This window comes from Dermacentor silvarum, chromosome 2 (genome assembly GCF_013339745.2).
Source record: "Dermacentor silvarum isolate Dsil-2018 chromosome 2, BIME_Dsil_1.4, whole genome shotgun sequence".
In the NCBI taxonomy this organism is placed as follows: Eukaryota; Metazoa; Arthropoda; class Arachnida; order Ixodida; family Ixodidae; genus Dermacentor; species Dermacentor silvarum.
The window spans coordinates 234,802,639-234,874,410 of record NC_051155.1 but is presented as its reverse complement, the minus strand read 5'-3'; the positions used below and the strand labels follow the sequence as shown (position 1 = coordinate 234,874,410).

General features: G+C 43.8%; 3 protein-coding genes across 4 annotated transcripts; 1 reads left to right on the top strand and 2 right to left on the bottom strand.

Annotated features, from left to right (window-relative positions):
* Positions 1–12,958: 12,958 nt before the first annotated feature.
* Positions 12,959–33,378, bottom strand: LOC119442872 (programmed cell death protein 7-like). 2 transcript variants are annotated; one of them, XM_049662431.1, is made up of 9 exons: positions 33,297–33,378; positions 31,743–32,229; positions 30,484–30,618; positions 26,820–26,909; positions 24,522–24,653; positions 18,830–18,968; positions 17,776–17,982; positions 16,439–16,517; positions 12,959–13,142 (listed from the first exon to the last, which is right to left on the bottom strand). In XM_049662431.1, the coding sequence occupies exons 2-9, from the start codon at positions 32,223–32,225 to the stop codon at positions 13,022–13,024; spliced, it is 1,386 nt and encodes a 461-aa protein (XP_049518388.1). In that variant the 5' UTR covers positions 32,226–32,229; positions 33,297–33,378; the 3' UTR covers positions 12,959–13,021. The 2 variants fall into 2 exon arrangements, with proteins under 2 accessions (XP_049518388.1, XP_037563846.1); XM_037707918.2 differs by lacking the exon at positions 33,297–33,378 and adding an exon at positions 32,944–33,232.
* A 76-nt stretch (positions 33,379–33,454) lies between these two features.
* Positions 33,455–57,965, top strand: LOC119442874 (protein prenyltransferase alpha subunit repeat-containing protein 1). The gene is made up of 7 exons (XM_037707919.2): positions 33,455–33,768; positions 34,100–34,183; positions 34,348–34,508; positions 35,726–35,801; positions 35,888–35,992; positions 42,881–43,052; positions 53,314–57,965. Exons 2-7 carry the CDS (start codon positions 34,104–34,106, stop codon positions 53,704–53,706), a joined length of 987 nt encoding a protein of 328 aa, XP_037563847.1. The 5' UTR covers positions 33,455–33,768; positions 34,100–34,103; the 3' UTR covers positions 53,707–57,965.
* A 10,061-nt stretch (positions 57,966–68,026) lies between these two features.
* On the bottom strand, positions 68,027–70,683 carry LOC125943324 (uncharacterized). The gene is made up of 2 exons (XM_049662430.1): positions 70,495–70,683; positions 68,027–70,091 (listed from the first exon to the last, which is right to left on the bottom strand). Exons 1-2 carry the CDS (start codon positions 70,558–70,560, stop codon positions 68,103–68,105), a joined length of 2,055 nt encoding a protein of 684 aa, XP_049518387.1. The 5' UTR covers positions 70,561–70,683; the 3' UTR covers positions 68,027–68,102.
* Positions 70,684–71,772: the final 1,089 nt, after the last annotated feature.

The following is a 71,772-nucleotide window of genomic DNA, read 5'->3' as shown; positions in this document are numbered from 1 at the left end:
GTGCATCGTCGGATGATCGTGGGCGTAAGCCACGAATTTTCATATAGCGATGCGAAGTATACTGTAATAATCAGACAAGGTGCAGGTTCGTGAAAGCAATGCAAGTTGGCGCCAACCTGTATGTAGGAGTTCTTGCAGGGGCGTCAGTTATCAGTGTAGGCTGTGATAGATACTACAACGTCATGATACGTCGGAGACAGGCAGCCGCTGCAATGGCCCCACCCCCCCTCGGCCTTCCTCCACGAGGCACAGACGATTTATCCATGCAGCTATGACTATATGACACACACACACACACACACACACACACACACACACACACACACACACACACACACACACACACACACACACACACACACACACACACACACACACACACACACACACACGCGCGCGCGCGCGCGCACGCACGCACGCACGCACACAAAATAATACCTAGCAAAGATCAACGGCAGGTGCATATTGTACATACCAGATCCGTAGGCCCTACTATTCAGATGTTAGGTGCCAGCAGTCTATAAGGCCGCCTTTTTCCACGGAACACGCAAAAGTAACCATTCATGCAAAATGGTCTTTTCAGCAGATATATATATATATATATATATATATATATATATATATATATAAGGGGGTGCGCACATTCGTCCGCTCCTTTTGCAAGTACCTTAAAACAACTGGATCCGAAGCTGCATTCACTTGATATCGTGTGGACGACAGCGCAATGCTATATTTCATTAGACGCTAAGCATGATGGAAGCAGCGCGACGAAACGGCACACAAGAACGATCGAAGAAGCGACATATACGAAACGCTACTTTCATCATGCTTATAGTCTAAACCAACTAGCCCAGTATTCGCTTCTGTTAAGATAGATTCGACGCATTACTTGACAAGGCGGTCATTACCTGCATGACAAATTATACCACAGTGTTAGCTAATTAACAAATTTTTACGAGTTATGTTTGTAATTATTCCCTTCGGAGAATATGCTCCAATGGTGGAATACATTGTAGTCACATACATATAACACGAATCCTGAGCTTAGCGCTAGTTTCGAGTAATACGCCCTTCAATTCTTTAGCGAAATGCACTGGTGTTCCAGCTACCACTTATCCACGCTAGATTTCGTTATAGAGGTTAACTGTCTTAACCGGAACGTCAATGCATTTCACCGCGCATTGACAATTGACGTAGTAGACGACGGCGAATATGACTTCATTCCCAAAATCGGCCGCAGTGCGCGGAGCTGCTCTAATGTACTTTTTTTATTGCGATTGCAATTATTAGATCATCACGTCATCGTAATGTTCCGATACTTTGTAAGTTGTCTAATACTTTGTTATCGCGATTACAGTGTAGTTCTAGTACACTGTATCGCTATCAATCATTCGCCTTCCGGGCAACTGCGACTGATTTTGTCTTCAATATAGACGAAAACAACATTGAAGAGACGCCGCAAGGAGCACGCACTATACGTGCGGGCGAAGCAGCGAGCATGGTACGTCGGTACGGGTCTGGGTATTGCGTCACTTCCGGCGAGTTGTACTGGGTGCGTTCTTTCTATAGTTTCGGTATTCATGCCTGCCAGCCTGTGAAAGGAACAATTGGTAAAATGCCGCGGACATGACGCCGAGCGATGGCAGGGGAGAGTAGCACGCATTTGTTTTTAATAGCATGCCCCGGGCACACGCTTTTTGAAGGATACATACGCACTTATTAACAATGATTTACCTTAGACGCCGAACACAAGCAGCAGCAGCAAACTTTGGAACAGCAAAGAGTGATAAGGACGATGTTTCTAGATCACAACTGACTTTTCCGGCGAAATTGCTGTTGCTGATCTCGCCTGCTTCGGGAACCTGCGTGCATAAACTAGCTCGAAGAAAGTACCCCTCTTGCGTCATTTCACCAATACCGGACTTCTAAATTATGGGGTTTTACGTGCCAAAACCAGTTCTGATTATGAGGCACGCCGTAGTGGGGGACTCCGGAAATTTGGACCACCTGGGGTTCTTTAACGTGCACCTAAATCTAAGTACACGGGTGTTTTCGCATTATGCCCCCATCGAAATGCGGCCGCCGTGGCCGGGATTCGATCCCGCGACCTCGTGCTCAGCAGCCCAACACCATAGCCACTGAGCAACCACGGCAGGTAATACCGGACTTCTAAGGCAGAAGGTTCGGAGTTCGAAGAGCAAAACTTTTTAGAGAACGCGGAATTTTTTTTTTAACACGAAAGTGTTTTATGCCGGGGTCCACCAAGACTTCACTGACGTATTTCCGTCACGGAAATACGTCACACGAACATACACGAACATAATACAAAGAAAGAAACCAGAAGAAAAAGTTCCACAAACATGCAAAATTTGGAAATCGAACCCACGACCTCTCGATCCGCGACGATAGATCGCCGAGCGTTTAACCCATTGCGCCACAAACGCATTTGCAGAGAGCTACACAGACGCGCCTTATATATCTAACACTCCTCCGTGTACCCGCGCTCTTGCTCGGGGCGGTGCCGCCGCCTACGAGCAGAAAAGAGAAGTACTGCATTATGACACTAACGCGCACCGACAGTGAACGCTTCGGTGGTCTCAGCACTACGACGCCTCGATGCCAGCATTCGAAGGGACGCTGGCATCAAGAAGCACTACCAACGCCACCTAGGTGGTGTTCACCGTACTCAGCACAGCGGAGCATGGCCTCCGCAATTAGCTCTGAAAATGTTTCTGAAGTTGATCGCGGAGGCTGCAATTACGACGCGCTGTACGCGCTGATTTGACTCGGTGACGATTCAGTTACGTGCTTTGTCTTGCGCGTTGTATTAGTGTGTCAGTTACGTGCTTCGTCTTTCGCGTTGTGCTAGCGTGTGCAGCGTAGTGCAGCTTCCATATGCACGACGGTTGCTCATGGTCATCGACGTTGGTAGTCGTGATGGAGGAGACGTGCCACCAGGCGTCAGCGTGGGTGCATCAACGCCTAAGGGCGCTTTAGCCACAAAACACCAATAGACATTATATATCAATGTGCAATAAACATTACACTACTTCTGTGAAGACACGTTTCACTTTCGTGTTCTATACCGATTCCTATATAAGAGGGATCAACCACATTTTTTCCATAGATACTGACACATCATTCGTAAAATCGTAGAACCAGCCCAAGCTCGTAAACTGAGCGAAAGTTTCGGGAGAGTTGGCAGGTATGAACCATACGTAAAACATTGAGTATACCGCGTTTTTCTAGTGCACCCATTCAGCATTTCTCACACCAAAGCTTGCACTGCCGTTTTTTTCAACTACACCACCACTACAAATAATTTTACACGATGCAAAATTTCGTTGCAGTTGGCAGAGACACACGTACTATATACCCAAGAAAGTCCCTTATGTCTTAAACTGCTGGCTAGAGTTCAGTGAAGGTTTGACAGGCTGTCTACGATAGCGACTTAAGGCTCCGTGCCAAATAGAAATTATCTAGCTTAATTTTCAGATGAGTTAGGTACTTTTAAAGTCTGCATGTGATCCATGGTTACCATTCTTATAAAATGCTGCTGTAGGGGAAGCGAAGCTGTGGAACATTTTGAATAGCCAGTTCACAGTTGTATTCAACCTAAAGCATAATTCTAGAAAACACTCCGCGCTACGACTCCGTACTAATGTTTTCTAGAAACAACAGATATTCTAATCTCAGACATGAGCCAATACATTAAAAGTGTGAATGTCTGCTTCAGAAATATTCAGAAGTCAACAATTTAATATTTGTTGCATATGTGGCCCCTAAAGAAACCCCATTAAACATATATGGTAGAAACTTGGCATAGTACAAGGCAAGATGTATGCACTGAAAGATAAGCAGGGTAATATCATCACCAATTTCGATGACATAGTAAAAGCAGCGGAAGAATTCTACAGGCTGTCCCAGCTATCACGCAGCACGATTTAAAAAAAGAGCAACGGCTTTACGCGAAGCAAACCTAGTGCGTTTTGTTTCCAGTACAGTGTAGTAGCCGCCAGTAACTTTTTCGTTACTGATATTTAATCAATTATTTGTAATTAATTATCTAACTCGAGAAGTACTGTCCTAATTATCAAAGTGTCAATGAGGCGTTTGTAGGCAACCACGTGGGGCATCTAACTGCGGTATTTTCAACGCCGTACTAACTGCGTACTCATTTTTTCCCGAGATTATGAAAAGGCATTTGATTCAGTAAAGATACGTACCAGCAGTCATAGAAGCATAACGTAATCAAGGAGTACAAGCGGCATACGTGAATATATTGGCAAATACGAGTATCTACCAAGATTCCACAGCTACCTTAGTTCTCCACAAGAAAAGTAAAAAAGTTACCCATCAAGAAAGGGGTCAGGCAAGCAGACACAATCTCTCCAATGCTATTCACTGCATGCTTAGAAGAAGTATTCAAGCTCTTAGACTGGGAAAGGTTAAGAGTGAGGATCAATGGCCAATATCTCAGCAACCTTCGGTTTGCAGATGAGATTGTCCTATTCACCAACAATGGGGGCGAATTACAACAAATGATTGAGGACCTTAACCGAGAAAGGGTAAGAGTGGGGCTCAAGATTAATATGCAGAAGACAAAGATAATGTTCAATTGCCTGGCAAGGGAACAAGAATTCAGGATCGCCAGTCAGCCTCTAGAGTCTGTAAAGGAGTACGTTTATCTAGGTCAATGACTCACAGGCGATCCTGATCATGAAAAGAAATGTACGGAAGAATAAAATTGGGTTGGAGTGCATACGGCAAGCATTGCCAAATCCTGACTGGGAGCTTACCACTGTCATTGAAAAGAAAAGTGCACAATCATTGCATTCTACCGGTACTAACATATGGAGCAGAAACTTGGAGGTTAACAAAGAAGCTCGAGAACAAGTTAAGGGCCGCACAAAGAGCGATGCGAAAAATGTTAGACCTAATTAACGTTAAGAGACAGAAAGAGAGCGGTGTGGATCAGAGAGCAAAAGGGGATAGCAGATATTCTAATAGACATTAAGATTTAAAAAATGGAGCTGGGCAGGCCATGCAACGCATAGGATGGATAACCGGTGGACCATTAGAGTTACAGAATGGATACCAAGAGAAGTGAAACGCAGTCGAGGACGGCAGAAAACTAGGTGGGGTTATGAAGTAAGGAAATTTGCTGGCGCAAGTTGGGACCAGCTAGCGCAAGTTGGAACCAGCTAGAGCAAGACAGGGGTAATTGGAGATCGCAGGGAAAGGCCTTCGTCCTGCAGTGGAAATAAATATAGGCTGATGATGATGACCTTTTTGTAGCGAACATTCTTCTATGGCAATGGCTTCCAGCTTGTGCTTCTCTTTGGCCACTAGTTTGCGGCAGCATTTATTTCTCACCCTGGACACATACTCTTTCACGCCTTAGTAAAACATTTTCTTGGGCGAGTTGGTACCTTACTTGAGAAGGAAAACAGAAGCGCGAAAGAAACAAGGGCGAGACGAGTACGCGGGACTTGAGCTTAGTTCCAACTGAGGTTTATTCAAGAAACGTGATATTCTTAAGTACAGCACAAGACCAGCGTTGACGCAGCAACTGGCTCACTCTTTAAGCATGTATGTCATTGTTTTTTGTTCATCTCTCGTGTATGTTCTTGTTTCCTGACGCAGCGCCTCATTCGTTAAGCATTGTTATTGTTTTTTATAGTGTTCCCGTTTCATATACTCTTTAGTCAAGTATCCTCGGTTGGTGTTGCTTTCTTGTATATATATATATATATTTCTGTTATGTACCCCTTCCGGATCATGGTTACCAGCGCAGCACGTGCTTTTTAAGCCTTTTTTTTTTTCAAGGTTTTTAATAGTTGGTGGGTCAGCGCATGTGACCTACCTTCATGTATTTTTTGGAGGCAAGCATTGTGCTGTGCGACAATTTCGATTGTCTCTATAGTCACCTCTGGTATACTGGGCCACCCGGTATCATGTTGCATCGCTATGATGTGGTTCTTTTGAAGGGGGGGGGGGGGGTCCTGGTGACTCTGATATTTGGTTGCTTTATCATGAATGCGATCTGGTCTTGTGCTGCACCTATACATATCACGTTTCTTCTGTAAACCTCAGTTGGAAGTAAGCACCATTCCTGTGTACTCGGAGTGTGCTGAATTAGGCTGGTTGGTTCATGACGAAGGGCGTAAAAACAACGCGAAAGACAGGACGAAAGCAGAGACAATCGTAGAGACGACGCGCAGAGTTAGAGCGAGCAAGCACCTTCTAGTATACGTTAAGGGGCTATATTATGATTTGCCTCATGAGTTCGTAAGCGATGAACTTAGCAAGTGCATTGAACGGTTTGGGTGCGCAAAATTTCAGAAAGCGTATGACATTCATGTAGACAGGTTTTTAGAATTGCTTAGTTTTTTACCTTTCCCCAATTTTCGTCATCCATAAATAATTCTTTATTTTCAACGTGAAGACGTTAGCATAGATCATGCCTAGCCTCGGTACTTAGTGATCTTTTATTAGCGAGATATGATAGGTGCCTTATGGCTAGCCTCCAAAAGACAAGCGCAGTCAAAGTGTTCCGCTATGTTGACGATTTCCTAGTTTTTTCAGCGGACTAACGAAAGTGACCAACACTTACCTGTAGATGAGATTTTTCGACGAATTGTGTCCTGAGATGAAGCGTTTATTGTACTGACATATATGAGCTACTATCTCACAGTAAGTTGCGGTTCTTGGCCATGGAATTGAACTTCAGGTTAGACCCCGTGTGCTGGCGTTGTGAACCCCGCTCGTGCGAAAGCCTTACGTTATTCGTCCGCCCATTCAAAGCTCGTTAAATGAAGCACCGCTCACTTTTGTCTCAATTAAGGCAGCACTAAACCGGTCTTTTCATCATCAAAAGACAAGTACCTTTCTACGCCTAATGCAGCGGCTATAGCATGCTGGCTATATGAGAGCGCGTTGTTAACCTCCATGGTTGTTAGTCACTATGAGACAGCAAAAAAAAGAAATAATAATAATAATAATAATAATAATAATAATAATAATAATAATAATAATAATAATAATAATAATAATAATAATAATAACAATAATAATAATAACAATAAGATAAAAAATTAGTGAGGACAAGAATGATGCAAACAATGTATATTAATTCTAGTTTGGCTGTGATTCCATACGTGCACGACGTACGTTTCCCATAGGTTAAAAAAAATGCAGGAAAAATTGGAAGAAAAGTTTTGATTCACTGCACACGCTAAATAAACTTCCTGCTTTTTGCCGTAGAATGAACAAAGAAGGTCCAAAAGAAGCGCGAATGTGACGAGAGACATGCACGATATTTCTTTTTAAACTGCACATGTAAAGATACCGTTTTCATGCGTATAGGGCAAACAGGCTGATGTAATAATGATCGTTGTTGGGACTCGGGGTAGCGCTTGGGCCGTTGAACCTTTAGCCAAATGGATGAGTACATACGGGAGTAGGAGCGAGAGAAAAGGGGTTTGTTCTACAAATTTACAGTGGCTCCAGATATTGAAACCCTCTCCATGGGGGAGCACTTTAACTGTCTCAGATCACTACATGTCTGAGCACATATCAGAACGCGTCAGGACACACCACTGCACCCATGGTGTCCGCTTATAAAACAGTCGTCTTCCCTAGTTTACCCGACTAGGGAATCTGATGACGTTGCTGCGGCCAATCAGAGGGGTCGTATTGTTCACAGAACTCCGCCTCTAATGTTGCGCTCTCGCCCTCACATTTGCCGCAACTGCGTGGCCATCTGGGAAACCGAGATCGTCGCCGTTCCCACGGTAGTAATTCCACGAAGTTGGCCCCTCCCATCAATCAGTGGCATCTCCGCGACGGTCAGCTTGTCATGGTCGGTGTCGGGCACTGTCGCCAGGTAGGCGGCCGCTGATGAAGGGAGTGGTATCGGGGGAAACACTCAATAGGATGCGCACTGCCGATTTGGGGCGCTTGTTTGCCCGTCACCATCTGTGTTGGGCACTGTTGCCGTCCGGGCGACGCTGATGAAAGGGCCTGCCCCAATGGAAACAGCAAAAGAATGCGCCCTGCCGATTCGGGACGCAACATCGTTTACGAGAACACACGTACTCGCTCAGAGGCTCAGTCGCAAGTCACCTGGCAGATGACTGCAGAAACTGTGGCTGCACACCATAGTCTAAAAATGTACGCTCCTGCGACGCTATCCAGGAGCAACGTGCTCGTGAAATACGTGAAGTTTTTCTAATACACGAACGTGGTAATTCATGCGTAAGCGTTGCCTCTGTATGCTTACATTGCAGCAAAATGCGCTACTTACCACAGCGCTGTGTACGTCTCCTCATGGCTTCGTCCTGTCTTTAACGCTGTTTTGCCCCCATCGTCTGGGTACTCGTCTCGTCCTTCTTTTGCGTTTTTATTTCATTTCTCCTTTACGCCCTTTTCCATTCCAAGTATACTTGATAGCGCGAAGTGAACATAGAGCTCAAGCTGCACAAGCAGTGTTAGTCAAAAACAAAGCCCCACGACTTGTGGCTGGCTGGAGCTTGTGCTCGTGTGACAGCATCCGCGCCAATAGCAGCTCGAGTTTTGCTTCCAATGCATGTGGTGCCCAAATAATATTTCGTTCCTTCTCTCCTTTTTTTTTTTTCCTTTGGCTTCATTTCACCAGCCTTTTCACACATTCCTTTGCATGGGTTCATTAAAAAAAATGAAGAAATAAGAAAATTGTATTTAATGATGGGAACCGTGACAAGCTATAACCTTTTAAAACGCAGCTGTTTGCCTCTAGACCCGTATGCATCCCTCGTATGCATTCCCAGGGGGTACCCTGGGTGGCTTACGTCCGTATCACAGCGCGTGGACAGGAATGGAGACGGGTAAGGGAGAGGAGGAAAGAGTGCGGCGACGGCGCCTGTGCACGCGGCCTGCACTTCTGTGGTTATAACTAGAGCTCCGTGTTTTCGGAGCTTACTTTTCTGGCGGAAATTCGGAGTTTGTCGCAGTTTATTTCTCGTAAGTCCCCAATTCTCCGAAATTCGGAGTTAAATTTTGCATTATTCTCAATACTCCAAAATCTTAGATGAAACGATAGCTGAACACGAGAACATCAGAACACACGAAGCGTATTTTTGTTGACTGGAAGGTTTGAATGCACAAACATATAGTATACGCACAAGCACAAATACTTGAATACAAAACACCTACGTTTGTGCGTATTACAACCTTAAAGCTTGTTGTAATCAATGCCTCCTTAAAGATTGGGGGGGGGGTGCCTGCCGCGTGAGCCGGGAAGCTGGTTCCTGCCCCTCTCCTCTTTCCTCCTCTCCACCAGGGTCGGCTGTGAGCGCTAGCCGCGGCGGCTGCTCCAAACCTAAATCACGTGGCCCTGCCTCCGAAATTATAGCGGCGTTTGTTACGATCCCGGAGGCACGACTCGCGGTCTCTCGTCAAGCCCAAGCCATTGTTCAAGCGCGCGCCAGCCTCGTAATCGTCACTTCCTCCGCAACAGGAAGCAGGGTCGGCATCGAGCGCCGCGTCTCCGTGATCACCCTGAACTATATTGACCCTTTTCGCGGAGCAGTTTGTTTTAGAGAAACGAGATGGCGCTCACGGCGGCGCGCCATACGTCTCCTCAGCGACCGCGCACGAATACGAAACCATGGATTACCGCTTCTACCTTGCTTCGGTGCGATCAGCTGTCGGAAATGCAACTGAGTTTTCGCTAACACTGTGCTCCAATCATGCTAGATTGAATCATGTGGATTGAAGACGTGTGCAGTAGTTGGCTGCAAAAATAGTGACTGGCATGCTAAGGAATAGAATGAATCTGTGTGACCAAGTTCGCGAAGCGCTGCTGCAGCTGTCCGAACGTGTTACCGGCACTTCCGAGATGTACGGCTTTCCTCGAGGATACAGAAATTTGCTCATCCGCCAGCCTTGTATCGCTAACCTACAAAGAAAGGGCTTCACCCCCAGAACGTCGGCGAGAGTGAGAACCACTCGTTAAACAATGACATAGGGAGTAGCGCCGCTTCCTGTCACATTAAGTTTCGCGCACGTTTGTCCCAAATGGCAGGAAAACTTACGCCCACTCTATCGCCGACGTATCAAGAATAAGTGAATGGGGGCACACTAGAATATATGCGCACTGTATATACGTACAATAAGTGAAGGACTACAGCGCTTGCGCACGAATTAATGGTCGAAGCTGAATGCTTCATGACGGTCCACAAGAGTAAGCAAATTTCTAGCTGTAATATATATTTGCTACAAGGTACTACAATGTACAAAAGAGCTACATTTCAAGCTTTGTGCCTAGCAAGAACAAATCTATCGAAACTGAGCACACCCGCGAGCGATTAGGCAGAAAATAATCAGATAGTGGCTGCACCGAGGAACTTCACTGAGTCAGAACTCACGAGCCACTGCTTCAAAATATTTGCCGAATAAGGAACAAATAGCAAAATACACTAATCCTGACTGAATTCATGAGCGGAATGTTTGGATAGCTTGGAATACATATTTAGCCTCGCTTTTAGAACAAGCACCATATACGCTGCTTGCGCCATTTGGACATAGCTTAATCAGCTCCGAAAGCGCTTTTGCATGTTCTCTGAAGCTGTGCTCAAAGCTTCATGTCGTCCACCTAGTCACCCACCGTCTACGATATCTCCGAAAACAGAGGTTTTCTAAGTCGCGCCGGCGTCATACACTTCCATCGTAAACAAGGAGGCAACAGAGGCAGTTGAGGCAAGCAATGGACGCGTCACCACGTGATCAAACATGGCAGCGCCCACGGGATCGCCGCGAAAAGGGTCAATACGGGAACCTCCACTCCAATAGAAAAACGAGGGACGCGGCAGGCATCTAGTAAAGGAGGCATTGTTGTGATAGACGCAATCATACTTTATGAGGTTGCTGTCACTAATGGAAGCACGCTCCTTTCGATTGATGATTCACATCTTTGAAAATGCCCTTTCAACGTTTGCGCTTGAAGACTCAGCACGCAGCGAGAAAGCACTGGCCACTGGACAGTGTGAAGTCTCCAAAGCGACAGGGGTTCAACACTGTTACTGTTAATTAGCTCTGATAGTTCACACAATCACTCATGAGTTGGCTCATGTCGTCAGTTTCAAGAAACACTAACTTAAAAATCGGCACACATGTTCGAATGTGTGGGTAACTCATGCTTCACATTTAGATTCACAATTTCAACGCTATATACCAAAACGATTCACTGATGTACTATAGTGCATCGAAAAGGTTCCTCTCAACTGTCTGTCTCCACTTTTCAGCGACAGCAGCGTAGTATCCATGAAGGTCTGCGACAGTCGTTGAGCGGTCATACGTCTCTCACTCCGTGTGCGACAAGTCCTTTGTTAAATGTGCGATGGGTGTGGCCTACAAGATACTGTTGACGTGAGGTAAAGTTATATCGGTCAAATCGGCCGATGTATCAATCACTGCTTAGAACATTCTATTTAGATATAGAACGGAACAGGGTCATATTGGCCGTTAAAATCGGAGTTTATCGGATAAATCCGAATTGTCAAAAATTTTAGCGGCGAGTGTTTATCGGATTTTTTCGGATTTATCCGAAAACACGGAGCCCTAGTCATAACGTCCCGCGCAGCGGAGGCGCCGGCGCGGCTGCAGCAGCGGTTGCGGCATATGCATGGGAGGTGCGGTGACCGCGGCAGCGCTTGCGTCGGCATGGTGTGGTGCCGTATGAAAAGAAACATATATATATATATATATATATACATGATTTCATAATGCTTGCACCCTATGTATTCAGCCTAAACAGCTTCGCTGGTAATCTGTCCCCATATGAATGTTGCGGCACTACGAATTTTCCTTTGCGCCGTGAAGGCATCTTTAAAATGGCTGTCACGTGTGCGTTCCACTTTTCTGAGACATTACTAGGGCGTGTGCAAATTAAGTTGCAGCTTTTCTATAGCATGGAGGAGAATAAAATTTTATTTCCAGTTTCTTTAGTAGGTGAAGAAACCAAAATTGCAAAATTTCAATTTCTTGAGTCATGTTTCCCGCGTACATTCGTCAATGTGCTCTTTACAGCTGGAGATAAGATACTAGAGAAGCATGTTAGGAAGACTGAAAAAAAAAAAGTGAGTGAGTGAGTATGAAAATATACTTAATTCTGCTTTATGGCAGTATATGCTCACAAGTATAATACCATTTGCCTGATGTTGTAGCCAACAATTTTTGATTTAGGAAACCACTAAAATTTTCTTAACTTTTTAAAAAGAAAACTATTCATTGTGACCAGCTTTTGTTATTGAAATGTCAGCTGTCCATTAGTTATTTTCTGTTGTGTTACAGCCAATTTTTTCATGTTCATGCGTTGCAGATAGGCATGGCACATGAAACGTGCTATTTCTAGGAAGAAAAGTCATGCGTGCGTTTGTTGTCTTCCCTGGCACTGTAAGAAAAGAAAATCAGAGACGTTGGTGGCAAAGCATTTTTGTCAAGCCGTGTTTTCGTGTTGGAGGCCGCCAGAGGCTTGAACTCTTCCTCGTAAATGTCAGTACTAAGTTGAAGCTTTGAACACATATCACTGGAACATTTCAGGTCAAATTATTTACTTTAGGAGCAGAAATGTCTGCAAGAACCATGATTCAGGCATTGAAAATGGCAGGCATTGTCGAGGGGTGCCAGACTTCAGCTGAACTTGCGCCAACCGCACCCACAATAAATCTGTTTTCTGTGAAGTTGGCACATCTAGTAATGCAGCATTCACACCAAAATGATAAAATGACTGCCACTCATCTGTGGCTTTCAGTATACGAAAGAAAATGGTTGGATGAGTGACTCATCACTGGAATATATAGTGAGGAAACCCTCAGACACAGTGTGAGACTCATCCTTGGCAAAGAAAGGGTTAAAAGGTGCCCGTTTAGGCTTATTTACTTGAAACAAAGCAGTCGCACTTCAACTAGCAGCATGCCAAACATCAACAGTTATTAGAAGTTCATTTATTTAACAGACTTTTAAATGTGCAGTTGCACGGCTAAGATGCACAGTACATAGCCCATGAGTGGGATGAGGGTTCCTGAGGCACCACCCACTGTACAGGCACTGAGGAACCAGCTGGATGATCTGGAGGTACAAGAAACCTGTCCCAACCGTTTCTAGAAAACGGGTAGAGAAGAAAGAAAGAAAAAAAAGCATAAGATAGAATATTTGAAAGTCGGACAACTAGGAGAGATGCACGTGGCAAAACTAAATGATAACTAATCAGAAAGGCATGCCATTTCTTTTTCCATTAGTGAAAGTGATGGTGCATCTCACATGCCATCAATGGCCCTGATGGTTTGCATGTTTCTCCCATCAGGGAGAAATGAAGGCATAAAAAGGAGTGTATTGACATTTAGTTGTATGTTGAAGGGCTCAGTTTTTCCCATAATGGAAAATTTAGTTAAACAACATCTAAACAAATGTCCATATAGTACCTCCTTTATGCCTTATTTCACTGCAAAGAGCAAGACAAGCAGCTACGGGGAACAGAAAAGCAACATATTTGCATTGCGGATCTGCAATGAGATTTGCAGGCAGACAAAAGACAAGTTCATGATTAAAGGGACACTGAGGAGAGATTTAAGTTCAGCGAGTTCGGTGCATTTTCTCTTCTGCAAATGAAAAAGTGTCAACCTTACCCTGACCACACGTTTTGTAATTTAGAACTGATACAAAAACAAATTGTGTGTAGTAATGCCACCATGTGCTTCCTGTGTCAACTCCTTGTGAGGTCACAAGCTTTGAAAGTGTTTGCTAGAGGCTAGCCCAATCATTGTTCAATAAGAAAAAAGTCCCAGTGCGTCTGCAGAATAGTACTACACAAACACTCAACCTTGAAAAATCGTGGATTTTCCTTGTATGATCTGCACCAATATAAAAGGAAGCACTTCGAGAATCTGTGTTTTAACAGCAATTGTTGCAAACTTGCAATTCAGAGCCTCTTTCACTACTGTTTGCAATATAGCTCTAGCATCGCAGTTTTCTGTTAAATTAGCATTGACAACCTTACAATGTTCCCAAAATTACCCACTTTACATCCAAATTTCGTAGGCTTGTGCAAACATTCGATCGAACAATATGCTATTTGATATCCACGTTGACTGAAATTTCAGTATTTTAAGTATTCGAAACGAACAAATATGAACTTTTTTTTAGTACAAGCTGGTGCACCCCCAACTACAACACCCCGGCAAGAAAAAAAAAAAAAAAAAACTGCGCTTATAACTTGCTGGAATTAACTGCATACATTGCCCAAATCTATGTAAAAGCAGTCAACATTCATAGATGTGTGGATAGCCCACATCATATTTTTGGTCAGTGGCTCTGTTCCCCACCTCTTCAGCAACACTGATGGCAGAGGATTGTGCCCTAAAGGTGTTTCCAGAGCAGTGTGGGCCGCATTCGGCGACAGTTGATGGTGGAGAAGTGTGTCCTAAATGTCCTTTCATGGTAACGTAGGCTGCACTGTCATGACTCCAACAAGGCGAAATTCACGTTGCTGTGAAGCCTGCGTACAACTTACGGTAATTTAGAAATTCGCATATAACTTAAGCCCTGGTTTATTGTTCAAATTAAAAAATTTTTGGGTGAGTGTTAAAATATTGCAAAGTTAAAATATGTATAATTGACAGCTTCAATTTTGATGAGTAAGTTGCATCGCATATAGCTCATATCCAAGACAAGGGAAAGACGATAGAATTTATTTACAGCCGCCTACTAATTTCTGCAGCTGCTCGATTATTCAAACATATCATTTGCAGCGGCCGTACAACTGCTGTGAATAGATCTGCGTTGACGTGGCACTAAACAGTAACTTTGGTGGCCAACAATCGTCAAAACAGCGCTGGTTAGGCCTAGCAGCCACGGTAGTCGATGCCATACCGTCGCCGGAAGTTTGCTGCTGGTCGGGTTCCAGATCATTCATACGGGCTAGACAGAGGACCACAAAAGTGCCAAGCGTGCATACCAAGTTCGCCTGTGCACTTGCAGGACGGAACGGGTTAAGCTCGTGTGTAGATGGAAAGCATCAAGCTGAATTTGCGCAACACAGCATAAACTGCCGGACTCTTGCAGTCAATGTTGCACTTCAGAGCATCGTGACGACGCACAAAGGGCAAATGCGAAACACTCCCACTGTCTCAACCACCGCAGAATTTAAGTAGACTAAAACACAACATTAAGCAAGAGCGTGTAAAGACGTTTTCTGTGCTGCCTGAATTGTAAGAAACAAACTTTTTGCATGAAAATATCTGAATAACAGTGTCTTTAAAATAAACTGATTCCAGAGATTAACCCATTTTCTTTTTTGCAAACTAAACAACCAACATTTCTTAGATTTGTCAAAATCTGGCTCTTATGTCAAGGTTTTATGCAATTTCCACAACTATCAGACTATTCGCTTCGAAATTATTCAACTAGAATTACTATTTGCTTTGACTTCGTTTCGAACTGAGAAATTGATCTTTGCACAAGCCTAAAATTTGTTTTTTCTTTCATATTGGTGAATTGTGTACAAATTATATGCTTGATTATAGTACTGTGAAATCTGTGTTGTCACAATGACACTGGTGCAGTGATTTGCATGGTGTACTTAAAAAGCAGAAGTTTGGCTTTTGTTTTTCTCCACCACTGTCTTTGCTGAAATAACTCTCTCAGTGCTACACATGATAAATGTGGAAAATTAAATGTAATGTCTCAAAATATTGGTCATTGTTATGTGAAACCTATTTAAAACACAAGAACAAGTTGTGTGAATATTATCACATTTGTAAAAAATCATTTACGGTAGTTTGTGTATTCAAGAGTAAACCATGTATAAAATGGGTCACATTAAAAACATTTTTTGTTGCTTTATTGTCACCTAAAAATTATTTGTTCTTTCTTGAATTAGGTTGTTCTGAAGAACTTAAATTTGCCATAAAATAGTGTGACCCTGGGGGAGACACATTTTCCAAATAAAATGTGACCCTCAAGGTTAATGCGCTTTTAGTTATCCTGATCATCAGCATTGGTTGCCAACACAGAGAATCACATGGCAATGCAAGCAGGGATACTACAATGTACAGCCTCCTGCATTTTTGGCCATATATCGCGCAAGTGTCTATTACGCGTCATTTTAGCGCCTTTAAGCCGCGATAATCAGCGAGACGGGCAGAAGTACTCTCAAGTGCACTCTTGTGCAAGAGTCGTTCAATGCGATGTTCCCTTCAGGATGACGTACAATCATATTATAGTGTTTACGCGCGATATAGTTAGAAATGCGGGAGGCTGTACATGCATTCACAAACTGCAAGTTTACTACCTTTTTCAAAGCAATTTGCAATGGACAACAACTGGATAACTATGCACATTTGTACACAGCAGTTATTACAATGTCCTGCTCTCACCTAAGAAAGAGAAGGATACTAACCTGACCCATGCCAAAGAATCGAGGTTTTCACTTGAAGATGTGTATAGTTTATTGAATGGGAGCACTTCAGGGTCCACATCTGCACACAGACACACAAAACAAAAACAAAAAAACGAGGCTCATTTGTGAAAAAATGCTTAGGACAAGGGACAAGGTGAAACAGGGAGACAGGACACAGACACTGAGATATGCAGTCAGCATGGGAAACTCATCTTAAGAAAAACCATTAATTATAAAATCATGTAGGCCTGAAGAAGTGGAGAAATTCATTTCCCAGCCTATAAGGACCAGCAAGAAGTGCTGAATGGCATAGTCAAACTTTCCTCAGACCAGACTGAATCTGTTCCAGGCCAGCTTGTTAAGTCTTCCTTAACTTAACACTTAACTTAACACTAACTTAAGCTTGATATTTGTTAAGTATTTATAATATACGGCTCCAGGCTTACAAAGAGAGGGATGTATCAAAAGAATCTAAAATAAACTGGATGGCTTGTCTGCAAATGGCATGACCCAAGTTGAAAATTTCCCTCGAAGTATGTATTTATAGAAGAATTAGGACTCGCATCAATTGAGTGTGTGGCTAAATTTTACACACATGTACAATGCAATTAAATGGATAATAGGACGGCACATTTCACAATGTGTAAAGAGTACAAGAACAAATATTAGCATGAGCACAATATTACCTGACACCCCGTAAGGTGACTTGAGGAAGCTGGCCGCTTACTAATCAGGTGCACGTTTGATTTCTACTTTGTTTAGGAGCTTTAATGTTATCTCTACGTTAGTTTTCTACTTTGACGCATACAAAGCGGGCACGCATTTGATTCGAGGGCCTGTTAGAAACCGGCAAATATTTCCAAATGAATCATTGATGTGTTCTGACATTTTTTCTGCATTTTATTTAATTCGACCTGCCAGATAATTCGATTGATTTCGTTGGTCCCATCAGGGTCGAATTATGGAAGTCGACTGTACGTGATTGAACTGAGAATTAGACCAGGAAAATTAAGCTGCATGCACAAACATGCAGAGGACGAGGAGGACAAAGTGGTTTTGAAGGACAAATATGGTCACAGTGTCTGGATACAAAATCACGTAGAAGCCAGTGGTGTTCTTCAATATTCAATGTATTATACCAGACTATCAATCTTATTTTAACTGAATCTTTTGATTTAGCAGGATATCAAATCAAATCATATTTGCAGTGCCCATCTGCACGAGTGCTGAGAAACTTTATTATTCATACCGATACCTCACGGGTTCTAACATCAGAACATTGTGAAGTGGCCATACAACCGCCTTTGTCAATAGTGAGAACCAAACTGTAATCATACCTGTGCTTCCAAACAAACCCTTGAGGACAGCTGCCTGTTTGTTTGCAAGCTTGTTGCTCTCATATTGTTCCTTCTGTTCTGTTTCAAGCATGACTTTGAGTGCAGTTTCCTCTTTCATATAATCTGAAAGCTGATCTTCAAGGAGGTGCTGCACAGATGAGATGCCTTCTTCGAAGCTGCTATCTGCTTCTGGAGCGACATAGAGACCTGTCAAGAAGGAAATGAATTAGTGAAAGCTATGATGTTATGCACTGATCAGCCTCCAACATGATTTCTAGCTGCTTCTAATTCACTGTTTGCCATAACATCTGTGATTTAAAAATCTTATTCATCTATCTTAAAGACATATGAAAAATGCTCCTAGTCATGAGCTACAGAGAAATCTGAAAGTAAACATTTGCAACTTCATTATCAAATATACAATACGTTGCTATCAAGAACGCTTTCTAGCTTTCCTGCTTCTTGAATACTCATGAATTGTCACAAAATGAAATTTGCTCAATGGCAGCTGTCAGTTCTATTGTGTTGTAAACGTCACACATGAGAAACGACACTGAGAAGTTCAAGAGAACAAACTATGCAACCACAATTATGGCAGCAGATACTGCAGGTTAAGTGCAAAGGCAAGACGCAGCACTTTTCGATGTTGTAAAACAAAGCAGAACCATAAAGACTTGGTTGTGGAATGACGGCATAATGCAAAAGCATTGGCACTGTAGCCATGGTGCACAGAGTAAGGAAATGAGCAAAACAGCAGTCACGGTAAAGTCTATGTGACCCACGAGTTTTGAAAACACATGAGGATCCATGTTTGTCAGATTCTTTCGTAAAACAGCTCCACTATGTTCCGCAATTCTGGCGTGTAAGATCAACACAGGTGCCTGACGTGTCACTCACAAATGCAAGAGACAAAATGTGTTGCTACCAAAAACACATTGTACACACAAACCTTGTCTTTTTTGTTCTCAAAGCTGACAAGCACATTTAATACAGCAAAGCATGAAAGAACTAGTGCCCTTCTTAGATCATGGAAGATGGCCAACAGCATGCAAACCTTTTTGCTCATACGATTCCTTGCGAGCAGCCCGAAGCTGTTTCATGGCTTCTAGTTTCTCAAGGTACTCTCTTGTGCGGCTGATCTTAAACCGAATTTCTCCCAGGATAGAGTCCACTTCCTCTTTCATCTCTTCTTCCTGTGAGCACACCGACACAATAAAAACAATGCATCAACAGTTCAAGCACATACCATATACAGTATAGACCACTTATAACGTAACCGTTTATAGTGCAGAACTGGCTACAACGCGGCCTTTTCCGACTCCCATTTACCCTCCCATAGAACTCCATGTATGTACGCTTACAGTGCAGCTGCGTGAGACAAAATACCGGTTATAATGCGGCTTCCACGGGAAAATCTCGCCGACAAGGGCGGCAGCGAGCACGATTCTCAACAAGGTGCGTGCTGCCGGCTGGCGTATGCATTATTCAATGCAATCAAACTCTCGTTAATTCGGACTTATTTAGCCGCACACTGATTAATTCGGACTACTATCGGAGCTCGCTGAGCGAGCAGCGCCGCAAAGGTGCGACGCAAAAGAGCAAGAACGGCGCTAGCGTCCAACCGAAACAAAGCGGCGGAGTCCACATCGCCACAGCCATCAGTTGAAATCAGTACGTGAATCACACCAACGCCGGAACGCTTCGAGCCTATTTGTGTCCTTAAAGCCTGTATTCTTGCGTTTACTGCCGCGCATACAACCGCGTTGGCCGTGGGCTTTCGTAACTGCGTAGTCATCTACGATCGCGTCGATAGCGGCCGCCATTTCCTCCGCAGCGGTTGCGGTGAACAGTAGTTTCGTTTTTACTCGGTACGCGCGTCGGCCGCGTGCCTAAAAACTGCGTAGTCGCCATTGATGATCGCATAGATAGCGAGTGCGGTTTCGACGGCCAGTTGTTGCAGCGACTGGACAACTCGGTGCGAGTGTCGGGCGCGTGCCTTCAGCACCGCAAAGTCGCCATTCATAATCGCGTCGATAGCGGTCACGGTTTTTTCCAGCAGTGGTTGTGGCAAACAGTTGTTTCGTTTTGACTCGGTGCAAAGCTGTCCGAGCTTGAAGAGCATCGGCTACATCGCGATTATGTTTTCGCCAGCTCACTGGCGAAAACGTAATCACGATGTGCGCACGATAGTACAAAGCGTGTCTACATGCTTGGTCTACATGTTTTGCATATGTGCAGGGCTTGAAAATCGTTGTATTGGTTATAGTGCGGTACCGCTTATAGTGCAGATATTCGTGACTCCGGCGACTTACGTTATAAGCGGTCTACACTGTAGTTTCATGTAACAGCTGACCTTTTCCTTGGTCAATTTTGTGCAAGATTTAGGACATGGTTGTTAGATGGATTAAAATATGTCTATTTACTAAAGATTTCGTTAAAAAAAGGTTGTGCATTTGTATGCACAAAACAAAACTATGGGATAAGCATATACCGACTGTCGCATAAGTCAGTCATAAAACTTTATTCTCGGTACTGGGAGTGATGGGTTCTGCGACTCCACCAGATGGCCCTCAGTGAGCTCCAGGAGTTCTTTGGGTGGTGGGTCTGCGGGGCAGTTCCAAAAGATGTGTTCCATCGTGGCTCTCTGGCCACATTTTGAGCTATCGGGTTTGAATTCGTCTGGGTTGATGCGGTGCATTCTGACTGGCTTTGGAAGAGTATTGGTTTGGAGTTGTCTCCATTTAACCTCTTGAGCTTTGGTAAAACTTTTGTGAAGAATTGCAAGCGGCAATGGTGGGTGAATGCTGTTAACTACGCCACCGAGCAAACTCGAGACATCAAACGCAAGCGACTACGGCGGACTGCAGGCATACCGCCAGTGACGTCGTTCTCTCCGTCGCAGCCAAACGTGCGTGTAACCTCATAATTGAGAAATACTTTAATGAACCCTCGGGATTAACCCAGTGATCAACACCGGGGCCACACATTTCAGCTTCGCTGGTTAACCATCTTCACGAAGTGGAAGGGCCGATATGGTATGGTATGATAAACTTTATTCAGGTCCTGAAGATCAACCCTTAGGTTGACGCAGGCAGCTCCCACGTCGGGAGAGTAAGGTTTAACTTTACTGTCCATGTTACGATCGTGGTCGCATTACATTTGAGTAAATACGGTAGTATGCATAGAGAAGCATGTGAATCGCATGTTTCTGACTAAATTTTGTGAAGTTTGCTTTCACCTAGCAACACTTCCGCACAGCACATGCAGCTTGCTTCTCCAGCATAAAGAGGAAAAGCAAACAACAAGAAATGAATTAGAAACACTTCGTTATACTGTTCCTCCACATGCTCTAAATGTTTCAAATTTACACCTTGACCTTTAATAAAGGTGCCAACAATCAATTTTCAAGCATTCCCCTTCTCTTGGCACGATGGAAAGCCTCCTATCTGAAGCGTCTACACCCGCAACAGTTCATCCGGGAAATATCTGGAAATTTATAAAACGTAATTTTTCGATTTATGAAGTCTCTTCTACTTACTGTGTACAGATGCCGGCAACAGTGCTAACTGATATCGATGGCCACAGAAACTAAGCAATTTGAAACTTGTAAAGATTAAGTGGCAGAATAGCTATTGTATTAAACGCTGAGATTGCGGACTAACAACAGCTGCAAAATCTTTTTATCACTGTAGCTATGTCACGGACACTTTTCGACTTTGCGAAATTTCGTGCCGACGACAGAATAAAACATGGCAGCCTTGGTGTCTTTCCGAGTCCATTTCCGATGCATGCAAATAGCAAGAGCACAGCCATTGAGATGTGTTTTTGTTACTCAGAGGCAATCATCCTATGGACGACCACGAAACCGTGAGATCATCGCAGAGGCACAGCCAGCCCTTACAGGCCGGGCCACCCAGTTCACGTCGCCACCCGCGACGAGATAAACATCAGTTATAACTCAAAACTTCTTTTTCATAAAATGTATTTGCAGTTGGAATTAGGCAAGGTGTAAAGCAGATATTTTGTGGCAAGCAATCACCACTCAACACTTTCAGCATAAACATAAGGCTTGTTCATAACCATAAACATAACGAGACTTGTTCAATTCACAACCAGCCTCTGGCTGCGCACTGCGATATGGCTTGCCACCTATAATGCCGTGGACCCCCATCAGCGTATCTTCATTTTTCTCTAAAATTATGACGGGGAGAAAGTTAAGCAGTTTCAAACCCAGTGTTTTGTGACTGTTAGCATAGTTTCTGATGCTCTGTGCATCAGAGTGGGATAGATAGGCACTGTCGGCATTGAGTTGACTGAGGCGGGCGGCGGTGCACGTTGCACCGCTAGTGTGGTCATCCAAAAACTCACTGTCGGCTGGTGCATTAATGCCTTGCACACCATAGTCGTACAGTCGGTGTAGTACATTGGCTGGTTTTGTACTTGCAGGAAACTTGGGAGATGGCAGTGCTGCGTCAATTAATGGCTCCGCTTCCTTGCACACCGGCAGCGCTACTTTTCTATAAAACTATTTGCCGATTACAAATACAGAGATAAATAGAGATAATTTGCAATATAAGGAAATAAACATTTTTGTGACTATATAGATACATATCGCATTTGAAACAAATTGATCCCCGTACATTTATTTAAAAATGGACAGGGTTTTCATGGGGTTATGACACGTCTTCCCGCAAAATGTTGCCACCTGTCATTTTTGCGAGAGTTTCAGTGTTGATTAAAAAATATACCGTATTTACTCGATTCTAACGCGCCCTCGATTGTAATGCGCACCCGTTTTCCATGACCAAAAGAAAGGAAAAAAATATCCTTTGCAGTACCGCACGCCTCATGCTTTTGTACAGAAATACAACTATCGCTCAAGATTTACTCCCAATACACTAAAGTTGCGGTGAACAAAAAAGTCCCAGTTTCGCCCGAAAGGCGAAGCGTCGATTGCGACAGCAAATTAGCAGACAGCTATACAAAGTAAGGATAGTAGTTTTATCGGCTGTATAAACTTGTAAACATTCACTGTTTAACTAAATTGGTAGACTAATGCCTAAGCATACGTACTACAGCAAATGGTCGAAGCTATAGGAGCTAGGCTCGAAGTGCGTAGGAGGTGGCCATATGGAAATGCCAATGGTGATATGGTAGCGCAAATTTAGGGTCGTACGCGATTCTAACGTGCAGGAAATTCTTGGACCCGTTTTATCGAAAAAAAAAAGTGCGCGTTAGATTCGAGTAAACATGGTAATTCTTTATTTAAGGCAGTGGTTCTCAAACGGGGGTCTGCGAAACCCACCACCCGCAGATTAGGGGTTTTGAAATATACGAAAAGTTCGAGTATTATCGAATATTATAGTTGTAATATTCGAATTCAATTAGAAAAATAGATATTCGAAAATGTTTGAATATTCGGTTGGATACGAATATTCAAATCAAATTGAAATATGGCTGGCTGTGCGGGAGCAAACACGGTTCTTAGCATTTTTTTCTATCTAATCTAAGATAATTTGGGTGATATTGTGGGGAATATTGTGATAATTTTGTGCTGCTGGCGATATTTCGCCTGTAAAGCACACTTAACCACTAAACGTGGAAACTTTGCGGGAAAGCCAGCCTCTCAATAGCAAGGGGCACGTGTTTGCTGACAGCGTGTGTGTGCACTTTTTTTTTTTTTTCTTTTTTTGCAACGCCACCCCCAATTCTGAGCTCATTGCTTGACAGCAAGTGAGATGAGTGACGACCAGCACAGAGTCAAATGCCTCGGAGTTTACGGTCATTTGATGCGGTATAATAAGGCATAGGCTGGCGAGGACAGCTAGTGGGAATTACTCAATTTTCCAAGTTAACATGAGCCAAATACACAGTGTATTAGTATAATTGCTTACTATTCTAGCTTTGTAACATTGACAATGTAATTGCAAAGTTAAACATATTAAAACTACCCACCTTGCTAATAAATGCATGTGCATATCATTATTTGATATTCGATTCAATATTCAAAGCTTAAGTATTCATATTGGATTCGTATTGAAAAATTTTGATATTTGCACACCCCTAAAAAAAGAAAACAAGTTGCGCATTGTTTTTAGCCCTGACTCATTCCCAGTTCTGGGACCTGCCCCTGGAACTGCGGCAGCAATTGGCACAGAATAATTTTTAAAATAAAAGACGTGACAATGTTTGTTGCCAATTTCTTTTATCAGAAAGAAACCCTTGCCCTCTCCCCCTCTCTCCCTGCCCCGTCCCTGCAAGGGGCTCCCCATCACTTCCACACGTCCACAAGGGGTCCCCAACACATCCATGGCTGAGAACCACCGACTGATTTAAGGGATAAAATTATGCTTGTGCCTATTATTGTGAGTCACGATCTTTCCATTGGCACAATAATCTCAACAATCTGAGTCAAGACACATTCCGTTCGGTCGTTGGTCCCTTTAAGTGTGGGTTGAAAAAGTTATTTTAACTATTTACTTGATTCAAAATAATTAGAGAAGATTACTAACCAACAGCAACAACCTATCATCTTAGTTCACGTGGGGATCACTGTTAACGTATAATGAAATCTATCGGACATTTCGCTGGGACAACCTCTATAGGTTCATTCTAAGTACGACCATTGTTTGTGACCATCACGCACCTCACACTTTGTGATTCATAAGAAACTTTCTACAAAAAAATGAAAGGCTACTACAAGTACCTGTTGTGAACCACTGCATGCAATTCTCACACAGCCTAACCTGTCTTTCTTGATTTGCTTTCTCTAGTATCCGTTGACGGCGAGCGTTGATTTTAGCTTCAATCATGGCGACATGCTTGTCATGCTCTTGAGCCTCTTGTTCTCGTCGTACACGTCGTCTCTTCAACCGCTCCTAGATGAAAAATCAAACAACAGCTTTAGAGACATGCAATGAGCACAGTAGTGTGTGGATGATGTGTCCACGTAAATGCTTAGTTGACCAAATGAAGCATCCATAAAAGGCACTGCGACAATTTGTTACGCCACTAGCAGCAGTTTTTCAGTAAATGGCAACACCAAGGCATCCATCATAGAATGGTGATAGCAGTGAGCCATTATTGAGAAAATCCAAATAGTTTTTACTCTCTATGGAAACGACTGGAACTTCTACTGTGCTTTCAACTTTTGCAGCCAGTGTGGACATAGCAACTGCAATGGTCAGCAGTTTACAGTAAAATTATAGGACAACTGAACTAAGAAAAGCTCAGCTCCTTATGCCTCACTCAAGTAACTGCAATCTGGAAGCATTATGATACTATCATTTGATAACTACACTATCTATCTGTCTATGAGTCTACAAAGTTACCTATGATAAACCAAATCACAACAGCACAACTGATTTCTGGTTGTTGTTCTTAAGCACATACAGATACACCAGAGCTATTGCTATACCGGCTGTTTAAAATTAAGCTTTATGAAATTTTTAAAAATTGCCTGTGACAGGTAGCATAATTCTTATCGTTCAGCTGGGCTATTCAAAAAGGCGGACATTAGTAGGACGAGAAATCAAAACACATATTCAACGAATTAACAAGAATTGACTAATGAACTTCTTAGTTAATTACTTTATGACACATATTGCAATTTACTAATTGTAGCCGGTGAGTTTGCAAGACTCATCCGCTTGAAATGAATTTCCAGGATGATACCAGTTTCGAGATATTATTTCCCAAAGTGTGGGACGAAATACATGGGCGTTCCAGTTATTTTTGTGCTTCAATGTATAAAACAGCCACTATGGTAAAAAAGTAAGTGGAACAACAGTGCATTTTTACGGTGAGTTTGATGGCACATATCTCCAAACTGGTGTCATTCTGGAAATTCATTCCAAGTGGATACGCCTCACAAGCTCACCGGCTACAATTCGTAAATTACAATATGGGTCATAAAGTAATTAACTAAGAAGTTAATTAGTGAATTTTTGTTAATTAGTTGAATATGTGTTTCAATTTCTCATGCTACTAATGTCCGCCTCATCGAATAACCAAGCTCAATGATAAAAATTAAGCTGCCTGCCACAGGCGATTTCTAAAAATTTCGTAAAACTTAAAATGAACACCCTGTATAACAAACAATGCAGCTTTCACTATACTGTGACTATAGAACTCACAATACACTGACCATACTTGTTGCTATATAACCACATATACACACATATTCCTACGTGAGCTAGAGTGATCGCTTTACTATAACCTCCTCCATACAGTGCATGTGGTGCTAAAAATTGTGCAATCCGGTGCAGTCACTGCACACATGTGCAACCACTACCACTACTTTTGTAATGCATCTCTTGAGGTCATATATATTTGTTTTGTTGCTCTCACCCTGCCAGTTGCTATGCCAAGGAAATGACTCCCTATGCTACATCTGTAAATGCTATCGCATTAAAACCCTGGGAGGACAAATATTGTGCACATGTGTCAGGATCAGCCCGCTAACGTTTTTGAATACATTGACCCCAACAACAGCCTGTTCACTCTGCTGAGGATGTACCTGCCTACATCGCCACAGGGGAAGTTTTGATCCGCATAATGCTACTGCATTAAAAATAACAATGGTTACGTTTGGTGGAAGAATACATTGGAATGTGCTTGCAAGTAGCACGCAAAGCCAGCAATAACCACTAGAGGATACAATGCTCATTCACCATCCATAACAGACAAGGGATGCTGCAGAGGGCTGAACATGGCAAATAAAAAGCTTCAAGCTAAATCGTCAATAAAAGCGGGTTCAAATATACACCACAGTGCAACAGTCGCAGCTTAGAGGCCAAGGCTCTCACAAGATTGCATGACTACAGAGAAGCATCATGCCTTTGAAGTCATGGGAGCAGACATCTCATGTCCAACTTGCAAGAGGCCTGTGGAGGATCCATTCATCGCAAAGAACTGCCTAGCAGTTCAGAGCTTATCGGTGAGGTGGTGCCCAAAAGGCAGCTACCAGGAAGACCAATTAGGAACTGATAAAGGAGAGCAATGTGGGCTGTTTATTAGGAAAGGGGAAAGTTGTGTGAACGCACCCTTTTCTTTCGTCTCCGCTCAACTGAAGCCAGCAGTCGAGCTAAAACGGCCTCCTTGGAAAGCTCCTGACATCGAGACTTGAGCTTTGCCTGAGGACAGGTGAGGACACAAATTGTTAATTGTACCCTTTATATCAACAAGCAGTTGAAATAACAAGAATTACACATGATTGTGCACATATGATATACACAGAGTACAACCTTTTCATTTTTAGCCTAACTGTAGGGTAATGTATCCTTTCTGAAAAAGCTGAAATACAACCTAACTGAAGCATATAGGCAAACGTAAATTAGTCATTTCAGTGCAGCACTGTTAGTGCAGACCATAATTCTACCAGCACTACTTTTAATACTGACAGCAACAGCAATCAGCATGAATGCAGCAGGCATGATTAGATGCCTAGGAATAGAGAGGTGCAGGAACCCTCCATTCTTTGACATATACCTGCACCCTTCTCGTGCTATACAAGAGCTTAGGGATTGTTCTTAACTAATGACAGTTTAGATAGCAAGGAGGGGTACACCTTTTGCACTCAGAAGAGAGATTTCATTACTCTAGTTTCTCTAAGCAAGGATGATAAACACAAAAAGGAAGGGGAAAACAATATTGAGCTGTGTCCTAAAGAAGCATATGCACCAAAAGAAAAATCCAAAGAAGAAAGCTCCAGATAAGACAGGAAATATGGGGTTCTTCAATCTGCTGCCATCCAGAAACTAATTGGTAACCGTTTTTGCATTTCATGTGCATCAGAATGCAGTGGCTGTTGGCCACCACAGCCTTCCCAGCAGCAGAGAGTACTAGGCACCGTGCCATTACTGGCCATACTACAACTGAGTGCGGCCTTCCAAGTGTGTCAAAAGCAGCAAGGTGTGACCAGAGTTCTCGACTTAATATCCTAGTTGCCACGGCTGAGCCACCGCATAAGAACAGTGGTTAGAAATAGTCATGGTATAGTCACCTGTAGCAGTTCCCATGTCACGTATAGTTTGTGTCTGTTCTTCACATACTGTTTTTGCAAACACACAATGTATTACAGACACACAAAAAAATTGCAAGTGTGCTCGAATGCAAGGAGTTTATTAGAACTTAAAGTGCTTATGAATCTTCAACATACCATTTTTTGCTGGCTTGCAGGTAGGAGTAATGTCATGATGACAGCTGTCGTCAAATTTCACATGAGAAGTATTGGTGCTCCCATTCTTTTTCATCTGCTTATCCTTCCTTGCCTTTCTACTTCTTAATAATATTTCCCTTTTAAACGGTATTGAAACACTTTTTGAGCACAGCAAGAAAATCCTCCCGCTCTGTAGACAATGCTGCTGTGAATGTGAGCTAAATATTATTTTGCTGCATGCAGCAGGAAACCTATAATCTCACGCAATAGGTTGATTGTTCCCTCCTGGGGCTTTCACGGGTATAGGTTTTTTTCCTGCATTATGCGACATGGGCGATGGTGTGAGAGCAGACGCGACAGCCTGTAGATGCCAGCCATTGGATGATTGTTAATGACCATAAATTACTCGCATGCATGCACACTCCTCCAGATCTCAGAGGAAACGAAGAAGCGATGGTTGCTAATGCGTCCCACCCATCGTGTCCCCACTCCTTTGTGGCAGTCAGGCACTTTTGTTAGATGCCATGTTCTAAAGATTACCATTAGCACACCATGGAAAGAAGAAAAAGAAACAAGTAACTAGGCAGGGAACCGCGATCAGTGCCACCCTAGATGAAAGGAACTCATCAGAATGTGGAAGTTAAACATTGCACTCTGTATATCTCCATACATATTAATTCCTTCTCAAGAATTTTTTCTTTCTTTAGGCAATGAATTTTTTTAAAGGCATCGCACGACATTCCAGCATGTTGCTAAGTTTCATGAAAATGGTTTTCAGGGCCCCTTTTAAGATCTGTGAAATCTCCCTTTAGCCTCATTTCCTGATAGAGTGCTGCAAACAGCAGCAAGTCTGATGCACTGGGACATGTACCAAACTTCAAGTAGAGAATTTATATTCCGATTTTTTAACACTAATAATCATGCTGCTCTTTAATGTATACTTCTTGCACTGGGTGCAAATTTCTGCATTTAACTGAAAAATAATGATAATCGCTACACACTCACCAGGTACGCATATCCCTTTCTCTCTCTCTTTATGTATTCATCACTTTCAAATCTTTGCTCTTTCAAAAGTCCTTAAAGCAGTCCAGACACATTAATTATTAATAATTAATTATGGGGTTTACATGCCAAAACCACGATCTGATTATGAAGCACGCCGTAGTGGGGGACTCCGGAAAATTTCGACCACCTGGGGTTCTTTAACGTGCACCTAAATATAAGTACACGGGTGTTTTCGCTTCCAGACACATGATTGGAGCAAGACTGGGGCATATAAGGAGTATACCGTAAATTTTAGACTCATCACAACTTCACTACATTTCATGTACATACCACCAGAAACATATTCTGACTACTTGTTGCTCTTCAATGATGCAAACAGTAAAAAGACTGCCATCACCTTCGGAAAGAGCACATGCTGCAATCTACTGCACAGCACCAACACTTACAAGCATGTGTTTTCTATGCTCAGGGTTTTCGAATGATTGAGGTGCCTATTTTACCAAATAACTGTGACATTTACTGGAAAAGGCAATTATTAGTCACAAAATGAGCTGACTATGTTCCATTTATTGCACTTTGGCTAAAGCTTGGCTTAACCTTACATAACGATATTCAGCTCACGATCCTCAACCTTGCATTTTCAAGCAAAGCTTTCTAACCTCTGCGCCATGGCCACTTTGTGTAAGTGAACTGATAATCCTCGACCTGGGAGCCGGCAAATGCCAATGGTTTTCTGCTGGGTTCATCTCGTGCAGAATACCACAGCTCCCAGCTGAGCAAAGCCAGGTGTTTTGCATTTGTTGTTGCTGTTGTCGCCTTCAACATATGGCACGGACATGTTTTGCATTGATCACGATGCAGTGTTTTGATTTGGTCATTCTCTAGAGATGGTGCATGCCCACTATGGGGGATTAGCCAGAAATCTGATGGTACTTGGCAAAAGCCACATCGCAGAGGGCTTGGTAACAGTGTTTGTTGTGCATATCCACCTTGCAAATGGATGGTGCTGTGGACAATATGTATCTATTGTTGCATGCAAGCTGCATGCCTTTTTAGATTATGGGGAAGCCTCTTAGCATTGTCGAAGAGTTCTTCCAGTGGCACTGGAGTTCTCTCTATGATTTCCAGGAGTACTGGCGAGTTCTCAAGAGCATGTGGGATTCAATAAGCATATCCAAGAGTCGAGAAATCATAACTGCTGATTGATTTATCTGTGGGAATTAACATCCCACAGCAACACTAGGGCTGTTAGAGATGCCGTAGTGGAGGATTTGGGGTTAATTTTGTGGTTCTCTAATGTGCTCTTAAATCTATGTACATGAGTGTTTTTTGTGTTTAATCTCCACCCAAATGAGGCTGCTGAGGCTGAGCCCACAAACTCGTCCTCCACAGCAGAATGCCACGGCCACTGAGCAAGTGCCGCGGATACTAGCTCGTAATTGCTATTCACAGTAATTGAGTTGAGGGAATCGGAGAGTCACTGGGTTCGGAACATTTTTTCATAGACCTTCATGCTAAAGAATAAAAAACAACGAAGTCCGAACCTGGTGTACTTCAACATGCTGCATAAGTGCAGACCACTGCTCATCATTTCCACAGAGAACAAGGCTATCGGCCAAGGTTTCCAGTTGCTTCAATGTTTCCAGAGCCTCCAACGCCTCTCTCAGCACGACCAGCGGCTGTAACAAGTCACAAAGGTTACAAAAATTGTCATTCCCACGAGATTCTCAAGTGGAACATCAGGAGAGTGCTAAAACATGTGTGAACAGTACTGATGGTAGTAACCCAGTGACAATATGGGTAAAAGGCACGTAGAAAGACTGCAGCATGAAAGCCACATGTAACAGCAAGTAAAATACTTGGGAGTGGGGGCCTCTTTTTGGCATATTTCATTCACATCGTACCAAGTGATTAATGCAGCAGTTGTACCCAACCTCAGCAGTCTGTTCACACTATGTCTAGACAGGATGATTGGCCTCTTACGAAAGCAAAGGTCCTGGGAGCCTGGCCTCACAGCTCATCAGCCCAGAAAGTTACGCAAGCTCTTTCACAACAGCTGAAGATGAGAGACCTGAGTACCCAACTGGAGAAGCTCTGGGCAACATCCAGTGCCTGTGCATAATTTTAACTCTTCCCTTTCTCTCTCTTTACTCCCCCTCCACACATGTAGTGTAGAAAACTGGACAAAGTCTAGTTAACCTCCCTGCCTTTCTTTCCCTCCATCACTCACACTATGTCACTGTCAAGTATATTGACATTCCTGATGTGCAGTGAAAATACTCCTGACATTAAAAACGTCCTTTGTTACTTTGAGGGACTGCACTACCTTTTACATCACAAGAAAGTGACAACACTGTTGAAAGTAATCATTCTGTAAGCTCCTCACAAAATGACACAACTGTTTCAACCAAAAGGCCACTTTCATCATAAAGATTCTTAGTTTGCTAAGCCAGTGGTCTCTTACTGAAGTGAGGTGCCGTACTACATACAAAATGCATGGCTACTCACATGCCACACAGTGCTATATATATATATATTTTTTAAGAATGTCAGTTAAGGCCCGGGAAACTCAGAAAGTGGGAGGAGTGAAGAATCAAGGGTAGCATTCATGATATGACTAAGTTATGGCACAAGACAGAATGCTCAGTGTACCTTCAGAATTTTCTTCGCTTACTGAAAAATATGTGTGACAGGAATTTAATACGTGTGACATGTCTGTGGCACAAATTGGCATCTGTGGTTGGTATAGACTGTTTCAAAGAATGGTGATGTACTTAAATAAAACAAAATGCAATGCTCTTACAGGTGTGCCCACTTTAGGAATTGGTGCATTTTCCTTCTTGATGGAACCGGTTTGTAGGCTCGATTCATACAGCTTAACTTTGTTCTGCAGCCACTGTGGTAGGCTTTTCAGCTGTATGTCATCTTTGGACTCTTCCTCCAGTGGTCTCTCATTTGTCTGTATGTTCACAGGTTGCGTTGATGGCACACTGTTCATCCATGGTGGTGGCCCAATGCTGCCACTATTGTTTTCGGGAAACTGAAGAGGAGGCTGCAACGGGGGTGGCTTGTGTACATTGGGAGGTGGGTAAAATTGTGGTGGTGCAGGTGGTGCAGGCATATTGTAGGGTGCCACATAGCCTGGAGGTGGCAATGGTTGGCCTTGAGGTGCTGTAGGCCATGCCTGGTATCCCTGGTTAGGCAAAGTTGGGTGTGCAATACCTCCAAAACCTTGGTTATTTGGAGGCAGAGGAGGTGGTGGCCGATGCTGATGCCAAAAAGCCATTGTCCTGCATACATTTGAATTAAATGTTTGAAATCGTATCAGAGATGCTCTTGATGAGTTGTCTTACATGCAACGAGCCAAATTCAAGTTCTCACATTAAACATTGACGAAACGTTTCTCTAAATACAATTTCAATTATTTGTACTATGAAGCTTCGCGAGTTGATAGATAAGGCACAGATGTATCACAGAAATGCCCTAGTACACCTCCACCAAACGGGGCACAGTGCAACAGATATTCATTTTTTATTAGTAGTTGCACAACATAAACAGTGAGCTTTGCTGTAGTACATATGCGCAGCAGTTAAAAACGGCATGCGCCAGGTCGGCATTTTTACTACAACCTCTTCGCCTTTCCTCTAATTCCACTTTATTTTCTCTTTCTGTTCATTTCAGTTAAAGTACTGTGTTCATCAGTTCACTAGCGCCACTTAGATCGACTTCACACAGCCACGCCGGCTTGGTTATGATGGCACCAGTTTGTTCCGCGTGCCTACCATGCTACATTAAACGCATTAAGGTTCGCACAAAACGTTAACCACATAAAGAAGCTCAAGCGTTTTTGTCCTCGTTTTCACCACGCGCGTATTTTGAACGCCACTTTCGCGTTTCCACTGGCTAAAACAGAGTTCTAAGGTCCCAAACATTATCAGCGCACAGGCCGCGGTGGCTTTACAATTCCTACAGAAAGTAGCGACAAGTTCTCTTAAATATCTTACTCAGACAGACGTAGAGGTTTTCTTGCACAACGGCTCTTCTTTGCAATTTCTTAGCACTTCAGTGAGCACGAAGATGTAGCCACACAGCACAGAGGAACACCTCTGAAGTGAACGGAGTGCAACTGACATTTGTAGTGCACATTTTTCAGTCATTCACTGTTAAATATTTTGTAGCCAATGCAACAAGTTGTATGGAGCTATATATAAATCTATTTTAAAAGCGCGATAAGATGGAACTAATCAAACAGGGCTTTAGCATGCTTTAGCATCCGTGCATCGTTGAATCACGGCCAACTTCCTATTAGAGAAACACAACCAACAAAAATTCAGGTGTACATTTTTGACTGACGTACCAATGCGTAGCTAAAATTTGAGCGTGTTTTCACTAAGATAAACTATTACGTAAAAAAGCATGCACAAATGTCATACGCAACTACGTCTTCCCTAATGGCTGCGCTTCGCTGGATTGCTCGCCGGCTTCGCTGACAACGGCTTCGACACCGGCAACTCAACTTGAACACTAAAAAATAAACAAGAAATGGGTAGCAACGGGACTTGAGCCCTCGCTAAATCACCAGATTGGCTTGAACGAGCTCTAATTTGCCGCACTGGGTTCCTGTAGCAGCATCCTAGGACGCAGCTGATGGGAAACCAAGTCTTGTAATGACATTTATTCCGTTCTTGCCCTCATTAATCGCACATTGTCAAGGGCTTGTCGCTTACAAGACGACTGCAAGGCCCCTCTCGGCATGGCTCGGTGCCTGAGGTGGTGAATACTCGAGGCTGCATCTTCACAGGAGCACCAAAGACGAAAACATCGCACAGGTAGAACTCAAGTTTATAGCCTGTGTCATAAATATTACAGTACTCTCTGTTGATCGCGGGCAATCGCGTAAGGTGTTGCCAGGTGCGGCTTTTGGTTTGGGCACTTGTGCAGTCTGCTCTAGCATGTTTAACGCTTCTTTTTGCGTCTTGTGGTTCGCTGTAACTTTTGTTCCTCGCTGTATAAAGGTGTGCTGTAAAATCTTGCCTTATGTTGCATGCGCACAATGCTGTGATGGGATGTAGACAAAAGCCCCTGCTGTTTGCGCTGCAGCTCAGAAACATTTCGTTGGTTTCTTTAATGTGCCTCCTATCACGTTTTCTTTCGCCACAGGCACATGGCAACCATGGAGAGTGAATCACTGGCCGAGCGCATTTTGCAAGATCTCGGAAATGTCTTCAAGAAGGAACCGTTTGTGTATGTGGTGCATGCATTTCAACACTGAGCATACTCCCACGTTTCATGTTCATACGTATAACCGTGTAAAACCTGTCGTGGTTGCATTTAACAGAATAGGACATTGTACTGTGTGGTACTGAATTAAGTGCACATAAACCAACAAATGCTCATTACGTCAACAGGAAGGAGTTCGATGTGGTGCCAGTAAGCAACTCGTCATGCAATCGTAGTCCAGTGGTGTGCGTGGAGGGTCATTTGGCCCTTGGAAGTTGGTGCGTTCCTCATGTGTATAGTTATGCATACACAAAGCTGATTGAAGCACGCAACAACATCGCAAGGCACGGTGAGTATCTTGCATTTACATGATGACACATAGCACAAAAGTTTGCTACGATTTTCTGGCACTCAGAAAAAAAAAAAAAAGCTTTTTGATATAAGGCATGCAGTGAGATATCAAGAGCTGTGCTGTGTACATTTGTGTGACCATCTTTCTCATGCTGCTAGAAGCACTGGCGAGGTTCAGTTATATTACTTCAAGAAATGTTACTTCAAGCGTCCAACTGAAACTTTTTCCATTTCAGCGAAAATAGTTTAGTTCCTGTTAAACTTCAGAGGAAACTAATAGCGGTTAAAACTGGTTTGAATTGATTTATGCTGTTTGCATAACCTAAGAATAATTACAGAAAACTGCATAAAGGTTTTTTTTTTTGTGCAAAAACTCAATGGCCACATTCACAAAAATGTTCTTATGCTAGAATTGTTCTTATAAGAGCAGATGGCCAGCCAATTGTGAAGTTAGGAATATAATTAATGATGATGACTGGCCAATGGGAAACAGCTCCTAGGAACAAAGATGTTTTTAATTCAGTCCCAGATAGTGGAAGTACACCCCAGAAGTAAAATGTCAATTTTATTACGCCTACTTCAGTTTACATACTACTGTGATCAAAAGTTACTGCCTAGCTAGGAAGTTCATTTCAGCAAGTATACGCTCGTGTGTGTTACTGACATGCCTGCATCTTTGCAAGTCACGTTAAAAATCGCAATAACAGTGCAACCACATTTAAAATATCAGCAAGCCCTTGTGCATTTACAAATAAAGTAGCGTTGTTTAACCACAAATGCAACCAACTTGAAATGGCACAGAGATCATGATCCGAAAATTTTCTGCTTACTTCTTTCGGTTTCGGGCCGGAATCAAAATATATTTTAACGTTATGGTTCAATTCAGGTTTGTGCATATATAATTTTGTCGTTTTTGGTTCATTTTCATTTTGATGTCTTCGTTCTTGTCTCTATATGACCGTCTGAGCTAGGCTTGCTTTAATTGGGCATGGGCTGTTCTTAATTGTTGTAATGCTCGTTTCAACATGCATAGCACATGCAATCACAGCTTTATTATTTTATGTACAAGGTATAATTTAGGGCTGCCTTGGTGTCAAATGTGCCTTATGTTCATCAGTAAGCAAGCATTTGTAACCAGACAAGATGATGTGCATCATGTGGTCATCTGTGCCATGTACCTGTGACTTCTAACAAATGCAATTTGCATTTTTGCAGAAAAAGATATTGTTCTTGGATGGTCAAGAATAATAATTCTCATAAACCCAGATGTACAGTTGGCCTGGAATATCAGGTGGGACACGCAGTCTCATTATGCGCATTGATTTTGTGCCGTAGCAGTGTACTCAATTATTTTATTAAATGCTTTATGTGTTTTAGAAAGGAGCTCTTCTTGTGCAAGCAGACAACATTTCAAGAGGAGCTGAAGTTTTCTCAGCTTGTCCTGACGCGAAAGCCTAAGTGTTCAGAAGTGTTCTCACACAGGTAAGTCTAGTCACCGGGTTTCTTCAATTTGTATGTTTGAAACTTAGGGCACGACTAAAGAAGAAACGTTGGGTAGTCATAAAAAGCATCGAGAAGTTCGCTGCTGTGCACTGAAGGTGGAATCGGCAAGCGGTGGCCTGGCTACATTTTTTTTTAATGCGAAGCATTTCTTGGCAAACATTTGCCACTTTGACAGTATCTATCTATCTATCTATCTATCTATCTATCTATCTATCTATCTATCTATCTATCTATCTAGCCGCCTACGTCTTGGTGCTCTCATGGTTGTATCGTTAAATTGGTATTTACCAAAATTGGCATACTATGACAAGAGTGTATGACGAACATAAATGATAGGTCATGAAACAGCTGCTGACATCTTGGTGCTCTCATGGTCGTTTCGTTAACTTGGTAGGTACCAAAATTGGCATAGTATGGCAACAGTGTATGACAAACATAAATGATAGGTCATGACATGAATGTCATTACATGCATGTCATATAGATCATAAAACAGCCGCCTAAAATGACAATGACCCAGCGAAAAAACATTACCACTCAAAAACCACTGAAATGGGTTCGGACGTGGGTACTAAGTGAAGGCAACACTAAAGGATGATGCTAGAAGTCATAGTCATGAGCATGACTCAGCAAAAATGGCAATGACTCAGCGAAAAAAGATTAACACTCGAAAAACATCCAAAATGGGTTCGGACATAAATGATGGGTCATGACATGCGTGTCATGTTGGTCATGAAATAGCCGCCTAAGTCTTGGTGCTCTCATGGTCATTTCGTTAACTTGGTAGGCTTCCTGCACACTGCTTCGCATTACATCGATTCCCACAGGGCGTGGGATCTGCCAGATTTTGTTTACACTGATGTAACCAAGTGGTTTCAGCATCATACTATTTGGCATTTAGTTGTACTACTGTACCTCTCACAGTCAGGGTTTTCTTTTGCCTAACAATTTGTTTCGTCTGGGGCATACATCCATTAATTAATTATTTTATTTGTTTCTATACCCTCAAGTGCAAAAGCATTGCGAAGGGGAGTGGGCTACAGGTTATTGAGCAATGGCATATATACAATATAAATATAAATGAGGGCAAGATGATCCGTACAAAATTTATCAAGAGGTGAAATAGAAAAAGAATTAGAACAGTCATAAAACAATAAATATACAAAGAAAAAAAGAATGCATAACAACAGCATACACACACAAAAAAAAAGACATGGTCATGTTGTACATCAATTGCAATGTAAAAATGGGAGCAAAGGTTGTCTGAAGAAGCTATAATCTGTGGTAGGGGGGGGGGGAAGTAATGTCAGGGGGCAGGCAGTTACAGTCTCGTGATGTGTGCTAATTGAAAGAATCCAAAAAGATGTTTGTTCAACAGGTCCTACACCCAACTTAGTTATCATGATTGATAAACTCACATTGAATGGTATGTAGGCCCAGGAAAGAGTTTTGCTTGTAAAAAGTGCTGACAGTAGACCTTATGAAACGTGCATAAATGAAAAACGTTTACTAGTAGTGATAAATGGGACAATGGTAAACTGACTTTCATCAGTGTTATGCTAGCTGTGCAACAATAGTTAGCTACAATAAAAGGAGTGGCATATAAAAATAATAAAATCGCATGTGGGGCATACCTGCATTGGATATGCGGGTATGAGCCAGGGACAAGAAAGAAAAAAAACAAGGAATTAAAGAAATAAAGATATCACATGTAGCTCATACAGGGGCCACACATTTCAGCTCAGCTGGTTTGGTGTGTCGTGGGGAGGGAAAGGAAAGGGGGTTGGGCGCGCACTCCGCTGGGCTTCCCTCGCCTCAGATAGTTTCGGCGACTAGATGGGAAGGCCGTGCGTGGTGCGTTCCACCGAGGAGCAGGCTGCGTTTGAGCAACGGCACCACGAACTTGCTAGAGAAAGGGCTCATCGTCGACGTTCCGATTCTAGCGTGAGGGCTTCCGAAGCCTAGGTGAAACTTCAGCGAAGAGCCCGAGTTGTGGGAGCGCGATGTTGAGACCAAACGTCAGCGAAGAGCTGCCGATCCTGAGTTTAGGGCAAACGAAGCGGAACGCTTGCGACAGCGTCGTTTTGCCACAAGTTTTGCTTACGCCCATTTTCTTGGCAGGGGAAGGGCTGGTGATATTTTTTTTTTTTCACTTAATGTCCATCAGAATATCGGCTATCCCAGTTTGCTCTCTGATCTACACTGCTCTCTTCCCGTCTCTTAACGTTAGGTCTAACGTTTTTCGTTTCATCGCTCTTTCTGCAGTCCTGTGCAGTCTCGAGCTTCTTTGTTAACCTCCAAGTTTCTGCCCCATATGTTAGCACCGGTAGAATGCAATGATTGTACACTTTTCTTTTCAACGACAGTGGTAAGCACCCAGTCAGGATTTGGCATTGCCTGCCGTATGCACTGCAACCCAATTTTGCTCTTCTTTAAATTTCCTTCTCATGATCAGGGTCCACTGTGATTAATTGACCTAGATAAACGTACTCCTTTACAGACTCTAGAGGCTGACTAGCGATCCTGAATTCTTGTTTCCTTGTCGGGCAATGGAACATTATCTTTGTCTTCTGCATATTAATTTTCAACCCCACTCTTACACTTTCTCGATTAAGGTCGTCATCATTTCTTCTAATTGTTGCCTTTGAGTGCTATGCCAGAAAGTTGTGGTTTGGAATGAGTACTGTCGCTGACCGATAAATCGGACACCGATAATCCAGACATACTCGGTAATTCGGACAGCTTCGCAGCACCGTCAATAGCCCCGTAAACTTAATGTGTAAATTACAACCAATATTTCGGACAGCCGCCAGCTCTACATTCGATTATCCGGACTCCATCCGGGACTGTAGCATAAGCGGATTCTGCCGCCATGATCTGCTCTGGCAACCTTGATGAGACATCAAGTATGGCCTCAGACATTACACGTAAAATGGTAATCCCTGAGGCCTTGTCTCGGTCGCAGCACTACACCTCTGATTAAATTACAAATGCTGGTCTTGGACGCATTGTCTAAATTGTGAGGTCGCATCAACATTGCGATCATCTCATCCTATTCCGGCATCCCAGCGCATGACCCGCTCTCGCCATTCTGTTTGTTTTTATTAAACGTCTTTATTTCTGCATTTAATAGGTGAAACCTTGCAGCAGAAAAGGGGTGCTCTATGTGGGTGGGGGACCGTTGTTTACAGTGGAATCTCGATGATACGAATCTCACGGGGTCACAAAAACTATTCGTATTGGCCGAAATTCGTATCATTGAAACACAATTAAAACTAGCTAAATTAAGGGGGACGCGGGGATCAGATCGCGAAAATCGTGAGAAAAATTGATTTTTAAAAACCACGCGTTTGGGTATCTGCAACGCCTAATATATGCTGCATCAAAATGGTTTGGCTGAAAATGCACTGAAAGTGCCCGAAAAAGTTTAATTCGTCAGTGCGCAGGGCGAGAAAACAGCTTTAAATCGCTCAAAATCGCCGCAGTTCACGGAGCCATATCTTGTATTTCCCGCCACCGAGCGCCGCCATCTTGGTATCGTTCGAAAGCTCAAAGTTTCGCCGTTCCGCTTCTCAATTCGTCCGTCGTCGCCAACTTGTAACAAACGCACAAACACCAAAGAAGCCCGGGTCTGCGATAGGTAGTCACACGGGCCCTCTGATAAAAGTGGGCCTCCGATTGGCTGCCGTGCTGAAAGGCGCCTCTCCATTGGTTGCTGCTGTGGCAGGGGCAAGATGGCAACCGCAGTTGTCTGCTTCGTAAACCACGCCGGCGTCTTCACTCGACACACAGAATTCGGATTACTGAGAACTCCCAGGTTAGTGATGGATCGTCGCTCGTTGGCGAATAAACTTCGGACGAAGCACGCCTTCGGAATACGGAAGCGCTCCTACGGCAAGAAAAATACGGCGATTAGCGGGAGAAGCGGAGGAGCACCCGACTGAACGAGTGCAACCTTGCACCGTGGATTACGTGCCGCGCTATCTTGCACCATGTGACTCCAGCAGCGAAATCTACAATCGCCCTGTGCCATCGGCACCGATAACGCAGCCGACAGAAGACGCGCCAACGGAGGCTCCCGCGCCTCGGCGTACGGCCGCACGAATCAGCTGAGATCGTATCTCGGTAGACATAGCTCGCTGCGACTAGGCAAAATGGCGCAAAAAAGAATGCGGCCCGAAGCACGGCAGCCACTCCGCCCGATGGCACGCGGAAAAGGAGGAAAAGCAACAAAAGCGCCACCGCTTCGAACTCTTCGCGCCCATTCGCGGCCTCCGCGCTGTCTGGCGTCGCCTGCGCGCTGTTCTCTTTCGCGGCCGTGGGTGGGGCGGCATTTATTCGTATCAATCGACGTGGATTGAAAATCGATTCGTAACAACTGTTTTCTAGCACGTTGCAAAGTAATGGGGCTTGGCCGGGACCGCAGAAAAATTCGCATCATCCGGAAATTTGTATTAGCCGTGATCGTATCATCGAAGTTCCACTGTAGTTGGGCATTCCAGACAGCGCTCTGCTGGCTCCAAGAAGTCTTTCTCGTGAAGTTATCGACAGGCCGTGTCAAATGGCACGAACGGTCTCCTCGCCGTCTGACTCCGATTGAGCCTTGAGTCACAGTCCAAATGGGGACCCCAACTTCGCAACTGAAGAGCCTGAACTACCACCTACCACAACGAGCTCAAATGCGGACATCATTGATGACCTGCTAGGCTGCAGCCAACTTGAAATGAAATGAATGGATAGTGCAGCACAATCGAGTATACTGTTACAATGCATAAAGGTATTTTTCTATGTTTTACTGCGCCAATAAAATTGGAGGACGCTTAAGCTTTGCTTTAAGAGTGGAACGTGATAGCGTTATCGGGACCCGTTCGCATCGCATTTTTCTTTGAGTCAGTTTTACTGCAACACAGAACGTGGGAAAGCCAGCTTACAAAGGCCAGGCTTACACCGAACTCCTCAAAGTCGGCTTCACTTTTAAATAGAAATGCATTGCTGGGAAGACGTTTTTCCACGGGCAATATAAGTCGTCTTATATTATTAAAATGTGAAAGCCCTAGGACCTTTTTTATTATTTCATTAATTATTTGCTATTGCCCTGACGCGCGTGTCCAAAGCGCATTAGGCAGGCCAAGTCCCAATTTGACCTGCCAAGGATGCGAGCGCCATCTGGATAATATTTTCGCAAGTAGCCTACCCGAGCGTGCCGCTGTTGGTATGGTAGAAATGCTGGCAAAAGGGGTTTGTGTTTGAGTTTCCTCGTAACAGAATTATGTTTTCTCGTACATTCAAATAACAGTCCAACGCCACCATGTCTGTAAGTTGTGGTTAAGTTGTACTTTACCATTTTTCTGATGGATTTCACTGTGAGAAATTCAATTTTTGTTCACTAACATTTTCCTATGTTTTACTGCGCCAATAAAATGTTCTTCTTGTACACATTCTTCTTGTACATGTTCTGCAGCTCTCACTCTACTGTCCGCATGCTGGGTGCATCAGCAAACACTTATGTTATCTTTGTTCAGTAAACACCTGTCCTCTCGCAGGTGCCCCCGAAACAATCATGCGATATAGTGGTTTTAGGTCATCGCATCGAATCGCATAAGTTCTATTCGAACACTATTGATACTACTTCAGTTATCGTGAGTACACTCTTTGGCATGGGTGAGGAAAATGCCTGAACGGGCTAATTTCATTGCTACATGTGCACAACTTTACAATGACAGTCTCATCCTCCTAGAAACTGCATGAGTAACCATGCATGATCAACAAAGTTGGATGCGAAGGTGACTAGCCAAAATGAAAATTCACGGCTTAATTGATGATGGGCTCTTAATTATTTGTAACTAAAGACATTTGAGCCAACGCATCCACAACAGCAAATGAGGGTTTCCCAGCATGCAGGTGTTCATATCTATGCAACAATACGGGATAGACTAAGTGTATGATACTGAAAATCTATAATTATCGACCAGCCTCCTTCGAGGTTTAAGCTGCGGGCGCCATTATTGAATGCAAAAAGTGAATATGCCATGAATTTGACTGTTACAGTCATCTCCACATACACAATTGCACAAAGCGCCCTTTGCTGCGTCTTGCAGCAGCACAAAATCATGCCAAAGATTATGTGCATGTGGCATCTGCGTGTTGTGTCTTTCTGCAAATCCCCGCATTGTCATATGGGACTATGGGTCTAGCGTACTCATTTGGCTGCTTCGAATTTGTGTTTCTAGGTTCATTTTGCAGTTGTCGTTATGACATAAGGGAGTAATTTAACGTATTACAAGCCATCGAATGGAGCAGTCGCCTGGATGCCTACCGTATATGTTTTTTTGATGCCAATTTATATGCACCTGCATTCGCTTCAACGTTTTTCTCGGCATGAACAGTCCATAACCAGCTCTCAAAAAGAAAGAAAATGCACGAAAATAAGCTTCGGCACGCGTTTTATTACTTATACTTCGGTGCGCTTTCCTAATGCATATATGGAAAGCTGGCAGGACCCTGACAGATGGGGCCTCACTCTCCCGCACCATCTGTCCCAGAAAGCGTGCAACATTAGCGATTCTTCTCTCTCGCTTCGAGGCCAGCTCATACACCTCTCATATTCTTCTACTGTGGCCAGAATGTTGTCAGGGGAATGATGGAGTTCACGCACAAAGTAAGTTCAACATGAGCAGCAACCATGTTGTGTCGTACTCCCTTTCTTGCTCTTGACAGCTTCGAACTCCAGCTCGTTGCTTTCTTTCAAGATTTTGCATGATGTCTCCTTTTCACTGGGCAAGCTTGCTTCTTGAATTTTGCGTACTGTCACTTGTGAAATGAGTATGGCTTAGCTAAATCTTTGGCTCTTTGGACATGACTATTCTAGGCGATGGCTTATGCAACATAACCTACGAAGCTACACCACTGACCGCGCAAACAACATTCTACAAGAGGAGCTCAAGGTGTGTCTCTTGGCTGCTGAAAAGTACAGGTGCAACTACTATGCCTGGACATACAGGATATGGCTTATGGACACCTTTGTTCATGGCAACCCTCTCGTGAGTAGATGATTTTTCTGTTAGTGAGAGTGAACAAATTCAAGCATGGGACAGCAGTTAATGAGCCTTGGGATGAAAGCACTGTTGTGCCTTTGGAAAAACGGTGTTCAGCTTTACTACCATTACCGTTACGTTAACAACAGTACAGTGGTTTCTGTTGCAGTAAAGCTTTGTATAAAGTGTAAAATTTAATGAATGACTCTGAAATACAGTACAGTTAAGGAAATACAGTGAAAACAGTTATAATCAGTGCGTCGCGGTGGCTCAGTGGTAGTGGTGTTGTGCTGCTGCATGTCATGTTGAGGTCGCTGGTTTGATTCTCACCCACAGCGGCAGAATTTTGAGTATGTGAGTGCGAGCATTATGCGAGTAAATACAGTATCATGTTTGTTACCTTGCATTTTTTTAGTTCATTCAGTTTATGTGATGCACGGGCACATTTTCCTGCATTATACTGTCACTGTATCGCGCACTGTCTATGTTTTGTAATTCTCGCACAGCATTAGAGACCTGGTGCAGTGACTGCTCATGCCATGTTTCTTTCTTTGCATCATGATGCTTTTGTATTATCAATGAAGGCTCTGGAATGACATTAAAGCTGAGCTCATGTTTTGCATTCATCCAGCTGTTATTGTGTAAGCTAAGAATGAACAGACAGTTCTTGTGAGGAAAAACTCAGAATCCTGCAACATTGCGGTGCTTTACATCTCTTGCGATGTTTCTAATTATAAAATATATTCATAGGTAGCGTCTGAGTATCCAAAACTTTCAAATAATGAATTTAATAAAGTCCTATTTGATTTGGTCCTTCAATCGTATAGGCGCTGTTCGTAAATTCGAATTTCTTTTAACTAGCTTGATAATACTTAGTTTGTCGACTGTACAGATCAGACATAAAACTGAAGCAAAAATGCGACAACTTTCATCCTGACCACATTGGACGTAAAACATGAGAAGTTACCTGCATAGCAAGACATGCTGCATCATTCAGGGAGGCAGAATTTTTTTGGCTAAACTGAGATAAGTTGCACTAAAATTTTGCTAAGACGTGATGTTCAGCAGTGGGGGTGTTATTTGATACTCAATTGTGAACGCTGCACCAGCGTGTTCTCTTTCAATTGAATTTGGATCCATTTTGTTGCAACATGTGCCCCTAACAATATGGTTTTGTAGGAGGTTGAGGTGTGGAAGCTTTGTTAGACATTTCTTAAATCTGCCATATTTGGCTTTTGCATGTAATGAGATAGTTTGTGCATTGTTTTTTACGTTTGTAACGTATTAGACAGTACACGTCATTCTATTTTACTAAATCAGCTTTCCTTGCTTGGATTCCGGGGTCACTTTGTACTTCTGTTACAAGATTTCGTTCATTGCTGGCATCATTATGTCTCAATGGGACAGTTCTGAAGTTTTCTCTCGGAATTAAAAGCTGTGGCTCCACAGGGATCGATAGGCCCAGCGTTATTTAATTTATATGTTGATGATCTAGCCAATGCTGCACATGGCATTTTTTATTGTGATAGCAATTATATGGACACTCCAGGCGGATGTCTGCCGTCGGCACCGTGAGGTTCTGCATAAAGTCCAAGGGCGATAAAATCGTCGCCGCATGCCATATGCTGTACGTGCGAGTGAAAGTGCGCAAGGGACACATGCTTTCACGGAGAGCGAATGCACGGCGGAGAGCAAATGCGACGTCTTCCGTCGCGCGAAAGGCTGTGGGGCGATCGGAGAGAGGGAGGGGGGGGCAACATTGTGCTGCAGCACCAACTGCGTATTTTGCGACCGGGCGCAAGGGCAACTGGCCACTCAGTCTCGCACACAAAAGGAGGAAAGCGGGAAGGCAGCGCGGGAGGGAGGGGGTGCGGCTGCTACTCTGCCAGCAACTGCATACTTGTACTTCGCGCAGCTGCGGGCGGTCGCATGCACCGTATCTTGAAAGTGATCTGCACGCGGCTCCTACCTTTGTATGCGCTGTGCCTTTCGCCGCTCAGTTCCCGTTGAAGCGATAGACCACACGAACCTTCTGTCACTGCTCCATCCGTGCTTGCGCACGCCAGTGTTTTGACAGTGGTTGTCTGCGGTCATCAGAGTGTGATCTATTCATGTTTGCTTCTGCACGCTGACAGTAGGCTTGTTAATTCAGTTAGTAAGCGAATGTGTCCCAAGTTTATACAGTCTATAAAACTACCATCCTTACTCCTTATAGCTCTCTACTAATTTGCTATTGCAATTGATGCTTCGCCTTTCGGGCGAAACTACCACTTTTTTCAATGCACTGATGATACGCCTCTGTTGTCATGTACTATCACATTCAATATGAGTTACAACATGCGTAAGTGGGGCATGTTGCGCATGTCGCTCATCGCTCTTGAGAAAAAAACTGGAGGGTGTTTCACCATTCCAGCTAAGCGCATACCTCCTGCTTTCTGTCGTCTGCTTTCTTCACGGAGCGATAATACACTAACCCACCGAGCAACTATCACTCCATCACGAGAAAAAAAGACAACAGTTACAGAGCTAGGGCAGTGGTGTGCCATGATGAAGCATGGTGCGCTAAAGGCTAACGACATCCACACTGCTCGGTGTGCCATTGTATTATTGCTCTGTGAAGAAAGCAGATGATGGAAAGCACAGGGGTATGCGCATTGCTGGAATGGTGAAACTCTCAGCGAATTTTTTTTTTACAGCCTCACTACAGTTATGGCTCACATGTTACAGCTCATATTGAATGTGATAGTACCTTGAGTTATCCAGATGCTATTTCCACTTTATACACTGGCGAAACAAAAGCCACAGACTGATTCACAGCTGGTTTTCACATATTAATCTTTGTAAGCTGTTTTGGCAAATTCCGCTTACCGAGGAAACAAAAAAGTACGCCACTATTTGGGACACCTTTTGACTTATTTGAGCATAATTGCCTGCTGTTCGGCTGGAAGAACTCTCCGGCTTGGTTTCAGAAGAATATAAATGACATATGGAAACCTCACCCAGGTAGTTTTTGTAATGTCTTCTTAGATGATATCATTTTCGCAAGACTAAAGAACAACACGAGAACCATCTTTCTGAAGTCCTAAGTGCCATCAGCCATGCCCACAGTCAACTTCAAGAAAAGTTAATTTTTTTCAAGTGAAAGTGTTGTTCCTTGGTAGGGTCTTCAGCAGGTCCGCTAAAAAGCACAAAGCAGGATTTTGTTGACTGAATTTCAAAGTTGGTGAAATCGTACGATGTCCACTCTCTGTGGGTGTTTCTAGGTCTTGCTAGACATTTCAGGTCCTTCATAAAAGACTATGTGGTTAAGACCAGGTGTCTTACACATTTGATGCAAAAGGATGTGCTTTTCCAATGGCATCCAGAGTGTGAAATCGCCTATGGAGAACTAGTCAAACTGGTATCGTCAGATCCCATCCTACGTATACCAGACCTATCCTTGCCTTTCGTGCTCAATACTGATGCGTTGCACTATGCAACGGGTGCAGTTCTATGTCAGAAGCCATCACAACAATCTGATTATCAAAAGCACCACGCTTTTGGATATTGCAGCTATACATTGAAGCCTGCTGAAGTCAATTATGCCACCACAGAAAGAAAAGTTCTGGCAGTATTAGAAGGCTGTACAATATTTTAGAACCTATCTAGAGGGCACGAAGTTCACCCTTTTGCCGATCATCAAGCTTTGACTCATCTCCTAGGCATGGCACAACCAAAGAGTTGAATTGCCAAATGAGATGATTACCTACAACAGTTATACTTATCACATTGATTGTTCACATCGGCCTGGTCCACTACTGACAGATGCTGAGGCATTGTCTAGATGGATTGTGCACGAGACAAGTGAACACCCACAAGTAAATCACGTAAGGTTGTGGGAAGGCACTGACGAAAAATATCATGTTTGTGGACGAAAAATATCATGTGCGACCGACAATGGTTCCTAAGATACTTCATCTATACCATGACAGTCCAGAGGCGGGGAGACATGACGACTTTTGGTGCACTTACAATAAACTCCCGAAAAGGTTTACTTGGCCAAGTACGAAGGACGACATTAAAAATTACATTTGCACATGCCACTTAAGTGAACAATGTGAAATTCAAGCAAGCGACAGATGTGATGATAGCCCCAAAACATTCACGCATCCCCTTTGAAGTCATCCACTTAAGACTTCGCGGAACTTAAAGATAAGGGGGAAGGCACAAGGAAAACTCAAGCATTTTTACTCAGTATCGATGGATGCGCAAGAATGATCAAGGCCAAGGCAGGAAAGGAAGATGCTAACAGTATCATTGCTCTTCTTTAAGCTGAATGCTTCCAAAATAATACGAAGACGATAGTGTGTGACAATGGGCCTGGCTTTCAGAGAGGTAACATATTATTTTTATTTTTATCAAGAATATGGCTTTGTGGTTGTTGCCATCTGCCAGGCGCTGTTAGTCAAGCCTCTGTGGCTTTGGCAGGCATCACTTCTGTACTTTGGTCGTCTGAGTAATAAAGGTATTATTAATATTATTATTATCATTATTATTATTATTACAATTATTATTTGATATAACTGTTAAACCTCAATATAACGAAGTCGGCGACATTGGTGATTAACTTTGTTATATAGAAATTTCAGTATATTGAAAATTTGCCTCCTATGCAAATAAGTACAGTCGCCGATGGATTTTCTTACATGGAAGGGGGTCGCAAAATTTTCCGAATTCTCATACGATCTGAAAAAGTAAGTTTGATGAGAAAAGTTTTGTTGAACTTGAGATTCAGCAACGATAGATACGGTTTCCTGCCATGTTGACGATATCATCACATTGTTGGTATGGCGTGAAGCCAGCCACATTTTCGTGTCCACTCCGCCCCCGCGGCTAATAGCGTAGCTGGCAGCGAGGATTGAATGCTTCGTCTGCCTCTCGTTTCAACGTGTCTTCGAAACTCAAGATTACGCAGTCTCTAGTGCTAAACGTGCAGAAAGACAACACACATGACGCCTCGCCATTTTGGCATGCTCACTCTAAATGTGCTCAGCCGTGCGCAGCCACAGCTGCACTAAAAAAAGGAGATTCGCGCCAACTTGCCACCCCACTCCTTCTTCCCCCTCCCCTCACGCGCGCTTGATCATGTTAGAGTTACTGTATAGGGAGTGCATACGGTAACTGTAGAGGACATTACCGCCAGCTCGCTCCCCTCACCCCTTTCCCCTTGCTCGCGCGAGAAGGCAGCACTCGTCAAGCCACCATCATTCTCGATTTTCTACATTCCAATTTCAACCACACTTAATTTGCCCAATGCTTTCCTTGGCTTAATTGTCTGTTGGCTTTATGTGGTCATGATTGGACTTTATACGAAACACGAAGCTCCTCCACTTTGGCGGACGCTCTTGGTCTCGCGACGCGCCATTCAAAAGGTGCATTCGCAAGCAGGCACTTGTAATTCAACCATTTCATCATCAGCGTCCGCGTAAGTTTCCATATATCTCGGTGTTCCTTTGCGGCGGCAGTGAAATTTTGTTACATTGAAATTCTGCATAAACACACTTTGTTATATTGAAGTTCTAAATACACAATGTGACTTATGTACAAGTTATAAAAGTTAAATAATTTGTTATATCGAGAATTCCGTTATATTGAAGTTTGTTATTATGGAGGTTTAACTGTAATAGTGGCATGATATATCATGCCCATTCCGAATAGAGAAAAACTCTGCTTTTCTCACTCTGCAGTCAGTGCACATGTGCATTTTGATTTATTTCATTGCGTTACACAAATAGTACTAACTGGTCTACAAGACTGTTTTTCTAAATTCAGTTTTGATAACTCATGACCACATATGCCACGAAGAGTCCTCTATATTGTAACAAACAATACAGTGTGTTGTGCGATAAGTCAGACTTTGACAACACGACTGTGTGCAAATATGTACACCAAGTGAAGCAAAATACCAATATTTTTGTTTTGAGAGGCTGTTAGCGTGGTCATTTGCTATGTTGCCAGCGCTCCACGAAACTGAAACTAGTGAAGCCTAGTCAATGTAGTAGTCGCCGATGAAAATTCGGTGCATGCATTGATTGTACTTTTCGTCTATCTGTAGCGACAGCATGACAGTGTTCGACATATGTGCCATGATATTGTATTTTTATTTTATTAATTATTCAGTACCGGCGTCGCCAATAAGGCATTACAGCAGGGAGGATTTCATTCCAAATACAAAAGTTTATAGAAGTTTATAGTTTATAAAGTTTATACACTCAAAGCATGGAAAAAAGCATCAACAGATGTAATTAGTACAACAACAGGCGGAAGAAGATTCCAGGGGAGGTATTCTGTAAGAGTCCACCTTGTGGACATGTCCATTTTGTCTGCTGCTGAAGAACTGATTGGCTGTGGCGCGTGGCTCCTGTTGAAGCGCACCCCAGTCCAACCAATCAGAATTTCAACAGCAGACGAAATAAACATGTCCACTAGGTGGACTCTTACAGAATACTTCCCCAGGAGCGCGCTATCTGGACAAAAACAAAAAAAAAAAAAAATACTGCAAAATGTCACCTTTAAAAGCAAGTTCCTTGACTTTCAAAGGGTGATCCTTTTTTTGAGGGGGATATATACTAAGTTAGTTTCATGTATTTCTCTCGACTAATGCCAGTATGGTAATGGTATGTGCTATAAAAGGATTTCAAATGCAGGTTTCTTCTGCAAGTCTTTAGGTCCAGCCATTGGAGAATACGTTTAGCCTCTGTCATGCTGAATTTTCTGTCATAGTTTCCAAAGACAAATCTGGCAGCCCTGTTTTGGATTTTCTCAAGTTTGTTAATTAATCCTAAGGTGTAAGGGTCCGAATATACACATGCGTATTCGGGCGTTGGTGGCATGTCACACACCTCGTGAACGAGGCGTCAACTCCGGGCCAAATTCCAAAGCCGCCTTATCATTTTCCGAAAATAACCCCACGAAAGCACGGACAATTAATAAGAGGCCTTCTTATGCGCTAGCGAATGCCGGTTGTGGTCCAAAGACCGAGTCAGAGCCCAGAGCTGTCAAAACACAACAAAATAGATTCTTCGAATAATAAGAGGAGGGTGGTGACTCATCCACAGGCGCACACTCGGGCTGTCGCACTCCTTCTTTTATTCTACTCGCCTCTTTCTCAATACTGTAGCCTTTGCGTATCTTGTCGAAGCTTCTAGTCTCCATTGATCGCTTCAGCTGTCTGTGGCGTATGCGCTCTCTCCCTCTGTTGAAGCTGCCGCGGGGCCGACGTGCTCCTTTGCTGGCGTTCTTGGGTGATATGCGGCGCACGCTTTGATTATGCAAACTTTTGTGACATCGTACGTGTGTGAAATACAATTGTTTCAGACCATTGGGTAGGGAACTGAAATTGCACCTCAAGAAACCGAGAACCGATGCTGCTTTATTCTTTAAATAATTTGTGTGTCTAGTCCATTGCAAGTCTGAGGTGAAAAAAAAACAAAAAAAACACCTAAATATTTTAATTCGCTGGCAATCTCTAGGCTAGCCTCACCGATTCGATATGTGTGCTCTTGGTAGGAGCGCTTCCTTGTAAAGGCTGGCATGCATGCATTTGTTCACATTCAAAGACATCTTCCAACGTGCACAGCATGTGGCCACAATGTCCAAATCATTCTGCAAAGCTATGTAGCTACTATGATCGTTAATGACTCTATAAGATAATGTCATCGGCAAACATTCTAAACAGTGATCTAATGTTGTCTGTAATGTCATTGATAAACTGATTGATAAATGATTGATTGTCTGTAATGTCATTAATTGTAGCGATGCATTCTGCTTGATTCTATGACACTTTTATCATCCACTGTTCATGATTGGCTGATACCGTTGATAACTCATGCGGCGTGTCGCTTTGACCACTGACGAAGTGCAAGTCTGAAAAGGAATAGCATGAAAGGCATTGCTAGAAAATTGCAGCCACGGAATGTCTAGGCCAAGTTCAAGAGTATTTCAAATTCTTGGACGACCACTTTCAAAAGGTGCTTTCATTTTCGCGATATTACTCGTCACTAGCATGAAATGCGTCAACGGGTGGCAGTGTTTCCGCAATGTGATAAGATAGTGTGCTTCGCACCGTGCCAAAAATGTTGTCGCTTGCAGAAGCCGATGCATCTTGCGCTAGTCATACGAACTTGAAGCTATCTTCGAAAGTGACGATCAGAGAACACGCCACATCTTATTTGGCCACTTGAATAAAATTACTTATATTTGCTCAAATGTGGTAACTCAGACTCCTGATAATTCGGACGTTTTGGTGATCCTCATCAAGTCCGAATTATTGGTCGGCAACTGTATATAAATCCTGCCAAGAAAGCGTTTCTTCTCCTGACAAACATAAGCCCACTTGTTGAAACATTAGCTTCAGGCTAAGGCTTCCCTTGTTTGGCTCCTGTTGACTGCGTCAAGTCTCCTTGCTGGGACTCCTTTTTGGGTTTGGAATGCTCCATATGTGCTCTCAGTGAACCATACATCATAATGTGCAGTGTTGTGACAGAAATTTGCTAACGCTTCTGGCACTATTCGATTCGTTTTCTGTTTGGCCTCAAAAAGTACTATTTGCACTCCGAGGGTCCCGGAACGGTTTGGACAAATTTTCTTGACGCGTAGGGTACAACTACAGTAAAACATTTGTGCCACAATTTAAGTGAAGCGTCTCATATTAAGAGCTACAGACGATTACAACTTACCCTCCTCCCTAACCATGCTTTTTCTCCTCAACTCTTTCACCGAATGTGATCGGCACCAAGCTCCGCCTTCACTGGCTCTGCGTCATTTCAACTTCCAGTTGCCTTGGAGCTGCCAGCACGCGAAACCTCTCCAACCTCTCCGCTAGCCGTGGAGCAGTGTGTGTTGCGAGCATTCTGTCGCAGTGCTGTGTGTGTCTGGTATTGTGGTAACCGTAGGCAAGCTGGGCATTTTAACGGATGGGCGAAGGCATAAAGTAAAGCCCCTCCATACTACTACCGCTGGGATGAAGGAGCTTTAGCGGAGACGTACGTGAGCGGCCTGATTGGCCTGCACAGTCCAGCTACCTGGTGGTGCAGAGCTTAACCAGCCAAACACAGAGCTAATATTGCTGTAACCTAGTGTAAAACATATTAAACATTTAAAAATACAATGTGTTCAAGGTTACGCTCTTGCTGAAAATTTACACCACAGCAAAGTAGAATACACTTGGTTACTGCTATGTTAGCTCTGTGGTTGAGCTTTGTGCCACCAGGTGGCTGCACCGTTCATGCTGTTCACGTTTGCGCCTCCACTCATACCGTAAAATGGCCAGTCCACGTGTGCTTGTGTTTATCCGAATATTGACATGCTAAAGCCTATTGTGGTAGTAATCGTTCGGCGTGAAGTGATGGCCACAAACACGTAGATGCTGGTGCTGATCAGATACAGACAGCCCGATGCGCTGCAGCCACTCCGCTCGCATGTTGCATTGCAGAAGGACACGACATCGCAGCTTGGCATGTTGCTAATCACTAGATTTGCTGCGCCCAAGGTAACTAGGACAATCCATGGTGCTCGCGAAAAGAAAGCTGGAGACCAACCCGGACTGCGCGGCTCACATCAACACAGAGAATGTTGTAACGCAAGCAGATGACACTTGCTGTGTGCCGGAAGTGCTTGAGTGTAGTGATAAATTGTCCTTGTGCATTCTCTTTCTGTTCCTTTCTTTTTTATAGAAACAAATTAACTAACATTCCAACTCTTACGAACATTTGTTCACCATAAAATTGGAAAAATTATCGATGACGCAGCCTGGGCAGCCAATCGGATTGATAGCTAGCCGTACTCACATCATATGGTCACCTCGTGTCATTTGGTCAGGGGTGGCTGAAAACTCGGGGGTGTGGCGTGCTGCGATTGGTAGCGATGTGCATTTTTAAAACCTTATAATAAATTACACGCTTTACACGAAGTGCTTAGATGCATCAATTAATGATCAGAAGGACCAACCTGACGACTTAGTACGTTTGTACAAAATGGTCAAAATTGTTTCAGGATCCCTTTAAAGCATATATAGGACATTTTAGCATTATGTTGTTGTGGTATTGTTTCCAGTAGTAGCATTTATGTAGCCATAGTCAAATTGGGTGTAGAAAGCTGCAAGCCAAAGCGCGCTATTACATTTAGTTGCTGCAGTTTTCATGCTTGTTAAAGTGCTTCTGAAAGAATATGGATGAGCTTTGCTCTAGAACATATGATTAATATTGACATTTGTCAACAATCCACACAGATGCTGGAATCGGAGATTCAGCTGACACGTGAATGGGTCCGCGGTCACGTGTCAGATTGCAGCGGCTTCCATTACCGGCAGTACCTGTTGCGCCGTGTGGGAAGCATTCCACTGCTGTCTAAAGAGCTGGCTCTGTGTGAGGAGCTGTGTATCTCGTTCCCTGGCCACGAAGCCATCTGGATGCATCGGCGCTTCTGCCTCTGGCATCTGCATCCTACTGCCACCAATGGGGAAACACAGGCCAAGAAGGCTCGCGGTGCCAGCAACTGGGCCGAAGCCGAAGAAGCCTTTCTGCAGCGAGTGTCGGGTTGTGGCGAGTGGCAGGACGAGTTAGTGGTACGTCACGTTCGCTGGTTACGCAGCGTCTTGGGCTGGACAGGGACAGCACCGTGACAGCAGCAAAGCAACAGCTCTTGTGGAATGTGCCGGGAAAGAAACGGCTGTGATTTCTTGTCTCAGGAGAAAAGGTTTGGGCTCCTGGAGTAGTCAGAACAGAAACCGAAACATGAGGTGTATGAAGGTGGCCAGAACCAGAACTACATGTGGTTGTGCATTTGCCTTTTGCGGTGAGTGATGGGCTTCAGTGAGTGACAGGACACCACGACAGTGGAGCAGCAGCCCTCCTTGTGTACATGTGCTGGAAGAGAGTAAAATGGCTGTTATTTATTGTCTCAGGAGGAAAGGAAAAAAAAGGCGGGCTTCTGCAGTGGCAAGGACTGTGAACGAAAGCATGCTGTCAACATGCACGAAGGTAGCCTGAGGCATGTGCAGTCGTGCCAAAGAAGTGCATGTAACGGCTTACGTGCAGAAACAGTTTTATCGGATGCACTTTAGTCACAGTACTGCTTGACTACTGGACTTGTGAAGTTGTCAGTGGTGCTGCTCGTGTGTCGGCTTCCATCGAGTAAGATGGTGCCAGTCATTGTAAAGAACAAAATATGCCTGCATGGCTGCATCGATGTTATTTGCTAAGTGTTGCTAACTTTCAGGTGTTAATATGTGTGCAGCTACTGCATGTGCTCTTGCACGTGGAATTTTACCAATGTGGGTAAGTGGCATAGTACATGCAAACCATTCCTTGTGCTAAGTCTAGTTGATGAGCTTTGCAAGACGTAAAAGCCTTGCTTGTGATTTTGTTGGGCTTTCCCAGAACCTGGTTACTCAGCTATGAAAGAAAAAAAATGTTAATGTTTACAAAGGAACTGGTAAAGAAATATATTTAACTGTGCATGCCCACGTGGTATGGGCACTTTTCGGTATTTGAGCAGGTGCAGAGGAAGGCCCCTTTCATCTTAATCTTACCCAAATTTAGTCTAAACGAAGAGCAGCTACTGATTTTATGGAATATATTGAATTTTTGCTTATATATCATGAGCACCTAAGGACTTTGTAAATGACATGGGCGAGGTTAAAAACCAACCACCTTCAATAGTTCTTAGCACTCATTGAATCCTTAGGGGCTGAAAGTGACAAGCGTATCAAGTTCAATCCAAAGAAGGAGTCAAGAAGTTTAGTAGCAGGCAGACGCCACATTGCTTTGTATCGCTTGGTTCAAAAGCTTAAACACTTTGCCGCATAAGGTAATGACCGTATATGACATTTCCATAGTCTTCAAAATATTATATCTGATCCTTTAGCCCCTTTCAAGAAAATAAAACATACCTACATAATGACACCTTTTAGTATCTCAGCAGATACAGAGAGCGTAGCGCCACCAGAGAACAGCAAGCTCTCTTTAAGTAGGAAGTTGAACAAAGCTGTTCATTGCAGTTGAAGGCAACAATAGGGAGTTTTCGAAATAGCGCACCCAAGTGTCTTTGTGTACCCAAAGCCCCACACCCTGCTTGCATTCTTTTGTGCTCCTTTTGCATTCTTTTGTGTGCACGGCAGTTTGTGTCCCTTAACTTTAGGTGTGCAAAACCTTAAACTTCCTATGGCCCTTTTTGCCATTGATGCACAAAGGCTTTTTGTGGGTGTGGACCTTATTCAAGGATTCGGAGTGTTTTGCTAGATGATGAAATTGGTGTTGGAGTCTTAGTTTTGTTAAAAAGTACCGTCGTGGACAAATGAGGACTAATTGTTTGCGTGTTTTGAGGCCTACACCACTTTTGATGACTGGAGTGTTGTGAAATTGCACTCTCGAGTGATGACTCATAAGATGCGTTCTACTTTTCTTATATCTTCCCATTCTCATTTCATTTGACCACTACAGTACTACATTATCCTGTCATTAGGAGCATAGCAAATACACATTCTAGAGAATATCCTTACATGCGATGTAGCATCTTCCACTTGTTCAATTATTTGGAATACGTTTTTTAGATCTGTCATAAGTCTGCTTGTTATTTCTGTTTATCTGTTTTTGGCATTTGGAACTATGATGCTGTTGCTGTTCTCTGTAATTTAGGATGTAATTCTTCAAGTTTCATTGATTGCAAATACTTCGGATTTTTACAATACCCTTAATTCGGGCTCCGCAATATCAAGAATGCACTTTATGGAAATTTTAGTCTGAAAGGGGCTCTGCAAAACATTTTAGGTTCATTATACAATGTCTTTGCTATAAAATGGCAATCATCTTGCAGACTTCCTCTTGAAATAATTTTTTACCGTGTGTTTCTGTGTCAGCAAAGCAATGAGATTCGTAATGTCTGTCTTTACTGTTGCTTCAGGGCTTTTCTCTCTCCTTCTAAACCTTTTAGAATGTTAGATGCTGCAGATCTCTGCTAGGGAGGGCAATGCTTTACCCAGTGACACGTCGTCATGGTGTACTTTTAGTTCCTTTTTTTTATCTTGCATGCCTCGTTCAGTTACGGTCAGATGTAGGTGCACATTTTGTTCCTTTGTCTGCTGCTTTTACCCTTTTTCAAGTGTTTGACGTCTCCATCATAATTCTTTCTTCTGGTGTCTGAAGGAATCTAACAAGTAACCATATTGTACCAGTTTATGTCATCCCTTGACATGAATTATGGAAGGGGATTTCAAACAGCCATGAGGGAGAACAAGCTACCTTTTCGGGCATCATTGTGTGTTTTCTACAGCGTGTGGATGCAAAGCAATTGGGCTGGCTGTTTACAACATTATGTAGTCAGTGGGCTGGTCTAAAAAGTTTGCATTGTTCAATAAGTGTTTCAGGACAGCATAAAAATGCCCATGTTATCTCTTTTCTGCAGTTATGTAAACTTGCATATCCTTTTATTTGTTGACGTAAGGATAGCCCTCACAGTGTCTGCTTTGGCCTAGTTGGCACTAAATGTGGCTGACATGTGAGTAAGATGATGTGTAAAATTTTCCTCAAGGAAGCATTAAAGCTATGGTGAAAGGCTGAAAAGCTGCAGACGAGTCATTGAAACTGTAGCCACAGACCTGTAGCATGGATCAATTATGATTTTACTAAGCTGGGAGGTCTGCACTTGCCTATGTAATTTGTACAGTTTCACCGTCCATTTGTCTCATACCAAGTTCTCTGGTTGCCCTTCGGTGCTTTTGTTTGTGTAATTGCAGCAGCAGTTGTTGTTCACCACCTTAGTATTTCTGAAACAGCATTTATATGCTGCTCATAGTTGTCTTGAACTTGGGATTATTTAGTGCTATGGATACCCTGCAAATGTAGTGAGAAACTTGTGTTAATTATTTTCGCATCTTTTTACAACAGATGGCTCATAGCTACCTCTGTCAGCCACAGGTGTTGTTTGCTGTAATTGCTTTAGTGTCTTTTAGTGATCAGTGGCTCATGGCATTTCTGTTGGTCTGAGATTTTGTTTGTCAGAGTTGTGCATAAATCTCACAGCTTTTGTAACAAGACATTCTCACCTGTAAGGGTGGCCTTTATTTTTTTAGTCATTTTTACTTGCACAAATGAAGTGGCATTTAGCCTCCACTCGAATGTTGTTGTAGAGATTAGCTTGGTCAAAGACAAAGTTCCTTCATGCAGCATCCTAGCTGAGATGCTGTGGCTAAAGGGTGTGCACTGCCTATTCAAAAGTGTATCTTTTCCTCTTTGCTTACCCATTTGATGATTGACGTGTGTTTTTTCTATTTCAAGTTGAACAGTGTGTGAGATACCTGATGCATGTTTCTTGCTGCTTACCTGAGCATTCTTTCTTTTTGCATAGATGGCTTCACCAGATATATATTTCCTGATAGTATGTACATTGACTCACTAATGCCAAGATTTAGCGCAGCACCTTGATCGCAGTGAGAGTAATAGTGTGATAATAGTTTGCATTACGGATAATAGTTTGCATTAACAAAATTAAATTAATTGTCAATGAAACTCCAAGCCCTAGTTGCAAGGGAAGCATGAAAAAGCTGTAGATATTACACTTGCATATGAAGAAAAAAATGTCACTCGGAACATTCTGATTAGCTGCATTGAGTAGATTTTGCTCTTGCTTCTAACAACTGCGGCCTGTGTACACCATGTTTGAATGCATGCATTGTTGTCTGTCTGATACAAAAATTTCATTCAAGCAATACACAGTAAGTTAATAGGTAAACTTGCAGACAGAAAGCTCTATTTACCATGTGTGTGCACAGTACAAACTGGTTGTACTTATCTGTTGTTGACCTAGTTGTATATTTTTACTTGACACCATGACAGAGGAGCCTATCAGTCTTGTTAAAATAAAGAAGAGAGTGCTTTTACCTGTACTTGTGTTTTGTCCTTAATCCATGTTTATATTTCGTAAGGATTTGAGGGTTCTGTTCTGTGGTAGGCTAAGCAAGTGGCTCCTCTTCTAATTGCCACTGTGTAAAAGTGGATACTGCAGCAGGCTACCAGTGAAAAAGAAATTAGCAGTGGCTTAGCTCGGCTATGCCAGGATATACGTAGCGTGAGCTAAGTCGGCCACATCATTCAAAACTGATAGACCTGGTGGTATGGGCGGGTAACGATACCCATTGGTAACGCTAAAGAATGGAATCTTCTGCTTAACGAGAAAGTTCTTGCACGTTGTACAAACCCGCGCCACGGTTTCACCCCACTCAGGCGGCACCGCTAAACTCAACGTTTCACGCATGACACTACTTACCGGCGTCAAGTCTTTCATGTGCCACAGTCTTTCACACACGTTGCACACATATCCAAACGGATTGTTTACGAAGTCCGTCTCGAAGGTCCGAGTCGCACTGGCGCTTTCGCCAAGTTTCACTGTATAGTCAGTCAATCGGCGAGCCTTGACGTCATCGACGGCGTCTTGTTGCTGTTGCTGAGATGGTCTGGCACGTCGCTCAGGTTTCTGGCGACGCTGCTTTGCTAGACGTTTCTTCCTTTGCTCCAGTGTCTCCACAGCCTTTTTCTGTTCGTTCTTCCTACGCTCAACCGTTAATTGCCAGGCAACTACTTCGGGATCCGATAAGTCAAGCTTCTCCGCTCTTCTGCGCCGCTGAGCAGCAATTTCGCTCTCCTTCTCCATTGCTGTACCACACTGGCAAAAGCCCAGCACAAAACGCCGGGCAAACGCCCAGCGCGCCAGCTGTGCGCTGTGTGACGTCGCTGCTCCTCGCGCATGCGCAGCATGGCTCTCCAGGAGCCATGCGAAACTGCTCAACCTCGGCCAGTGTAGCTCACGCTACAAAAGAAACTGAGATTTTGGCCCAAGAAGCATACCAAGCTCATTTTACAAGCACAAAGATGCCTGCAGGCAGGTTTAAGGCCAAGGGACATTTTAACAGCGAAGCTGTTTAAGCCAGCCGTAATTTGTGGTGCGTATCAAGAAACTACCAAGAAAGAAATTAAAAAAAAACAAGGCAGGATTCGAACCCGCGCACCCCCGGTCCCAAAGCGAATGTCGTAACCACTAGGCTATACAGCCACGCTTGCAGAACATTTATGTGAACCATATGATTGCGTTCGAGCGTCGTTGTCTTCGTTCACAGCTGGCGCATTCGTACACTCGTGCTCTGCGAGGTGAAGAGGTTTTGCGCATTATGAGAGCGAGAGATAGAGAGATGCATGCACGGAGCGGGTCTCCTGGAATGCGGTGTCGGCATTGGAATGCAGTGTCAGTGTTGCAAGCTGTGCTATGCAACGCGCAGTGACGACCGTAAGTCCGAGACGCGTGAAAAGAAATTATCATCATCATGAGTAATAAGATGAGAAGTTCACGCACACTTCCGGAAAATGGGCTAGGATCGCCCAGCTTCGCTGTTTCAAGCGTTGCACGGCTGAGTGCAAGGTTATTTATAGTTCTTATGATGCACAGATAAGTATGGATAACCCACACAATCAGCAATAACACGGGTCATGAGGCTCGTATCAGCAAGGGTGTGCAGTTAAGAAACTGACATTGTAGCTCTGTGAACTGGCCAAAGGAGAACCCGTGGACTTGCGAATCTTTGAGAAAGTAAACAAGTGATTCTCATAAGTTCCAAGACCTGGTCAGAATCCAGTCTGACTTGAGTAAAACTATTGTCCTTTTCTGTTCGAGAAGATTACAAAGTGTTGAGGTTAATGACACAGGTGTCGGAGTGCTGACAGCATTTGTGGGTTTGCCTGGTTTGATAATAGGGCTTACCACTGGAGCGCTTTCACTCTAGAGAATTTCGCTCATTGGGTAGGCTAGGTCATTTGGCAAGATAATGCCAGCTGCACTGGTTTCTTCAAGGAGTGTACATCCGTTCTCCGATTCATAACCAAAAGGTTTCACATATAAAGGTTTCATAATTCACACAACCATGAGAAATCCACTTTGTGCCACTTGTCTTGTAGCAGTTGGTGTGTGCAGTGGGGTGGCAGGGCCCCCCATCTGGATCCACCAGTGCTTCCAGCTGATGAATGTAAGAAGTCGCCTATGGCTGGTTGGCCCATGTGTTTCTGGGAACATGGAAAGCTTTTAATATAGTATTCTTTTTTTTTTTTCATTTCAATGCCTTGAAAGTTCCAAAGTATTTACTGGTCCTTTAAATGCTCTGATTTCATCTAACGAAGTCGCAATGTTATGTAACCAAGTGTGTAAGCCACCTTATGCTTCTCCATTTCAAATAAGGCCCATTTACCAAATGCTCTTGTAATGCACATTTACCAAACAACAAGAGGCACGACTGCGCAAATCTGTCAACCACATTTTTGTGCTGTTTACGGCCCTTCATGAGATATTGGTAATTAACCTTAATCTGCTATCGTTTGTACCGTCAGCAACATCCAGTTCTAAGCAGAAGTTATCAGACCAAGGAAAGGCAGGGGTGCTGGCTTTTAGGTAAGCATGAAAGTCTTGCTTTCCAATCTGAAAATACGAAATAGATAACACACAGCGGAGGATATTTGCTGGGAGGTAAAAATGAAAACCTTGTTTTCTGCACTGAAAAATGCGAAACAGGTAACAGAGGGCGTGCAGTGTGTTGCCTTTGCAGTGTCATTCCTTTTAATTGAAGAAACTTGTGATTTCGCTGGGAGAGTGAAGCATTGCCAGCGATAGCAATGTATTAGACCGTTTCACAAAGTAATGCTCGTAATTTCATAGACAATATAAATTTGAGTAAACATTCGCTTATTATGCTAACACACATGTCGCGCTCCAAGGACACACAAGGATAGAGTTCGCTCGACGACCGCGACCACTCGCCCTCACAGCGCTGGCGTGGTGAGGAGTGCCCGCAGCTGGGAGCGTGTGTGTTTGTACCAAAGCCATGACCAAAGCGAATGTTTCGCGCTGCCATGTCTCCGAAACTCAGCAGATCATGGGGCCTGCAACACAGGGCGCACATAAAGCCTTCTCGGCTCGCCCTCACATGCCTGCTCTGGAAAGTGAAGCAGATCACCTGAACTCCAGCACGCTCGGAGCACAGGCTGCACATTTCTCTATGCATCTCGCCCCGCACAGCACGACGGCGGTGGCATCGACGGTGACAACTGAATAATTGTTATCGTGATAGAAAAGGTAAAAAAAGGCAATGTGAGCTGCGATGAGCACGTGTTTTACATATAGCATGTGTTCCAGCTCACGCGGGCCAAGCTGTTTAAAAAAAAAAACGGCTACAGGACGATGGTACTAACGGTGTTTTGTGAGCAGTTGCCTTGCACACACTGGTGAATTTTTTGTTATCATTGACTAGCTAATTAGTCAAAATTAAGTGCCTAAACTTATAATTACTTGCATAATTGCGTGAGCTCGAATGCCTAATTGTGCAATGCATTCGAAAACATCATATTCAAAATTTTGCAGCTCGCTACAATTCCCCGAGTTATTTTTTCCACAATTTAATGTTGGGGTGCAAAACTTGAAAGAGAAGGCCAAGTGAAGGCGGGCCCGGTTACGTAGCAACCGTGCTCTGAAAAGGTTTTTCAAGGAGTCAACACTACTCAATGGCTAACTTGGTGGCCGCTATAAACTGACGAGGTGATGGTGGAGCTGTTGGCTGCTGCTGCGAGCAAACAGCCGCGTCATGCTGTTTGCTTGATAAGAAATACGACTGAAACGAAAAAAAAAAAGAGAAAAGCAGTGGCGCACCTCTCTCTCTCTGTATGTACATATATATGTGTGTGTGTGTGTATGCTTAAAGAAGTGCGAATTTATTTTGACGTACCAGCCAGAAACCGTGCTGTATAAGAGGGGGTCATCCAGAAAACAAAGACCGTTTAGTTGTAGAAAATGAAAAACAATATTTATTGGAAACAAAACAATTCTGTTACATGCATGAAACTTCCTTCACTTCTCTACATAATCACCTGCTACATTTTAACATTTGTCGTATCTGGTCACGAGCTTCAGAATTCTCATGTTACACTCTTCTGTCATCGGTTCATTAAGCCAGGTCAAGTTTCATCGTGCACATTTGTTCGTCCATTGTAGAACATTTCACACCATTTTCTCACATTTCCTTTGTTCATTACATTATCACCATATGCTGCTTTCAGTTGCCGGTAAATTTCTGCTGGTTTCACCTTTTGGGCATTCAGAAATCGAATAACACTCCTTACCTCACAGTCGGCGGGATTTTCAACCACACAGTTCATTTAGACTGTTACACCAACTGCACAACGGCGACTTCTTGCAACCTCCACTCACAGCGTTATGAACACATGCTAAGGAAGCCAGTTGACCCTCAAAAGATAAAGTATATAAACAGAATTGTTTTTTGTTTCCAATAAATATTGTGTTTTTCATTTTGCATAACTGGCGTTTATTATCAAGATGACCCTGATACATAGTGAATTACTATTACAATAAGGGAAAGAGCCTGGAAATGAGTGCGTCAGTTATTTTTATATTTAACTGACATACACCTATTTATCATTCACACATGGTGAACCATGGGGGCTTGAAAAATTAATCGAATTTGCATTTATTTCTTGCCACTTATAAAATCTCGGGATGATGCAGGGACAAAAGGCAATAATTAAGTGCCTGACAGAGGTCCCTGATCCCGCCCAGTAGCAGCAGTACTGCGTACATAAAACAAGCACATTTGCTACAAACAATTTTAGCAATTAAACAAAGAATGGTACTTGGTGTTCAAGTCTACAGCAGAAATGTATCACTAGTTTAGGTAATATATTGTCGAGGTTATACACAACTAAGTACAGGCAACATAAATGACTTGTTATATTCACAATAAACTCGACAGAAGATGTATGCGACCTTGCAGAATTACAACCCAATTTCCAGCGAAGCTTTTTCTTTCGAACAGCTGCAATAAAGGTTTTAGTTTCCTGTAATTATATCGCATACTTAAAAAATTGCGTGTACATGACTGTTCCATTTGAAAGCTTGCCCGCATGTAATGCTTTGAAACACTTCTTGTGTGGAATTTTTAAAGCGCCAGTAATTCATAACACATTACTTTGCCATAACATTTACCATTTTTGTAGTTTTTACCGCTTTTGTATTTCTGCCAGGGCAGCGAACTCAATTGTGCCCCACTCGTTAGACACGCCCATAGCACTCTATAGTGCTTGCATGCGCAATTTATTGTGAAAGCCCCAATTACTGATCTATTCAATTACTGATCCATTTTGAACTTTACCTACAAGTCACCCACTACCTTGTCCTTACAGTCACGAAACATAAAGAAGGTGCCTCCTTTAGTTCAGGGATGACACCAGGTGAACCTCTTATATCACCTTATCGTATGAAAAAAAAAAAAAAGAGGGTTCAAGAATTATTTGTAAAGCTTCTAAATAAGCCAGAAACGTTAAACTACGTGACATATTGCACTTAAAGTGCTGCCTATTCCTTCAGAGTATAAAATATCTGAAACGTCAAGTTCTCTTGTGACATTGGGGAACCTAGCTAATAACAGCAGCATGATACTTTCGAATACTCGCTTACAATTTTTTAAAGCTGTATTTGATCAACAAACATTTACCATCGTACATAAACTTGCCGTATTGTTCCCCCTATGTTCGCAAAATTTGACCTCAGTTGTAGTTGTAATTATGCCAGCGCAGCGCAGCGGTCTATGTTTTACACCACTCGTAAAACAGACTAATAACGCTATGGATCACTTTCATACCTATTTTACATGAAGACACATTTAACCCACCCATTTGGAACGTTGCCTAGACATTACCATATCATGCCTCTAATTTTCTTCAGGTATAATCAAGATGCCTTGTTTAGCTCGCCGAGGACAACTGTGAAACAAACTACGAATCTCGTATGATGCATGATAGCACGTGGAAAAACGAGGGTTTAGTAATTATCTGCAGCACTTGCATTTAAATCAGGAAAGGGAAAGTTTCACTATGCATTTTTTTTTCACAACTTTCACTTAATATTCTCCCTATTTTCATGAAATTTCAAGTTCTGTATCTCGTCTTGTTGCTTTAGGAGTCTGGGAAACATTTTGATTAGCGGCAGTATGACACCCTGGAACGCTTCAATGAATAACTTTCTACAAAGGCTGTAATGAACCTACAAAGAATAAGCATTTATCGCTCATCACTCAGAACACTGCTTCGTACTTCGAATAAATCTGAACACCGTGCCCCGCATAATTTACCGAGGATACCGGGGGAAAACAACTAAATGCCGCGCATAACACATAAAAATTCGGAAAAAGTGAGTATTGAGTAACTGCTTTCAGAGCACATAAGCAACTTACACACTACACATTTTTGGTACACGTCACAAAAAAGTGGCCTTATTTCTTTAAAATATGAAATATCTGCTGGTTTTGCTCTTGCCGAGAAAAAAGTAATAGTTATAGCTCTTATTTAGGAACAGCATAAAAATGAAATCGACGAAGTCAGAAGTGACAAGTGCTTTTAGAAAAAAGTCAATACAGTGTTTTATTGGTATTAAAATGGCTCTGCTCGTTCGACAAAGGTCATTTTCACGAATATATATAAGTCGTGATTAAACAATGAAATTTGACAGTTATACCTGTAAGGGGTTTGATTAAATTTTTGATGATAATATACTGAGACTGCAATAATATGACGGCTTGGACCACGGTGGCCTGGACTGAGATTCAATAGTTCCAGCATTTGATAATCCAATGATTTCATGCCGTTAATCACACCAACCGTTGGGCGTGGTTGATTATAATACTATTAATACTCTTTCTGGCGTTTTGCGTCACAACCTTGAAATGCGGAAGAAATAACTGGGGAAAATATAGTTTAAAACTGTTGAATATGATGTTTTCGAATGCGATCTACAATTTGACACTCGAGCTTACGCAATTATCCAAGCAAGTATAAATGAATCGAACAATTTCAGCTAATTAGCTGATCAATGATAACAAATAAATTAACTGTGTGCGCAGTGTGACTGCTAACAAAACACAGTTGACCACATCGTCGTACCTCGGAGCCCCCTTTTAAACAGCTTGGCTGACGTGAGCTTGGACACACAGTATTTTGCCGTCTTCGATAAATGTTACTTTGCTAATTGTTGCGTTGGTATTAGAAATATAACGTTAAATGTAAGGTAACATTTATTGGATAATTATCTGCCTTCCGAAATAAATTTACATCGCTATTAGCAATGCTACATTTTCTGGATGAAGCAAGATATTTGCTAAAGTGGTGTAAAAATTGTGTAGCATCACCGCAGTCATCACGGCCCTTGATACTTGAAATATATACTTGAAAAAAGCGTCATAATTTTCCCAGCATGAACATTACCAGCCAAATAAATTTATTTGGTTGGAAAGCGTTTAGTTATCCTGCTGCACGTTTGCCAGCCGTGTGCTCCTGTAAAGCGTGCACTGCCACCTGTGTGATAGTACTGTGGTGAAGACACAATTGGTTCAAAAGAAGGAGGAGGAGGAATAAACTTTTATTGCGGAACCAGCACTTTAAGATGGCCGGGCCTAAGCCTCCCATGAGGGGACGTCGAGGGCTTGCCTCACCGCCGCCTCACGGGCGTGCTGGGTCGCCCAGGTTTGGTCGTCGAAGGCGGAGCTCCGCAGAGCCTCACGCAACCTCGACGAGAGGGTGGTGGTGTTAATTTGTGTGTACTGTGCTGGGCACTCCCACAGCATATGCGGAAGCATAGCCGGGTGAGTGCCACAGCACCGGCAGTTGGGGGTATTGTAAACTTCAGGGAATATAAGGTGGAGGCGGGCGGGTGACGGGTACATATTTGTTTGTAGCAGACGCAGGGTGGTAGCCTGCGCCCGGCTGAACTTGGGGTGAGGTGGGGGGAAGGTTCGGCGACTAAGGTAAAATGCCTTAACGAGATCGTTATAAGTAGTCAGATTGTCCCTGGTGTCCAACTCGTCTCCAGTGTCTCCGACGCGGTTTACTAGTCCTCGCGCAATGGAGTGGGTGACCTCGTTGAGGTTGGGGAGGTGTGGGTGCACAGTGCCCGCGTGGGCCGGGATCCATGCCAGGGAGATCATGCTTTCTTTAGAGTGTGGTGCCTGGCGGAGGATACAAAGAGCTTGAGGAGAAATACGGCCTTTGCTGAAGTTAGTGACAGCTCAGCGAGGGTAACACACGATGGTGTGACAGGTGGGATCAAGAGTGGCCAGGGCGATGTCCACTTCTTCAGCCGTTTCGGCAGGGGGGGTAGTGACGCTGGAGGCGTGGTGTAGGACTCCATCGCGTGTGGCGACGGCAACAAATCGTGTGCCATGGGAATATTGGGCTGCATCAACAAATGTAACGCCAGGTACATGAGCAAGGGCTTTTATGATTGCTCCGGCCCGAGCTTGGCGCCCGGCCCTGTTATATTCAGGGTGCATATTTCTAGGAATAAGGTATTTTCAAAAGAAGTATTGCTATCTTTAAAAAAATTTTTTTGCACGTAGTAATACCACGTAGCATCTACATAAATAATTCCAACTGACAGTTATGTTCTCACGAAGAGCTAGGAAATGCATCAATAACCTGTATGCAGCAGATAACCTTTCTACGGCTTTGTTTTCTTGCCACCATTTCCGCACGACTTCCGTAATTCAAGCTATTGGCCTTTTCGTTCATTTTAAATGCAGATGATGGCCTTAATTTAGGACCATTTTCTGGGGGGAATCAAACAGCATAATTCTAAAAGAGTCACACTGCTTTAAAATCTTCACCCTTCCGGCACTGTGCTTCGAAAGATTATATGATTTACACTAAGTCACCGTGCGCGCAATACGGCAAGCTTACGATAGCACTGAACTGCGAATTTCAGCTTCCATTCAGAATATATATATATACACGTATGTATTGTACAGGAATCAGTAAGAGACAGCACCCGTTCCTGGGCAGGACTCTACTTGTGATCTCGTCCAAGCTATCGCCAAGCTGACACAACAGCTCGAGGTTATGACGAACGCCTTCGCATCCTTCAGCGGTTGCGCTGTTGTGTCAGCTTGGCGATGGCTTGGACGAGATCACAACTAGAGTCCTGCCTTAGAGCCACCGAGGCGGCTTCAACGCCGTCCCCTGTTGGTGCGGTGGTTGCTTGCGACGGTGGTAGGGCGGCCGGCTCCATAACCGAGGAAGCGTGGACGGCGTTCCTGGGCAGGAGGGACCCGGCACGCCGAAGAACCGCGAGTACACATTTAAGGCCGTTAAGCGTTGACGGCATTCCCTCGCCTGAAGGACCGAGGATGGCGAGATACAGGAGGACACAAGGCCTCTGCAGCGCGGTGCTTAACGCTGGAGCGCCTTAAGACTGGGCTTTCGTCGGCTGCGCCATTGTAAAGGAATCACGGAGACACAGAGACAGCATCCGTCCCTGGGCCCGCTGTTCTATTGTCTTGCTCGTCATCTTCCCTTCCAGCGCCCGCCTTGCGAGCACCCGCGGCCAAGTTCACTTCGTCTTTACAGTGTATATGTATGTATAGATCTATATATGTATATATGCATGTATATATGTATGTATAGTTGTATACAGGGTTTCATTTTAGCTGCACCAAATTTTTTAAAATTGCCTTTGGCAGATAGCACAATTATAATCCTTTATCTAAACTACTCGATTAGGCGGCCATTACTTCCACGAGAAATCAAAACGCCTAATTGAATAATTAACATAATTGCGCTAAATAACTCTAATTATTTTACAGCACGTCTTTCAATCTACGAATTATAGCTGCTGAGTTCGCAAGGCCAGGACTGAACCAGTTTTGAGATATTAATTTTCAAAGTGTCCTACGAAATGCTTGGCCATTCCAGTTAACTTTGTGCTTCAATGCATAAAACAGCGTTTTCCTCAAAAAGTATATATATTACTGATGTAGAGGAAACAAACCAATTCAAGACTTCAGAGCGCAATCCAAGGAATCAAAACAAAAAAGAAAACACGATGAAGCTCTAGCTTTGGGACATCGGACACGTTGTTAATCAGAAACATAAAAATAGGTATGCCTAACAGTTTCATTTAGTGTGCTAAATCGTCACATTGGGCAACTCAAAACACAGTGCACTTCGTCCTGGCGTTCATGTACGTTCCCGGCGAGCATTGAAAGGCGTCTGCAAATGCCTGGAACAGCCGGAGAACAGGCGAGCACGGGTCATCCTCGTCGCGGTAGGTACTTGTAGCGCTGCAGCGCATTAAGCACCAGGCGATGAAGAAGGTCTGCAGCGCCGTGTAGTCGACGAGGCCCGAAAGGCGCTGGTCATCATCGCCGGACTTGGCGAACGCATCCAACAGCTCTGACAGGGACGCCAGCTCCGCAATCGTGTTGTTGGGCAATTCCGCGTGCTTCTCTAACGCCTGCTTGACGCACTGGTGTGACAGGCTCAGTTCGAACTGCGCGGCGGGCTGTTGCGCGATATGGTCGAGCGCTAGCTGTGCCGTAGCCAAGCTAATTTGGTCTCCGAGGGCACCGTACTTGACCGCGGGCGTCAACTTGACGTCATACATGGGAAACACAAGGGCAAACGGCGACAAGACGAAATCATTGACGTTCCGGTCGAGATGGAACAGGCTACGGCCTGAAAGCACGTCCTCTCCAAGAGCTCCTAGACTGGCGCTGACGGCTCGAAGTGTCTTGGACACGATCCTCCAGTTGATCACGAACGAGTCCGACATGTCGGGCAAGCCCGATGCAGCGTGCTCAAGGTCGTAGTGTCTTCGGCACTCCAGGACAAAGAATACCCGATCCAATGTGCCCCACTTGGCAACCAGGGAAGTGGAATCCGTGAAGGCCGACTGACTTAAGCGACGCGCGAAGGTCTTCCTCACTGCCAGCACCAGGTCCCTCACGTCCTGCCGCACCTCGGCGGTAAAAACTTCGGCGTTGAACTCCGCGAAAATTGCGTCTCCGAAAATCTGGTAGGAAAGAAACAGACAGGTCTGTCCGAGTATTAAATCGTTGGCGTCAAGACCGTAGTGGTTTCTGAGTAGCTCTCGGTTAGCGAACGGAGCGATGAAACGCACGGCGCACCAGGAAACGTATAGGTGCATCCGGCTATCCCCATGTTGCGACCAAAGCCCTAAGAACGTGACGAGGAAAGGTTTGCTGGACGTGTAATACTTGACGCTGCTTCGTATTCTCACCCGCTTAGCAAGACGCTCCGTCCAGTTTGTGCTGTCTCTATACAGTTCGTCAGTGTCTAACTCTTCGAATGATGCGTTGTCGTGGTGTGCCGGCATCGCGCTTTCTAGCTTCGTCGCCATAAGTTCTTCTACTTCCTCGACTTGACTGTATACTTGTTCTTCCGGAACGCCTTGACTGTAGTGTCTGAAGATCACATCGAAATAGTGCCGTCTTTCTTCCCTCGTGCTCAATCGGCCGCGGAGATTTGCGAGGTCTCTGAATGACATGGCGGGCTTGATGCTGACTTTGAAGACGCGCTTCTCTTCCTTTACGCGAACCTGTAAAATGGAGGGCCAGTTGAGCTCCAAGTCGAGATACAGCAAGGTGTCGAGGACGTCGGGGTTGGACGGTACGAGCGGCCACATGACTCCTGCTTCTTCGAGGAACGCTCTTACGGTGTACATCTCGTCTCGCTCGCCTCGACTCACGGCGTTGCAGCTGCCGAAGAACGCGCGGACTTGCTCGCGCATATTCTGCCACCGCGCGGGATTATACGCCGAAGTGAGGCCTTTGAAGAGCGTCTCCAGCGCTGTCGCGTAGACCACGTGCAGGGTGGACGCCTTGGCGCTGTTGCGCTTCTTCCATTGGCCGCACACGAAGCGGCCGAAGTTTTCGCACGGTGGCACTGACTCGTTCAGGGACCTCCGCGCGAACTCTGCGAACTCCCTGCAGGCGATTGTGGCGCAAACGCCGTTCTTGGTCCGTACCACTCTGGTCGCGACCAACGCGACAGCGGCGATGAGAATGGCGATGACCACCACGGTTAGCAGCAGTCGCAGTAGAAGTGGGTCCTCGGTCTGCTGCCTTGCTTCGAAGGTCGGCGGGTACGGCAAGGACGACGAGGGCTCCTGGAAAGCCTGCATATACAAACACGAGAGTGCAGTTAAGTGTATGGCCCGTATTTTGCGCGAGCACAGCTATTGGGGTACTTACGGGGGTCAGCTACACCAGGGCTCGAAACGCATTACTACACTATCGGATGCTTCAAAATTCATGTCTGGTGACTTTTTGCGCGTCTCAATGAACATAATAGAAAATTCGGACCTATAGTGCCACATATTATTAACACTGTAGACTGCATTATTGCCGTTATGTTATTGTTTCCGCGATCTTCGATACCAGGTAGACCAAATCAGCACAACCCTTGCATAGTGGTATCGCGAACGACACGTGTGTCATGCAATGAAATTGTTTTCGGATACCGCGGCTAGCCATTCCAGTACTTGAGCGTGGGAAGGGTGTATAAGTTGTTAGTCTTACCTCTGTTTTAAAAACGACGGATGACCTCTCGTGGGAGCCGAGTCTTCTGCGCCCGCCTAAAGACATGTCTGGCTCGGAAGAGCGAGGAACGGAGGAGTTGACGGTGACGTTGATCCTTTGATGAACGACGCAAGCTGCGCAAAGGAACGAAGCTTCTTCTTTTGAAAGCAGGTGCCCACGCGGAAGTGCATGCCTGCGAGATAGTGGCATAGTGATGATGATGACCTTAGACATTGGCATATGCCCACCAAGAGGGTAGGGGAGGCTGGTCAAGAAGTGGGCGGTAGAACAATCAGAATAAAAGTAATGAGAATATTAAACTTCAATATTATCGTGATATTTTATTTGTAATAATATTTTTTCACCTTCAACGAGCGTCAAGTGAAATAAAAAAGATAAATGTTTAAATATGAAAGCATTTAAACAAAACACCATCTTAAAAAAAAGTTGGAAATATGTCTAAACAAAAATAGCCCTCAGGCCTAGATTCTCACAGTTTGTGGAGTACAGTGAGGCGACAGCATTGTTTAGCGAAATAACGGCAATTGCTTCTTGGGGATATTTGCTGCTCACATTTCCTACGAATGATGACTTCGAGTCTCAATACAGGCTTCAATGAGACGCTGTAAATAACTTTTGTTTTAGAGTATGTGTTAGCATTTGATTCAGTAGAGATACCAGCAGAAATGGAAGCATTGCGCAATCAAGGAGTACAGGCGGCATACGTGAATGTATTGGGAAATATCTGCAAAGATTCCAGAGCTACCTTGCTTCTCCACAAGAAAAGTAGCAAGTTAACTATCAAGAAAGGGGTCAAGCAAGGAGACACAATCTCTCCAATGCTATTCACTGCATGCTTAGAAGAATGATTCGAGCCAGCGCCTCCTCTATTTTTTCAATGCCAGTGCAATTGCCCGTTCCGCAATGGGAGCCGCTGGTCCGCCTTAGTTCAGTGAGTTGCCGCCATGTGACGCTACCCAGAGGGTACGACGGTACGACTGCTTGCGTCACGCATGCGTTTGAGCTCTGAGCCACTGAGCGCGCGCCGCTGCCGTTCTGGAGGAGATGCGGTAGACGCTTCACGCGTCTGTCAGGATTACTTGCTCTGACTTCCGTCGTGAGGCGCCACCCAGAGGGTACTCTCCCCCACGACCGTAAAGCAGGCGCGAGCGCTAGCCGACGGGAGAGAGTAGGAAAGGGTAATCGTAGAGGGTGGTGAACCGTTGGATCGGCCGCATCTGGCTGGCATTGAAAAAATAGAGGAGGCGCTGTTCGAGC

Excerpts from the sequence above, each read along its gene's own strand:
- LOC119442874 (XM_037707919.2), top strand. The coding sequence starts at position 34,104 with ATGGCAACCATGGAGAGTGAATCACTGGCCGAGCGCATTTTGCAAGAT. Across the intron at positions 35,802-35,887 it reads CAGTTGGCCTGGAATATCAG|AAAGGAGCTCTTCTTGTGCA; the intron begins GTGGGACACGCA and ends TATGTGTTTTAG. Across the intron at positions 35,993-42,880 it reads TCAGAAGTGTTCTCACACAG|GCGATGGCTTATGCAACATA; the intron begins GTAAGTCTAGTC and ends TGACTATTCTAG.
- LOC125943324 (XM_049662430.1), bottom strand. The coding sequence starts at position 70,560 with ATGTCTTTAGGCGGGCGCAGAAGACTCGGCTCCCACGAGAGGTCATCC. Across the intron at positions 70,092-70,494 it reads CCGTCGTTTTTAAAACAGAG|GCTTTCCAGGAGCCCTCGTC; the intron begins GTAAGACTAACA and ends TTGTATATGCAG.
- LOC119442872 (XM_049662431.1), bottom strand. The coding sequence starts at position 32,225 with ATGGCTTTTTGGCATCAGCATCGGCCACCACCTCCTCTGCCTCCAAAT. Across the intron at positions 18,969-24,521 it reads AAGCAAATCAAGAAAGACAG|GAAGAAGAGATGAAAGAGGA; the intron begins GTTAGGCTGTGT and ends GTGTGCTCACAG. Across the intron at positions 13,143-16,438 it reads GATTCTTTGGCATGGGTCAG|AAACGGTTGGGACAGGTTTC; the intron begins GTTAGTATCCTT and ends CCCGTTTTCTAG.